Source organism: Myripristis murdjan, chromosome 19, assembly GCF_902150065.1.
Source record: "Myripristis murdjan chromosome 19, fMyrMur1.1, whole genome shotgun sequence".
In the NCBI taxonomy this organism is placed as follows: domain Eukaryota; kingdom Metazoa; phylum Chordata; class Actinopteri; order Holocentriformes; family Holocentridae; genus Myripristis; species Myripristis murdjan.
The window spans coordinates 15116178-15188266 of record NC_043998.1 but is presented as its reverse complement, the minus strand read 5'-3'; the positions used below and the strand labels follow the sequence as shown (position 1 = coordinate 15188266).

Genomic DNA, 72089 nt, shown 5'->3' with positions numbered 1-72089 from the left:
AACTGGGTTTCAGCAACATTGACAGGTAATTTACTTTGGTAGGTAAAAAAAAACATACTTCTGATGTCTCACAGCGCCGGAAAATGTGGTAGTATCTCTCGTTAAGTTCCTCCTGAGAGTGTGCCTGCTCGGGTTACTGAACAATAGACCCCAGCTACTGTAATTGGCGACCAGCGAATATGTTTCAAGTGACACATGACGATAAACTGGGAATTCATTGTGTTTGTGTGCCAGGCTGGAGCCACACGCTGTTTTTCTTTACACTCCATTCAGTGACATCCAAAACATTGATGGTTAATTATTTCTGAAGAGGCTTTTTGCATAGCTCCTGTATTCCTGGGTTAATTCAAAAGCATTCCCTTATCATCCCAAGGGTATATAGTTTGCATTTTAAGTGAGGCACAGCACAGACACTCAGCAGCATCTTAACTTCCTAAGTTGAAGTGTGGCTGAGGTTAAGTGGTCCCTATGCTCACAGCACCTATCTAAGCCCAAACATGACAGCTGGGGACTTGACTGTTGCTATGGAGATCACACCCCTCCTCCCTGCCCATCCGCCCCCCAGTGCATGAAAATGCCCCAGACTGCTCATTTGAGACCATACAAGTCCTCCTCCTCCTCTCTGTGTTAACAAGTCGACTTTTCTGTTGTTCTGGCCTGTTTCAAACAGGGTTTATTGCAAATGGAAAATGGCTTGGGGAACACTCAGGCGCTTAACTGCGCTCAGCTTGGCTTTGCAGCTGGAAGAATTCCTAGAATGGTTTCCTATAAGCATTTTGCCCCGGATAAAAACAGACAGAACATGTTTGCTGCACAATGCACTGAAATTTCAAGTATATAACAAGACAAAATGTAATGTGAGCATATATTGTACATTTGTAAACAACATGGATTCCTTAGATGACTGTATACAGGTGTGCAAAATTTAGTCAATTTTTCTTATGTTCAACCTGAGCCTTATTTTTCCAGTTTTTGCTCTCATATTCTGATAAAAAAAACTATATCATTTACTTTGTGCTAGCAACTCACCTCTCAGTGCAGCGAGCTGCTTTCCAGGACAATGCAATGGACTCAACAGTGCCTTAAACAGCACCCAAAACATGCCCTGTTCAAGGCAATAAAACTAACACTGCACTGAGACATGCCAATATTATTATTGGATTAATCATTGCCTCAAACTTGAGTTAATTGTGATGTTAGATATGTTATTTTAACCAGTGCAGCTAGATGGGAATGATAGTAGCTCAAGTTCATTGATGCTGCATTCAAATCACACTGGATGTACCAAAATTACCAATTGCCAACCAGGAAAAAAACATACATATCAACCTCATAGTAGCAATCACAAGTATGAATGTTTCGTAATTTTTTTTTTTTTTTTTTTTTTTTTTTGTCAGGGCGATATTCTCCCTTTTTGAATGTCCATGCTAATGGTCAACATATGGGATCCACTGATGCCAGTAGTCCAAGTTGTTAAATATTATAATTATCAGTTATATCTACACTGATGCAACCAACCCTGCTTGGAAAAACTGAGAACTATCCACTGTTGTTTGTTTATGGTTAATTTTGTATTGTATTGTATTGTAGCATAGTCTCCTGTAAAACTGAGAAGAACCACACAGAAATCTACTTTGAAGTGATTTATGAAGTTTCGATCAGAATTTATCAGCTTGATGGCAAAAACTAGGACAGTGTGGTCCAAGTTGAAAATATCTGGAATGATCCTTACTATTACACGAATGAATGAGCCAGCCAAGGCCTCTTACCTCTCTGATGCGCACTGTACAATGAACTGAGCATGTCCTGTCACATCCTGTCACACATGAGACCCAGCTGTACAAACTGCACTGAGACTATGGAGAACTGACAGTGTAAAAAAAAATATATCTGTCCTGAGCAATGTTTTCTCACCACAGCCATGTAAAATTCGTAGTATATAATCAGTGTTGTATCGCTTAAAATATAGGAATTTCTGAATCATGATGACCCGTTCATTCATCTTTTTTAGTTCAAGAATAAGTCTGACAAACCTCAAAGAATCTTTACAACAAAATTCAAACTTGAGAGTGTGTTAAATCTGCCTGTGAAAAAGTGCTGGAGGAGCTTCATAGTAAAGTTATACATCATGCTAAATAATTATCTGCTATACATTTCATCACTCCCACTCCTTTCCTGTCTCGATCAATCCTGAACCGAGGAGCCTCTCATGCTGCTGTAAAATGACTGTAAGCTGATGGATACAGTCCCCACCACATCACGTGACCTGTCTCCATCAGCGCCTATGGCACCACATTTAATCTAAATGTGGTGCTTGACAACAGGAGGATCCTTGCTCGCCTGTGTGGGCTGTTTGCAGTTGACAATGTCAAGCGTTATACATATGATCCAAAAGTTTTCTCCAGCGTAAAGTTTTATTCTGAAAATTGAGAGGTCAGCGTATATGTATGGTGATTTAGTATCTTTTTGTTGTGGTTAAAACTGTAAAGAAGAATAGTAATTTATGTTCATTAAGTTCATCCTTAAGAAACCAACACTAACAGATTTCTTAACTGATTTCTTAAAAATTAAATTGTTTTGCGGGGAGGTAGGCAGTTACAGTCTTGAAAGTTTTCTAAAAGCGGATGCAGGTGGGAGGAGGCCGCTCCTGTGCCAGCTCTTCTCCAGTCCACTCCTTTCTCCAGGGCAAGCGCCGGCCTGCTGAGAGCACACATGAGTGGTCCATGGAAGGGCCGGCACAGACAGAGATCCTGACAGCTCTAACCCCCCTGCTGACATCTCATCCGTCTTGCAGTGTGTTGGCACTGTGAAGGGTAAACTGGGCTGATCCCTGGGACAGCCGGGGAGGGCACAGGAGAGCAGCCTTCCCACTGGAGCCCCAGACCAGCGCGCTCAGATTAGAGGAAATTTGTTCCACAATATTGTGGCCTCCTGCTTTCCAAGGCTGGGCCCGCACAGAAGGCAGAGGCAGAGATTTGGGCGGTGGCCAAGCCTTTTCGTCGGGCTCCTCGTTCGCGCCACATGTGCCGAGCTCGACTCCCCACTGATCCTTCTAGCTTTATAGCCTCCCCGCCTGATGGAACAAATGCTAGATCTCAGAAAATAAACTTATCTCATTTGGATGACAACACATTCCCCCAGGTTATAATGTTGCGCCATTTTGAAAAGGCAGACAGGGTCAATTGTACATTTCCAGCTCAGCCGGGGAGTCTTTGGCTGTGAAAATGCCTGTCTCGCCACATGCCTGACAGTGAATTTGGAGCAATTTGCCTTATTGACTCCCTTGGCACTGTAGTCTCAGGTATGCTCCTGATATGACTATAAAAATAATCGTTTTACACTTCATAATTAGAAAAATTATTTCAAAGATAAGTCAGAAAAACAAATATATTTTCATTAAGAAAGGAAAAAAGGAGATGCTCTATAAAAGGTGCATTTCAAGCCGTTACATCAGCCAGTATGTTTTTTTTTTCCAGATTGGAGGTGGCATGGCATGATTGATGACCTCAGTAGATTATTCCCAGTACAAAAGTCATCATTGAACAGCAGGGCTGCCATTGTGTGTGGGATGTCTCCCATTGATTTAAGTAGTATATTTTCATGATCTATAAAGAGGCCAGCTGGAGAGAAAATTGTTTGCACTCAAACATTTAGTGTCTATGAGCCATCACACTCATGGTTAGAAAATGATTATCACTCTTTGAAATCTTTTTTTTTTCCCCAGCAAATTTCTAGTCCTTGTGCACAGTGAATTGGGTATAAAAGGAAATGACACGGCGATTAAATTAACCCAAGTTAAGCAGGTTGGATATTCCACAACTGAAAAAAAGGCGACTGCACCAGTAAAGTGACGACAAAACGCAGCAGTTGCTCATGCTTCTTTCAGCTGATTTGAATGAGTAAGTAGAAATCCAGCTTCAAACAGAGGTGGACATGGAAAAGAGCAGCAGTGTGTTCTCTCTGCGACCAGTGTCTAAGCCTTTCATCCAGCCTCCTCAGCCAGTCCTCCCATTCAGTCTTAAATGGCTCTCTAATAGACCTCGTCTGTCCACAGTGGACCTATTAACTACAGATTTGTTTTCATCTCTCTGACAAGCCAAGAGAGGAGCGTAATATCCACACAAAAGAGCCCAAAAGAGCAATGAAACAAAAATGTGAATAAAAAGACTAGGGGATATCATTATGTACAAATTAATTTTCTCCTGAGCTTTAGCTGTCCCGTGCCTTGGCTAAGAATTGGAATGTCTTAATTGCTTTACGGCCCAGCCTCGCGCTTTCCAGCAATCAAGTTGCTTCCATTTAATTCAAGTTCCACAAGATGGGGAGAAACTAGCCTCTCCCTGGCCCTGGAGCATAATAGACAGTGGAGAGCGAGGATACACCCTCCAAATTGGAAAACGCTGGGCCACGGATTAACAGAAATGAACACCATTAGCCTGGTGATAGGGAAATCATTTCCCCCCTCAGGTGTTTTGGAAGGCACGGCGCACAGTCAGATTGTGGATGGCATCTCTATATTGTCAAAATCTTTTAGCTGACCCCTTGAATATTCAAGAGCCAGGGGATTTGAGACAATGCAAATTTTTGGGATCAATTTACAATTTTAATAAAAGACAGACAACGGCTAAGAGCTGTTGAAACACAATCATGATTAGAGTAGTATTAATTAGGTAATTAATTTGATAATGGCATTTCTTGTCTATAGATATGTTTTGCATATTAATCTATTGGGAATAATTTTGCATGATATCTTATATTTAAGATAATATGATCACTTTCCTCTTTTTGATTATTGTATTAATTCTGTTCCAGGCAGGGAGTTTTATACAGGTTTACTGCAAAGTAGTACTTTTTTGCTGTATTATTTGTTTCTAATTATTACAATATAAAATGGAAGGTCTCCATGTTGCATGTTTCATAGCAACAGGCTGATGTGTAACTGCTTTATGATAATAAACTGGTAGACATCTGCAGATGTGACAATGTTCACTGATCTTGATCAGCCAAGGCTGTTCTCTTACTTCACTGCTCTGGATGGAAGTGAATGACAGGTGCATGAAATAAAATCCCTCACTGCCATGTGACAAGTTCTTTGGTGCTTTTCCTTTTAGATTTGGCAATTGATCTCTATATGTTTATATTTCTTCTTTTCTTGTGCAAAGGGTTAATGTCAGAGGTCAGTCTTATTTTGGGAAACATAGCAAGTTCTGTGAGTGTGACCCACTACACATTTCTTTACGACCTGTCCAAGTCCACCAAACTCTTCCTCCACCTACCTCAGGTTAATCAGGTGTAATTTAAATCCAAAATTCCTGACAGTACATTTTCTGATGCTATTGCCTGTATGTTCTGCATGGCTGTTTGGATCAAAGACTGGTTATCTCTTCTATTGAGCTGTTCTAACCTCTGTCCACTCTCATTAAAGGTCGAGAGCGCTGAATTTCCCCGGCAATCAGGACTAACGTTTGTGGGCAGTTATAGACTGCGACACTTTAACAAGTTAAAATGCAAAGCCAAGTAGAACATTAAATCAGAGCGAAAGAGACGGACACCACGCACTGTCATCAAGTTTCTGGAAGTGACATGAGCCACGGGGATACCTGTGATGACGTGTGACAAGCATAATGTAAGAGAGCAGATATGGTGTTATATATTACATGTATACCAGCTCTACTTCTCAAGATGCATATTTCAGCCATTATAATAATTATTACAACATCATAAGGCCCTATACAGTATAGTCGTAGTTGAATGTGGTCTTGGTCTCATGATTACTTTTTTAATATCTCAGACATTTTTTGGCCTTGGCCATTGCTGGATTTCGATTTTCTCCTGCATAAATAACATTTTTCAAAGATAGTATTTTCTAGTCCTCTTTAATTTAGTTTAGCGAAACAAACAATTTTAGGGATTACGTCTGTTTTTGGCCTCGTGTATGATGGTCCTCAGACCCCTTCTGGATTGATTACTAAATATCCTCTGCATTAATTACTTTGATATTGGTGGGTTCCTGCAGATAGTGCTATCTATCTGCTCTGTTTGAAACTTCATATTATTCTTACATTTGGAAAGAGGTGTACACTGTCATTTTAGGTCTTTTTATTTATTTATTTATTTATTTTTGTTTTTTTAGAGCATTTAGGTATTATATTTGTTTGTAGATAAATGATGCTTTGATTTTTGTTTAATTATTGGTTATCTGTCAGTGTGCTCCACTTCCAGTATAATGGAGGTTCCTTCATGACTGCAGGTAAATTTTAAATATCTGCAAAACCTGCTGTGTAACTGTATTTTCCATGCACATTTTTTTTATTCACCTAACTGTTTATTTATGGTTTTTTAAAGGTAATTCTTCATTTAAAGGCATTAACACTAACTCCCTTAACATTAACAACTCTCCTTGTGTTGAATAGGTGAGGTGGATCACTCTGCTATAAAAAGCTGCTAAAGGTCAAAGCTTATTTTTTACTTATTTAGGTTTTAGTGAAAAGTCTAAGCAACATGATGGTGCAAATGCTGGTAAAAAAAAAAAAAAACCATAACAGCAGCAACAGCTTGACTCTCAATAAACTCTTCGCAATTGTAGCGCCCCCTAATGATGAAGCGCAGCACTCTTGGAAACATGAGTTCTGTGAATGCTCCTGAACAAGTGTCTCAGTTTCTGTTCAGCATCTTAATACAGAGTTTATGGAGTTTAATAGAGTTTTGGCAAGCTTTGTAAAATTAGCCCGCCTTCAAATTTTTAAAAGCAATTTTTGGGGAAACAGTATCAAACATGCGAAAGAGTAACGTATTCCGGTTTGGTCCACATATGCTAAGTATTGAAACTGATGCTGATTGCTCAAAATATCTAAGAAGAGTGGTGAAAAAAACTGTTTTGGAAAAAAATGCAAAATAGCAGAAAATCTTCCCTTTGCACAATGTGATATTTTTTTTTTTTGTACATGGATGTAAAGTTCCTTATTATAGCGCACCCATCTGGCCAATCAGTATATATATTTTTTTGTCTGAGTTGTGGGTGAGATTTCCAACCCATGTGCCCTGTTTGGGATCTATAGCTGTTACAGTTTCTGAGATCCAGATAGTTTTAGGGCAGAAGAAGAAGAAAAAGAAGAAGCAGAAAAAATCCTTTCAGATACAATAGGGTTGAAGCAACTTTGCTGCTTGAGCCCCTAAAAATATATTGAATATGAGCACAGAAACACTGCTAGTGATCTTCAAAGACCCAGAACAGTCAAACCTGAGTGTGACTACAGCCCTGTAACAGGCAGCACCATGAATCTGGGCTATGCACGGTATTCTGGGGAAACTCGTGTTGCTGGTGGGGTGAGGTGTGAGGTGAGGGTAGATCTGCGAGCTTTAACGCTGAGACGCACCAGCTGTGTTTATAAATTCCCAGTGCACCTGCTGGGGTTACAGAGCAAGTGCACTCAGGGATTAAGCACTGGGGCACTGGGGCACTGGGAGAAGGAGAACAAGGAACAACAGATTTATGTTAAGGAAGCATGTCAACACCTCCCTGGTGTCTGTAGTTAAGCTATTCATTGTAGGTTTCAAACTAATCTGCGCTGTTTTTTGTTAGCTGTTAATCAAATATGCTCAGCTGAAGAGGAAAGTGGCTCCCCGACAGAGGAATCTGCGATCACTTGAATGTTACTCCCCCACCCCCCACCAAAAAAAAAGACATGGAGGAGATAAAAGCTGTTTGACAGTGTCATTTGGACATGGCGCGATTGAGTTCATAGACATTTAAGTTTTGCTAGAGTGTGCTAGTTCTTGATTACAATGTTGACATTTTACTTGGAATTAACCTGATTAATGTCATTGAATGTAAAAGCCCGTAGCTCAGCGTTTCACATGATCACAAGAGATGGATTAAGAAAGAAGGCTTTCAAATTGAATATACCTCTCCCTGCTCAGCCTGTTAATTGTGCCATTTACCACTACTTGAGTCACTGACCGATGCTATTTAGTCAAACTAATGATGATGCACAGTGCAAGCCATCCCTTGATAATTAAACGAAAGCTCCATCTCTTTTTCGGTATTAGCTTTTTTGGTGAATTGACAGGTGCACACAAAAACATATCGAGCTGTGGCCGCTTTGGTCCTTTAAATCACTTGTGGCATTGTTAGTTGGGAAATGACTTTTTTCACAATCCATTCGCTGTCACTGGTTATTGATTACACAAAGTAGGAACTGTTAACATTCTTGTTTTGAACATTCGGTTAGGTGAGCGTACTTATTGAGCACACAGCATCTTTTCAAAAAAGCTCTCACTTCCCAACACTGCAAGTCACTTCTGTTGCATTACAGCCAACGAGGATGTATGGGTATTTTCTTGCCCTCCCTCAAAAAATGGTGGGCGATATGCTCTATCCAGAGAGGGAAAAAAAATCTGTTGGTAAGAAATGCACTGTAATGCTTCTCCCTGTGTTAGCCTGATTTACTCTGATATCACTAGTGGCTCTAAAACGCCCTTGCGTCTCTCTAAACACATGGCATTTGTTCTGAGGTAGAGTAGCACTGCAGAGCAGAGCAGAGCTCCTCTCCGGCAGCCGCCAGCCTAACCCAGCCAGGGAATAAGTAAATGAATAAATAGGCTGATGTTGAATTTTCCCCTCACTTGCCTCCACTGACACAAATAGGATCTACAGTAATTTATAATGCTGTTAGGAGAGGCGGCTCTCTCTCTAACTGAGGTGTCTGTCACCTTGCATGCAGGAGGCCTCTAAGTGCCAGAGTGGAGGACCTGGAGCACTCTGACATCCTGCTTTACTATTCCACACACACAGCCCAAAGGCTAAGTGACATCAAGCCTCATTATTGTCATCACATGCCACATTTGTAACTGGTTAGCGAGCAAATTGTGATAAAATAGGCTGATGCCCCTTCTGAGCTTCTCCCGCCGCACAAGCTGGACTTTCCGTAATATTGCGCGCCACACTGGTGTGAGAGAGTCTGAAAATGAGGGCTGCTTTTTTCATTCCTTGTGGCTAAAATATGCATTTTTTACCCCAATGTGCTTTTGTCTTGAATCCAGGACTCTATGAATCGAAATGATACATTGCATCATTGTTTAGGATCAAAGTATCAGTTATGTAATGTAAGAAATTCCTTACAGTCTGGCCGAGGTCAGGTTAGTATTATCACCCAAAAAATGACAAGCTGTAACTATGAGTTGTGTTCAGGATGTTCAATGTCTTCCCTGAGCAGGAACTTTATGTTACACCAGAGAGACACTGGCACCGCCCTGAAATTACCATTTATATGCATAGTATTTCTAAATACATGACATCTCTGTGCTATCTCCAGTGAGGTGCAGGGACATATGCATATACTCCTACCTCAGCGATACAGTTCATTTTTTTGGATTTCATAAGCAGAGATAATGAGGAGGAAAATCTCTTGCTTGCATAAGCCTCAAATTGGCAAAATGAAAATCTGTCTTAAACAAAGGAAAGACCCCCATGGTGTCTGGGTCTACAGTTTCTGTCACATATATTCCTTGGAGGTTTCATGTGACAAAACGCAGAAAGTTGCTTTGTCCCTCCTCTTGTCACGTTACACCCCTTACCCATAGTTGTTTTTTTTCCCTTCCTGTTGTCTGGCTGTCTGTGCTGTCAGCCCATAGCCTGGCACCTGCTCTCATGTTCCTAATTAGTCTCATTTAATTAATTATATACTGCAGCACATCTCCTTATTTCTGGCTTCCTCTAGATTCATCCCCTTTGTTTCAAACTTGCAGCGAAGATCAGCTCTCAACTGCTGTAGGTGCAGCTAGTTTAGGTTTGTGACTACCATGCCAGTGTGTGGATTTAACACCACACTTGCTTTGGATGATCAGCTCACTGCAAGGTGTTTTGTTTAGGCTCGTGACTCCCATGTCAGTGTGAGGATTTAACACTAGATGAGTGCTGGATGATAAATCATTTAACATTCAACCTTTCTTCATGTACTTTCTAACCCATAAGAATGCTTTGTGGTGAATTTTTTTTTTGTGGTGAGTGCTGTGGGTTGTTATACCAGTGACTGTCCTTTGTAAGGAATACCTGATGGCATAAGCAGCTTCCCAGCTGCCACTTCATCCTCCTGTTACACCGGGATGCATAGCAGGCTGAAGAAAAGGGCCCATCAAATATTTACCATCCGATCAACACAACACAATAGGGAAAGATCAAACCTTTGCCTGGATAGGTCAACCACAGGCTCATTGAGTTTCCAGCAGACCAAACAGCACTGCATCAACTTCAGAAAGACGGCAGTGGCACCGCCTCAATCTGGAGAAACCTTCATGGTATTAGTTTGCAGGTTTTGCCTACCTATATTTTGAAAGGAAGGAGTGTTATATAACAATATGCTTTTGAGTCAGTATTTTCATTTTCTGATTGCAATTAATGATTTACATTTTAGGTCATCTAATACTTACCTAGAGTGACTTATGTTGAGTGCAACAGTAGAATAAGCAGCTATTCTTCCATCTTACATAGAAAGCAGTTCACTATTAGACCCCCATGTCCTCACAGTATTCCTGTGCCCATAAACAAGATCTTGTAAAAGGAAAGGGCTACAAGAAGAGAACAACATGAAGGAAGAGGGGGAAGGGAATTTTAGAGATTTAAATAATAGGTATTTGAAGTTAAAGCATGTAGTAAATGTTGTAAATATCACAAATGAAAACAATACAGTGACCTAATGCCCTATTTTAAATGTTTTTCCATGTTATTTTGTGCAAGAATAGTTTTACACAGTACACTATTTGTACAGTAACTGCATGCAAATGAAAGCCACTCTTGGCAAATTGCATTCCCTTGGAAAATATATATTTCCAATCAGTGGGTAGATTTTATGCTACTGACCTTATCATCATGTTAAAGAAAAATACCAGTGTTTTTCACTTTCAGGCTTATTTTCTTCACCAGACCTCTATTTTACAGCCCCACTGGACAGTCCCTGCTCCAGTGTTGTGTTGTTATGATTTGGGGGTAATGCCCCTTTAATGAAAGGTCATTAGTAAGCCACATAACCTTGTGAAAACCCATAGAGGGCTGGTTGCTTGAGCGGTTTTCTGCTGATAAACCACAACTGTGAAGTAAAGGTTATTATAATGAATTCCAATGCGAACTGTAATTGCTGTGCACTTCCCAATCTGGGAATTTAGACAGATGAGTGTGTCTTCTGTTTGATGGAGTTTTTGATGGAGTTGAATAAATAAGTAAAAAAATGAATGAATGAGTTCACAACTGCCATTTTTGCCCTGAAGAGGATGAAATTTTGGTGATTATGTGCCATTAGAACATGAACATGTCTAACCATCAGTGTCTGCTCCTCAGTGAGTGTTTGGCTCAGACTTGTACGCATGCCAAGAAGTCATGAGAGTGACTCGACCTGCACTTTCACTGTTTACAGCTGATTGGCTGACCTAATATGATGCCGCATAATGCATCATTGATGACCTGTAATTGTTTCAATTTTGCATACCTGCCACGCAAGAAATAGGGGTCTCATTTTGTTTTCCATAGACTGCAGTGTGATAACTTACCGGGAACTGATGTATGAAAATTCAAATTTGGCGAGCAATCCTTAGACTAGAATAAAATATTTGTCTGTTCTCTAAAGAATTACTGTTTTTCCTGCTTTGATTTCAGTTCAACTTTAAAGGACCTGTTTATGGAAAGGAAATGACAAGAAGTCAAGTTGACAGGCCTGGAGTGAGACAGTTAAATGCCCCTTGCTGCTCTGGATAATTAATAAATAAAGTACCAGGGGAGTCCTGTCATGGCTTCCTGTATGACAGGGGCTGTCTCCAGTGCGCTAAAGCATTAAATGACCAATTCCTGTCAGGCTAACTTCCACTGCACTCCCTTGGCACCCTCTCCCTTTCTCTCTCATTCTCTCTCTCTCTCTCTCTCTCTCTCTCTCTCTCTCTCTCTTCATCTCTCTCTCTCTCTCTCTCTCTCCTCTCTTTGTATCTTCCCTCTTGCTCTTTCTCTCTCCCTCCCTCTCTCTCCCTCTCTCTCTCTCTCTCTCTCTCTCTCTCTCTCTCTCTCACAGCCTCTCTCTTCCAAAGAGAGCTACTTTGCTCTCTTTGCTCTGAGTTTTTCAGCGACTGATGGCTCTAGTTCATTTCTGCTGAATTAATTGGTCCCTGAATGAATTCTGTTGACAGGGCAATTCATCATGTGTTTGGCCTGACAGTGACTGGGGTGTTGGGAGTGTGGGGGTGAGGGGAGCTGTAGGAGAAGCTGGGGTTAGGGGAAAGGATGGGGGTTGATGATTCTGCCCTCTCCTCTACCCACTTCTATTATTCCTTTTCTGCTGAGGTCTCTAACAGGAATAGTCGACCTAGCCTGAATCAAATTCCATTTTTTTCCCCTCTCTTCTCTCTGAATATTTCAGGGTTCCCTGGGTTGCAAACAAACAAGCCTAGCTGACAGATCCAGCTGATTAGGGAGCTCTTCCCCTTGGTTGGAGGATATCCCCATTACTGGCCAGTCAGGTAGCTAGCCCCTCTGGCCCCTCTAGACTACTGGACCACCAGTCCAGTCCTGTTATGTGGGACCTGACACATCCACTAAATGAGGCGCATTGCATTAGGCTTTAATTGCATCATGTATCACACAATAGCCATTAGGGTAATTATTTACTGGTGAAGGGTAAATGAGGTTTGGCTGTGGGCTGGCCGTGGCAACACGCTGGCAGATATGCCAAGCTAGCCAGTGGCCTCGCTTGGCTGAGGTGTGGCGCTCACCTACGATAATAGATCTAATAGCTGGTCATTTGCTTCATTTGGAAATATGCTGTCATTCTGACATCGTGTTCAGACCCCCCCTGCTCCAAACCCTCCCTACCACCACCACTGCCGCCCACCCACCATCCCCTCTTTTTCTCACAGACTTTCAGTCAAGCAGGGCACTTATTATGTTCAATCAATCAATGTTCACTCATTAGGAACCTCCTCTGAAGTATCTTCTGGATGGCCTCACACAGCAAGAGTCAAAAATTACCTCATAATTGCTGCTCAGGCATCATAACAAGCTAGGCTGCCCCACTGACACCGCCGTACAAACAGGTCTAACACAGGAATTGATGGATACTGGAGAATTGTATTATATATTGCCATATCCAATTAGATACAGCACATAAAGCAGCAGATCTATTTCCTGTTTCAGAACGTCAAACCAGTATTCAGATATAAAGACGTGAAATACATTTTCATATTTTCTCAGCCCCCATCTTGGCGTGTCATTGCAAATGATAACATCCTGAGGATTTATTGTACATTTGACACACCAGTAATTCAGTTGCTATAGCATATTCACTGTACAACCACACACAGTGTGTGTTCAGTCAGCATGTAGGAGCGTGGAGCGGCTCTAAAGGTCAACAGTTAGATCTGCCACTGTAGTTTGAAGTTATGCATGATGAGATACGCTGTATAATACGTGACGTCTTGAAACTGTAAGCCTCCCTATTCTTGTCAAAATCTTTGTGCGCGCCTACCTCCATCTATTAAATGTGAACCTGATCGGTGCATGTAGTGTGTGTGCAGCACCTGACAGAAATATATTTGAACACACAGCCTCTCGTACTTAGAGTGACAACCATGTTCTTTTTTCTAACTCATTAAACATCATGCTGTGGATCTAATTTTCAAGTTTAGTGAGATCATGCAACATTTCTACATAACAGATTTTTGTACTTTGTCTGTATTGCCCTTTTGTCTTGTGCAACATTTTAGGCATAATAATTCAGCATCCTCAGGAACAATGTATTAATTTAAAAGGTTCAATAAAACAAAGGGACTGAATATATTTTGCTGCACATTAAGATAATTGCTGCTGATGCAATGAGAAATAATCTCATTAATGTCAGGGTTAGACAGTGAACACAAAGCTAGAGTAAAAACAGATTTTGTCTTTTTTTTTGCAAGTGAATTAGTCGGAACAGTACATTTTATATATAGACTGTACAGTAAATCAACATTTCAGCACTAGCTACTGAACTACTTTTTCATCTGAATGAAAAAAATACTTTCATTTAAACTTCTGCTTCATTGAACTTTGCTTCATTTTTATAAGTTCAAATGCACAAGCGCTGTACATCTTTGACAGCAAAGCTTGGGTTTTGCCAGTCTGAGGAGATCCTATTGATTTGGATTCGCACGCACTATTTGAGGAGCAAAGACAGTGACAGGTGTTTTTTGTAATGGCTTTCTGATGAGAGCCAATCAGATTAGCCTGCCACCATATATATTTTTTCTTTCTCTCTTTCTTTTTTTTTTTTTTTTCCAGTGGATGTTGTTGTCATCTGGCATGCTGCAGCAAAGATGAGCTTGATTGACAGATGCATCCAGGTTCACAGTTTATTGGTTTCTGCGAGAGAGCCAGATATGCCAATTTAGACAGGAGAGTGACAAAAAAGTTTCCATCTAAATAGAATAATTCTACTACTGGGAATTCTCAGCTGGGGAAAGGAAGGAGTCAGTTTTTTTCCCCCTCCTTTAACAAGGGCTGTGAATGACAAACATATACGACAGTTAGGGGCTGACAGAACATCAGCTTTTGATGCTTCACAGGGGAGCTATGAAATAAACAACAGGCAGAGAAATTGAATTACAAAGCGAAAGGGTCTCCTCGTGGACTGAGAGGGATCAGAGTGCACCAAACAACTAAACAGTTCAGCTCAGAGCCTTTTAACAACAACTTTTTATTTTATTCCTCTGGATGGGATTGGGATTTGAATGAAAATGAGTTACAAGTGAATGCTACCTAACGATTTTCATTCATTACCCATTATTATTTTTTTGCTAATTAGGATATCACTGCTGTAGTTGCACACTGTGCCAGAGGCTTGGCAAGTTAGGAGGCAAGTCAAAGTCAGTGTTATGGCCATTAAAACACTATTGGGAATGATGCTTGGGCTGCAAACAGAGCGAAAAAAGGAAAAAAAACTGAATTACGGATTGAAGATCATAACTGCTGTGTTGCATTCCTATTGTGTCCCACCCAATAAAGTGCAAAAGCCTGACATCGTTCCAAATGTACATACCTCCTACACTGACATGCACGCGAGCAAAAATCCTCTGCAAATCGCACCGTGCCAATCAGGACACTGTCCACTTGTTGTAAATCAATAATGATATAACTAAATCATACAGAGCGACAGTGGTGCGGGGATTATAGGGAAAAGAGTGAAAATAAGCGCTAAGAGGGATTTCATGCATAAATCTCTCCCTGCAACTTAGCACAAATTGAATTCAGGCACACTGCTAGAAAAATTAATTCAGCTTTACAAAGCGTAGAGAGGTTAAACACTTTATGTGCTGCTCAGTGATCCAAATCATGGCGAAAACATTTCAGAGGCATTCTCACTGTAGCCCTCCCATGTACCATGTGATCTTTATACCTGAAAAAGTAAATCCATTTATCTCAAAACATTCTCATTAAACGCCTGAATTCATTATGGCATATTGTTTATTTCAACAGCCTTTGTTTAGACATCAGCAATCAGGAGGGACCAAGTAATTTGTCATCTCAGATACAATTTGTACACCATATATGTATATTTTACTGTTATTATAGTGCTAAATGGATTAAACTTGTTTATGATACACACTTTTCATCAGATAATGGGGACCAAATGTGAGAAAACTGCTTTAGAAAGTGGCAAAAAATATAAGACACTAGATTTGTGGATAGCCTGGACAATCTCATTCTCTTTGTATTTATGTTATTTATTTGTACCATGGTTCGTTTAATGTTAATTCTGCCATGTCTCTCTGATGAAGTTGTTTTAAGTCTTGGTAGTGAATCAGAAAACACCATGCAGCCCCTTTGCGTAAAAGATTTCAGACACTTTTATTATTGTACAAGTAAGACCAGTATAATGAACGTGATAATACCGATGGACAAGAATGACATTTTTTTTCTTACTGTATTTACAGAGAAGTGTCTTCACATCACACACAAAAATCCTTCTACAAATGAACAATTTGTAAATAACATAACATTAAATAAAGTCCACCTACCTTTAGGTTTACAGCTGAATATGCATATGATGACCATCTCTGCACTGCATAGAATTTATACATATACTTTCATCGTGAACAACGTGTGTTTTCCTAATAATACTGCTCTCATGATGCATATAGGCGGGCTGTAAATTAACATTAACAAGAACTAAGTCTTTGGCAAATGCAAATACATTCACTTGACAGTTAATGGTGTGGCCGGTGAGGAAACTATCATTCCAGTTTGATGAGACTGCAAACAAATTACACAATGTCTTCTTGGCCTAAAACATGTGAGGAAGCTGATGCTGGGAGGGGAAACATGTTTAAGGCATTTTGCTGAAATCACTGATCTGCTCTTTTGTTGGACTGTTTGCTCTGGCGGTTTTCAGAAACGTCCTGTTGGAGTGAACATTTACCATCAAACTAGACAAATGATGACATTGATTTGAATCGGGACAGCTGTTACATCATTTTCTGTGGTTGAATGCCAAAGACTTAAGTCAACTTAAAATATAAGGTCAGTGTTGGCTATGAGAATAGTGCAAGTCAAGGCAGTGACATGATGAAACTCCCAGGTTTAGGTGACAGAGCAGGTTGTAAAGCCTTGAATTACAGATGGATGAGACAAACGAAAAGAGCATCCGAAGCTGTTAAATGCCTTTTCAGACCAAAACAACAAAAACAAAAAAGGATTTTCTGACTTATTGTTAGTTTCATGATATGCTGTAAAGCAAATATGCATCATCATCGTCTGCATAATAACGCTCCAGTGTTGCAAACCTCCAAAAATAGTGCAAAATTAATAAAAGAAAAAAACAACAACAAGAATTTGCCTGATGATTTCTTGTATCCTGACAAATAAGAAATAGTAAAACACTAGTCAAGCAGTCTGCAGTTTAGTAAGACGTCATTACGAATTATAAAAATGAAATAAAAAAATTATTTTAAGAATATATTTACTAGTTTCTTGAAACAGAGAGCCGTGATAATATAGTGTCACAGATCCCTCTATTTTCCAACTGATGTTTCTTTATTTCATTTCATTTATTTCATTTTCATTTTTACATCTTGATTGTGTATCACAGAGAACATGTCCTAATCTTCTCATGGCATCAAAGCAATTGATTTTTTTCATGCTGAGTGTTTGGTTGGTTACTAGAAACTGTATGTTCACATGGTGAAAAAAAAAAAATAATAATAACTTTACCACAGCCTGTGCTGCTGCATGGATCTCACTGCTTTGCCGTTTGAGCAGAGTGGGAGTCAAATGGGAAAGAAAAGGCTGCTACACTTTAAGCTCAGGACAGATTCCTTGCTGAGATCCTTCCAAAAAAAAAAAAAAAGAAAAAGAAAAAGAAAAGAAAAGAAAAGAAGAAAAAAGAAAAAGAGGAATGTACAGTTCTGATGAAAATTGTACGCTGCTACAGGGAGAAATGAATTTCTGGATATTTTGATACTTTGTTTTCTTTCATTTTCTTTTTTTTTCTTCTTTTTTAACCACTGCAGTTACCACAGAAATATTGTGTATAGCATCTTTCAGTGTCTCTGATAATACAGCGAGTCTTGTGGATTTGAAGAGCTGGAGTTTGACTCTGAATGTCCAAAACTTGGAGGAGAGAAGTCGTCTGGAATCCCCAAACCATTAGTTTTTCATTGTGTGGGTTGGGAACATTTTATGTGCAGTTGCTCAGTGTCCAGTGGACCATGCCGCTCACACCGGGGCAATATGGAGGCTGAGGCCATGGTCCTGCAGGTTGATTTGGTTTCCATGGTAACTAGTGACGGTCATAGGCAGTGGCAGCAGTGGGAGGGGCGGAGCCTCTCGATGCGGCACTATAATAATAAGGGGAACCTGAAAGTTAACAGAAGAACGAGCCATTTGAAACAAAACAATATTTACTGCCATTTCCCAAATTAACACATGCAATTATGATGTTAAAGCCAAAGCTAATCCAAAGATTTATTTTACTAGTAAAAATAAGTAATAGAAATAACAGTAACACTACTAGTAATGGTAGTACTAGCTTCGTTACTAGTAATAATACAATTATTACCACTACTATTATTATGCTGTTGGCTTACACATTACCCCATAATTAACAGCTATTCTACTTGAAATGACTTTAATTTTAAAATATTCTCATCCAGCCTCCATTCATACTCACTTAGTAATGCTGGGTTGCTGAATCGCCATGCTTCATTGTAGGTTGTGTACTGCGGATGACTGTAGGGGTTCCCCGAAAACTCGCTCCCTGAAAAACAAAACAACAAATCAATTAGCATTTCAATGCGTCAAACCATTACCTTTTCACATGCAGTCATTTCTTGTCATTCAAACAGGATGCAATTTGAGGGGGAAAATGATAGTCATCTATGTGAGACCAGTCAAGCAAGTAATTTATTTCTTTTTCATTTCACTTAAGTTATGCAACACTGAACAATACAGGAAGCGACACTGAAGGCAGCTTTCCCTGTCCCATTTATGGATATCTACCCATTCTTCATCCACCACTATATTCCAAACCAGTCTAATAAATACCCAGTGGTATTAAACAGTTTCATGCATACATTTTTGATATGGTGCAATAAATCTCTCAACCTTTCTTGGAAGAGTTTTAGCATCTTCAATCTGAACCCCTCCACTCCGAGGTCTAATGTTTTGTGCGCCACAATTTCATTGCACGGGAAGTAACTTCGACCATGTCGGTGAGCATTGCTGTTAGTTCAACACGTTTCTTTCTTTTATGAGACAATAAAGGCTAGATTTTATATGAAGCTGGTGAGAAATGGCTTTGCTTTAACAGTGTTTTGCGCCTGTCACTAAATCTTAGTGGTTGTGTGTTGGATGAATGGGTTATAACACAAAACCACTAGCCATGGGATTAAGGCCCTCATCTTTTGCTTTGTGCCACATAAGAACAAATGGAAAATATAAGCATGTTTGACTTAACGTCCTGCCACACACATGATCTCTCCAACAATTTTATTAGTCAAATCCAAAGGCTGAAAAAAAAAAAACCATTGTGGCAAACAGACATTGCATTGCAACTACAGTGCTACTACAGCTCCATTTTTACTGAGAGCATTTGTAGAAGTATGAGAAACAAATGTCAAACGTCTATATAGTCTGGCGGTTCACAACTAAAAAAATAGAAGAAAAACAGGACGAAAAATGATGACGGCACTACATTTCAGAGAAAAGGGGGAATACCCAGGACTATAATGGGTTGTGTGATTGGTTAATGATATGCCAACACAGCTGCACACTTGATTGGTTTCCCTTTCTGCATGGGTTAATCACATCAAAGTAAAACACCGGACGTGATGTATGTTCAAAGTGAAGGCGGCGGGACGCTCGGGACGCGTGAAGGCAGCACCAAAACTGCATCCCTCAATTGTGGCTGGCAGTGAAACACAAGCCTGACCTCCTTGGAGAGATAGTGATTTGAATATTTACTGGGCTCTCATGCCTCTGCCTTTTGACCCTTAACTGTTTGCTGTGAACCTGAACTGCAGGTTAAGTAGAGGGGGAAAGGGATATGCTCTGGAGCGCAGAAGCTGGGGAGGGCCGGGGCAGCAGGGAGTGCTGTTTATCGACGGCCGGTGAGAACGGCCATGCAGGGAGATAATGAGCCAATAAGGCACGGAGGAAGGTAGGAAGGAAAAGGACGGTGGTGAGTGCAACTGTCCTCTCTCCTGTCTCTGATCACTTACTCAGCCTGTCTAATCCAATCATACACAGAGAGGTAATATAAGGATGTGTGTGCCTCTTACTCTACAGGTCAATATTCATTGCCTTCCTGTGCAATTTGGCGCCACAGTCTCTTTGCTGTGCTTCTTGGCTACGACACCTGTTCCTTTTGAGGGCAATGCCATCTGTTAGATAGACCTTAACGCTACTATATAACCAGTGAGGTCTTCTCTCACTTACCAGGAACCATTCCAGCGAGCGTGGAAGTTGGGTAGCTGCCCTGGCCTGTAGGGGGAACGTGAGGGGGATACCCAGGTAAGGTTGTGTTGGCCATATCTCGACCTGGAGACACAAAACAAAAACACATCATCACTGTTTTTGGCGTTCAAAGGCAAGATAGATGCAAAACCACCTGCTTGAAATATACAATATTGCCATCACAACACATTTGATAGACAGACCTATGCCATATACTGTGGACATTAGGGACTGGAATCGGCAGGGACCTCCTGATACATTACAATACACGACAACTGGATGTCAGTTTGATACGTATAGCGATTCTGTATGTACTGCAATTTTATATTAGGATTTCCAGGGATTTTAGGTGGAAAACTTTTTTTCCACCTCAAACAGAACATAAATAAACCTTAAGCACAAACAACATATTGATTCAGGATCAGCATGGAGATATAAAAATCGTCACGGAAAAAAAAAAAAAAAAATCACGCTTTGTAACTGAATCGATTTTGTTTCCCATCCCTAGTCAACATCATGACTCATCACCAAGGCAGTGAGCATGGCTGAATTTCACAGCACAGTTTTACAATCTTCACAGTCGTCGGCACTGTTCAAATGACGTGGCCTCATCGTGCTGTCTTTAGTGTCACAGAATGACCTAACCCTGCTAGCAAAAGCAGAGACCATGAGTCTGCCTCTCCAATAACTAAACCCAAAACAAGAAGACAGGCTACTGAGGGGAAGCAAATGAACTCTAGTTGCATAAATATGTCTCCTCATTACACCGTTCAAACAAGTCTAAATATAGCATCCTTTGCTGAACTCCATAAGCCTCCTCTCTTTTCCATTCGCTAGGGAAGAGTGTGGCTGTAAAGACCAAGCACACTGGCCCCTCTACAGAGCGTCACTCGGCTGGGTGCAGATGCTCCATATTCAGCTCTGTAATTGGGAGTGACGGTTGGGTGTCCTCCCTAGCCTACGGGACGTTTGGACTGCCGCACGTAGCCCCAATCTGGACAGGGCTGGGGTGGAAGAGGCCCCTGCCACATTGTCAGTGCTGAGGGCCACTTGCACTCAAAGGGGAAAATCATCTCCCAATAGAGCTTTAATGAGGAACTAGTGGCTATTATTCAGCATAACACCATAAAACACACTGTTGTGTTATTATAGCATGACAAGTTATCCACTGTTACTGGCATTAAAACCGGAGAATGTCAAGGTGAGGCAAAACCAGTTTTCTAAGCAAAGGAAATCTTTGAAGATCAACAATGAAACCAAAATGATAAAGCCGTCTTTTGGGTTCCTTCATGGAAAACTGCGAGTGACAAGAAGCAGCGGGACAATGTCACAGTTTTAGGTCCCTGCAACAGTCGGAGTCCTCCCCTGCCAAAGTGTTCATGAGCAAGACGCTGAACCATGACTCTGACCCCTCTGGTGAAACACATGCATGAATATTTGTCTCAGTGGGTTATGCGAAGAAAAACGGATTACGAGGTAGTGGGGTGAGCAAAAAAAAAAAAAAAAAAAAAAAAAAAAAACCCCTCAAAGATGAATGAATAAATATATGGTATGCCACTCTTTGGTATTCTTTTGCACATTGCTACAATGATCTCAAAATCCACAGCACTATCACTGTAGGTGCCGTTTACAAATGAAAGTATCCTGTTGAATATTGAAAAATATTGTCAATGCAGAAACTGCAGGCAAATTTAGCTATTGACTTTTTTAAATCCAATTCTTCCTGTACAGTATCACAACTTATTTGTTTAATTGAGAGGGAGGAAGTGAGCCCGCTGGATATTGAAGTACCTGCTAGTATAGGCTGGCAAGCGTACTGGCCGTAGCGGGGGCCGTGGGGCCCGGGGGTTTGAAAGGGCTGGTGCCTCTAATGAACAGGCAGGGTGGCTGGGCTCGAGGTCCACAAGGCCCAGGCCTGCCAGGGCGGAGGAGGAGGAGGAGGAGGAGGAGGAGGAGGAGGAGGGGTGGGGGTGAAAGGAGCCATGGAGGCCTCATATGGCTCTTGCTTAATGCAGGGTGAGGATGGATGGATGTAGGCTTCTGTCCCCATGGAGCGGAGATACATATAGATACAATATGCACATATACATACAGACACACACGCATGCATATCAATACTGTAGGTTATTATACTATGTGGAGAAACTGACGAACATCTCTATTTGTCACGAACGACGGCAAGACAAATGAAACGATTAAGACTTGTATAACTGCTCTCTATTATTTGCAAATGTCAGCGCTGAACACCGTATTGTGTGCGGCCCGGTAAGACGTGTCTTTTGGCTAAAGTGCTGAGACGGAGGGGCTGTGGCGTTAAGAGCTTTAGAGAGAAGAGTGAGGTCATGCTGGACCTTTCATTTATAATAAGAATTAGTTAGCCACAAGCCAGTGCACATAAGTCAAAGGGAGCCGTGGGAGTACTGTAGGTGGGGGGTCCAGCAGGGGTGGAGGCAATTGTGTGTGTGAATGTGTATGTGTGTGTGCACGTGTGTGTGTGTGTGTGTGTGTGTGTGTGTGTGTGTGTGTGTGTGTGTGCGTGTGCATGTGCATGCATACAGTGGTAGCCATCACAGAAGTGTCCCATCATGGATCGATCCAGGTTTTTCTGCATTAGCACAGCAGCAGCTGCAGACTTTCTTAAATACTAGAGGAGTAAAGCTAAATACTTTTATCCTATGGTTAGCTGGTTTCCACATGATTCTTTGTTGCAGACACAATAGCGCAATGGCCGCTGGTTCCCGGTATTTATTGGAGTCTGTCTTCAAAATATGTTGTGTACCACTAAACTGTAAAATCAAGTACTAAAACAGAGCTACATCACAAACATTAACCACAAAAACAAAGTTGCAAGATGGACTGATTTTTACTAAACTGCAAAGTCAGAAGTCCGTTTTTTTTTCACCTAGAAAGATGATAATACATATAACAGTTACAAAAAAAAAAAAAAAACATTTTCATGATAGTTAATTTTTTGCAATTTTTGGCTTTGGGAACTAGTAAAAAGTGAAGAGAGAAGTTAGAACTATAACTAATCATATTAACATACAAATATTCATTACATGAAGGTCTGACATGAAGCAAGCTGATTATGGACTGATTATTTCTTTAATTAAAATATAACAATGTTTTTTCTCAAGGGTTGAATCATATTATCCATTCAGACGTCATTACTACAAAATATTAGTAACCATTTATCTATTTGTGTTAAGTATTCGCTTTTTTTTAATAGTAGTTGTATATTCTTATATATACTCATATATATGCAGTTCTGGTATATTCAAAGATACAGTTGGCAGTCATTGCCAAGTCTGTTGTGACTGTTGCTTTATGTCCCCTTTAAAGCCCTCTTTCCGAGAGGCACTGGTTGGGAGAACTCTCTGTACAGCAATGATAGCCTCATTAGCTGCTTCCTAGCCATTGTTGTTTTACAACAGAGATGTGTGTCCACATTCTCATTAAAAGATGGACTTCTTTATATTGTCTGCTTCCACTGACAGTCCCCTTAGATTGAATGCCAGCAAATCAAGCTATTTATTTTCCCCTGCCCTCGTTTCCCTCCCTGCACAAATCAATTCAAAGATTTTTTGGTTTGCTGTTACAAAAGCCTGTTGATTTCCGTCTTAATTTGAGAAGCGGCTTGTAACAGGCGCTACTGAGTTAGGAATAGGGTAATAGTCCGTTTGTGGTAAGGCTTGAAATATATATTTTTTTGTTAAAGAAAAGCTTAAGCTGAAATGTTTGACACTGGTATTTTTGCAGGCCTTAGACAAAAAAAGTAAAAACCTCCAAATAAAGACAAAAAACAGCATGAAGTACCTCAGCAAAACACTAATTTCCTAGATGTTGACTGCATAGATTGACAAGAGCATCCCAGAGTTGAAACCTTTTCATCCCCCTAAAAAGCCCATCCTGTCAACATTTGATTACACTGTTGAAAGGCAAAGATTCATGAGTTTTTCTCAACCAAGAAAAAACGTGACAGGAAAATGAAAGTGTAGTCCTTGCATTTACATCAACTCAGTTTCTTAAAACACGAACAGAAAATCCGGGTGACCTTCTTTTTATTTGGCACAGGAACAAAGTCATTTGTGAATGACTCTTTTGCTTGCAAGAGTATTAAATTTAGCATGACAGGGACACCTTCATGTTTGCTACAACAACAACCAAAAATCTTTGACCTCCATTTTCTAGGCTATATGCAGAATGGAGCAATTTATCACAAGCCAAAAATCTCTGCACCCTAATTAATTACAACTAAGTAAAGAATGTTTGGAGAGCCAAATTGCTTTAATTCCCCAAACACCGGCTGAAAGTCATTCATTATCAAATGTGTGCTCAAAGGTTAGTTTGCTTTTGTGAAGACGAAATAAGCATTAATTTCAGAGCCTAGGCCTGATTTTCCCCTGTGGGAAGAGAGGCAAGTGGTTTGTCATTAGGCCACACATCACTGACGGCAGGTTCGCTGTCTGATCGTTGCTCGCTGCTCACTGCACAACGGCAGGTCTTGGTGCTCTGTGTGTAGTTCACACTGAGAGCACTCACTCCATTCGCTTAATTGAATCTTAAGTTGAGGAGTTTGGATGGCGGTCTTTGCCGGCCAAACTTTTGTTTCTAATGAATACTGCGGAGGGATAAAGACCAAGTGAGTGCACAGAAGCAGCTGCTTAAGGCCCTTCAAGAGGAGAAGTGTCATTGACACTGGGAGTTTAAGCCCTTGGAGACTCCCATTAACAGGCCCAGCAGGGAAGATGTTTAAAGAGTCTTCAGTATGTAGTCCCTCCGTAGAGATGTGTAAAACTCCCGTTGAATGCTCAAGGGAATTGGCTCGGTGTTCAGGGATGGCTCTAAGTCTGAAGTGCCATGAAGAAAACATGGCAGGGCTGACTAATTTCAGGAAATACCAGAAACTAACTGTAGAAATGGTGGACAATTGGCCGTATCAAAGCCATCTCTCTATTTATTTTTCAAAATACACAAAAAGTTCTGAGCTCCTCCTTCTGCTATTCATAAATTCACCCAAGGCTCACACTATTTGAATTTTAAGCAGTTTCAATGAACAAGAATAAGAAGCACTTGAGATGAAATCCATCTCTCGAAGGGAATTCATCAAAGAAATTACTTCCCATATCAACAATAGAAATTACCTCACAATATGCAATTGTCCTATCCACATATTCATGGAACCCTTTGGTGTTTTTTATGGGGTAAGGGGGACTATTTAGTGGGTAATACTGCATTAATGTGGAGGAGAGGGAGAGAAAAAAACTGTTTTAATGGAAGTGACTTCTTGCCTCTGAATTTCGATGATGTGCACAATGCCTTTAAATCCCTTTCTTATTTGAGCCTGCTTTGCAGGTACTTTTAAGCCTTAATAGGATAAGCAGAGGACACAAAAGATTTCTATCTCTCAAGCCTTTCAGTTCACTGAGAATCCCGATCTCTGGCAATGAGCACTTCATGAATCATTCATTTTTAATAGATTATGCAAATTCCAGGACATAAAATCAACAAGATCAATAACTGCGGGCATTTTAATTGGTGTTAGAAAACATTTTAAGGATGAACATAATCTCCAGTTCTTTCCCCCGTAAAGGCACAATTAATTTGAAATTGGATCTCAGCCTAAATGCTGTAGATAATTTACTACTTTTTGCATGGCTTAAAATTCCTCTAGTAGGCTTATCGCTGGCAAGTAAACTGTAATACTCAGCCATTAGAGAGACCACACACCTGAATATCACCTATTATCCACACAGCCACTGAGGGAAAGCCAAGCAGAGGAGCCACTAACCAAATACTAATTACCAACTGCAAGTCAAAGTGCTGTTTGTTCCATTAGTTTGACCTCTGCTACATTTTATTTCTCTGTCTCCAGTGAGATGTAGCAAGAGAAAGGGCATGGAGTAGGAGGGTGGGAAATTATAATTAAAACTCTTAATTGTTCATACAATAGCAAGCTGTGTAAGCGACGTACTTTTCATGTGTAAATACACACACCGTGCCACACTGATATATAATTCCAACTTTTTTCTTGTACATTTCACTTTGCACCTGTATAGAGTATATTAAAGGCGAGTAAGGCAAGCCCTCAGTGGCCCTGTCTGCAGAGACATGCACCATCTAAAACAGCCCAGGTGCAAACAAAGCCACCTGCCTGCAGTCAACTAGCAGAACCAGGCCTGCTTTCATAGGACCATCAGTGCACAAAGGACAAACACACACCTTTCTTCTCACGAGGCCTGCCTTACAGGGGAAATCTACCTCCCACATATTAATGAGAAAAGGGCCCTTTCTTTTCTCATAAGGCTGCTTGGCTATCATTTGAGAAGGGGGCTGCTGCAATTTTCAATCACCCTGTCCTCCCCCACGCAGAACTCGTTGCCTTTGATGGCTGCTGCATAATTATATGAATTTTAATAAAAGCTCTGTATATTAATCTCAGGCCCCCGACAGTAATCGTAAACTTTCAGTAAACTTAACCTTCTTCTTGGTAATAACATGGCAACAATGAAACAATATTTCAATTAGCCAGGCAGTCATTAACTCTGACAAGGAGAGTAGAAGAGAGGGAGAGAGAAGGAGGGAGAGAGATAGGAGGGAGAAATAAATGATCATAGTATTAGAGTTGGGTGGCAGAAATGCCAAAGCGTATTTACCAAGGCATATTACTGCTGGTTTTAGAAAGCACACACAAACTGCTTAGTCTCACAAGACTCCCAGCAAACAAATCACAAAGCGCAACACAACAGCGGAGAGGAAACGAGCAGTCACTCCTGGCGGCTTTGCAAGGCCTCGCCCTGATACACAGTCATAGCTGTGATGTGCTGACACCAGAGGTCCTTGTCCAGCAGTGACTGAACAGCTCGGTCGCCCCTCTCTCTTATCACCCTGCTTGCTCAGCAAATATACTAGACGGAAGACAGCTGCTAACATTACAGCTTTTACCACATCATCATTGTACCACCTTTTCAGCTCAGAGTCAAGCGGCATTAAAAAAGTCTTCACACTTAACTTTCTTTTGTTTTGCTTTTATTTTGAAATATTTCTCATGAATGCCAGGTAAAATTGCACAGCATGCCTATTGTTGTTTTTTTTTTTTTTTGTTCTTTTACTTTTACATTGTTCCAAACAGTAATCCCCTCAGCTGAAGCTGTGGCTTGGCAGCATAATGGCGTACTGTATGGCACTTGATCTTACCTACAGGGTAGCTTTGCGACACGCTGGGGCCCAGGTCTGGGTTGGCGCTAGAGGATAAACTGGGCTTGACTTCGTCCAGGCCGGAATTCAGGGCAGGGAGCGAGTACTCATTAGTCTGGGAAAAGGACAGTTGAATCATTACACAACCAAACAATACCTAGATGGAAATCCTCCCTTCTCTTCCTCCATTAAGCGCTCCACATAGGACTATGTGCGTATACATTTGTATGAGAGCATTGTGTGCATCTCTGTGAGTGTGTGTGTGTGTGTGTTGAAGCCGCAGGGTGGCAGTTCAAGCATATCATGAATGTATTTTGGTATTGTCTGAGAGGAAGTGGGATTTTGAGATGAGTGAAAAGCCAAGGCGTCAGCTGGCCCTTTGTGCTTGACTGCAGTCCTACCCCTGATCAGCCAAGGGAGAAAGCAGTTCTGCTTTGTTACAGGCACACCATGTGGCCCTGTTTGAGAGACGCCATTCACCTTTTTTTGCCTTTAATTTAGAGTCTAAACCACCTTTAAATTTCATTGCTTCTTATCGCTGAATAGAATCTCTTGTACAACTTGCACTTCTTGTTACCGTTTACAAATAAATGTCATGGATAATGCTTCCACTTCTTATGGTTAATCATGTTCTGTAAAACAAACCCTTTTTTTTTTTATTCAGCATAAAAATAATCTCCTCTAACATTGCTCAATACCCAGCTGTAACTAGATATTTTTTCCTCAATTGCTGCATTTCTTTTGTAAATCTGCTAAAGACAGTCGTGGCAGATGTTAGCAGGTTTTTTTTTAATGAGATGAGACTTCCGGAGTCTCAGTGTTGACAATGTTTGTCCAAAGCCCAGTGTGTGTCTGAGTGGCTCAGTGGGCTGCGCTCCCACAGGGGACGCCTGTGACCCCACTCTTGTCTGCCACTATCACCGATAAACTCTAATTGTCTGCTACAACTGTTCGCTGGCACAATGTCGGATGTTTTCCTCTATTCTTGAGGGCTTCAGACGCCAAACAGACGTTTTATCATGCAGATAAAGGGCAGGAGGGGGAAAGCTGAAAAGATAGATTTGAAAAGGATGACCAAATGGCTAGCAGAAGTGTGGGAGGGGTGAATCCATTGAGTTTTGCATCTCCAGAATGGGTTTTTAATGCCTCGCTACAGAACCCAGACACTAGCTAATAGGGCCACATTTTCCAGAGGAGAAAAAAAAGTGAGGGACCCATGAAAGGGAAAGTGCTCTGATTAATATTGCATTAAATTAAAGCTGATTTTTCTGGACTGTTCCTGGCCTCCTTTTTTTTTTCCTACTGGCCCCCTTTTTTAGTCCTACCCTTTTCCCTCTGCCTTTTAATACTCCCTCTGACGGTCTTTGTGATTGCAAGTCATTTCCAATTCGTTTTGGTATTGATCTTCCAGTAGAAATCAGTTTTGTAATTAGCTGCAAATTAGGCCCTCTTCTGGAGGTGAGGCCTGTCCCACTGATTTATCACCTGCGTAATTCGCCCCGATTGGAGAGAAATTAAAATGAACTCAATTAGGCGATTGCTTTTGCTTTATGGGTCCGACTTGTAGTTTCATGGGAGAAATTAATAGTCTCTTGTTGTTTAATAGTATAATGAAAGTAAATAAAGGTTATCCATTGTAATAAGCCCAGAGCTTTTAATAAGAAGTGGTACATATAAGGTTTCTGGCTGTCGTTTTTTCGTGGGGGTGGCTGCTCTCCAAATGCCTCTTAATTTTTGAAATCATGATGGATAGGTGCTGGTGAGTGTGGTTTAATACTAGAAAGAGCAGCAGTAGTGAGTAGCAAAACTGTTTTTTGCACTAGTATGAGGGCTTTCTGCAGTGTTTGCAATGCATATATCCATTTTGCAGACACATCTTAGGATAAAAGCAGCTTTTGTGCACTGCTTGAGTTACTACACATCAAGATGTGACACAGAATCAGGAAAGAAATGAGAGCAGGGCAGAAAAAAATAGGTGAATAACACAGCAAAAATGAAGAAAAATCTAGGTATTGATTAATTTCATGTTGCCTTACTGTTATTCTCAATTATAGGGGATACAAGGAATGTGTTTTTCATCACAAAATCAATACTGTGTGGGTGTTTTCCTGGTGATCCCTCCAGCATTATACATGCTGCTTTGTAATCCAGTGAAATTACTGGCTGACCGTCTCACACGTTTGTTCATTTAGCTTTCTTTTCTGGGTATGTCTCTGGATTGCTTGAGACAAAAATGAGCATTTTCACTGATATCGGTGGCATACTGCATTCACAATTAGGATGTATGAATGTAAACAAAGGAGGAACTGGCGAGTTGCAGTGCTACTGACCTGTTCTGGTTTGATATGCTCCGATGTTGGGAAGACGTCAGGGTACGATGGGCGCTCAAAGACCCGGTCCAAAGCTTCCAGCTGCTGCTGAGTGAAGGCATCTGCCCTCAGGTGTTTCCGTAAACTCTCCACACTACCCTGAGAATCACTGTTTGGGCCAGAACCATCTGAACCATCTACAAGAAGAAAGAGCAACAATCGAGATACTGACCCTGAAAGCTGGCCTTTACTTCAAGCTATGCACTTTATATTCTCCTCATGGCTTTCCTGTACCCTCACTGTGGGGGTCTGAGGAGGATAGAGAGGAATGGAGTGCAGATTCAGTTCGCTTTTTTAACTTAATGGCTATGGTGAGCCACTGGCTACAGTGCATCACACAAGCTTTTCCTTGCCCGGGAACCTGCGCCCCCCCACAGTATTAACACCATCATGATGTGAAAGCCCCGTGGTAATTGATGGATTACCATCGCTTGCAAATATATACATGTTGTGGCAACCATGTATACTAATGAAAGCGGCAGCTAGCCTATTATACTGCCTTTTTATTCCAGGCAGAGGATTTGCTCTTTTTTTTCTTTTCTTTTTTCCCTACACCCCCTCCTCCAACCTCTACCTCTACCTCCACCCCCCCCAAGCCTTCTCGCGTTCACAGAAATCAAGAGCAGTGTTTTAAAAGCACAATTTCCCTTTCACAATTTAATACTGCTTTCATTCTCTGTGAGTACGGTTCCATTTGGCAACAGCGACGGAGGACAAGAGGCTGAATAAAATTGTACAGTCTAGTTCAATCATCTCTCCCAGGGACAGGCTCTCCAAACACAGGCATTTTCTCCTGACTCCTGACCTGATTACCCCACTGTTGGGAGAAGGATGCCTTAGCTTTTCCCTTTGTCACTTGTGCGCAATGCTTTAAAGCCTTTACAGACCACCCCACCCGAACCACCCTCCCTTCCTACCTCCCTCCCTCCCTTTCACCCAGTCTTACCCCCAGTCCTTTACCTACACCCCCACCTTTCCTGGCTGCAGTGGCTGCATCTGTAGGTCTCCTCCCCGGATCCCAGAAAGCCTCAGCTCCCTTACAAATCTGTCATTCTAAATTTGCGGCAGATTATGTTCTCTCCTCAGTGGGAGAGTGGTGATATATGATATGCAAGGCCCCTATTGATTGCCTGATCTGGTGGCAAGAGGGAGCTGAAATGAACTTGAAATGAACATCATGCCTCAACTCATTGTGCGTATAATACTCTACTTAATCCCACATTTTTCTCTGCCATGGAATTCAATTGATCAATCATGTCTCTGTGATAGTACCATTTGGGAGGGTTATTGCCATTCTATTCTACTGCTTGACCTTTTTTCACAGGCTGAGGCCAGAGGATGAACCTGACTCCCATGAAGAACTAAACGTAAAGGAGCTATAAAAGAGACTTGGGAGTGTGTGGCCACGCACATGCCAGTGTCAGTGTGTACTTGTGCGCGTAAGCCCGTGCGATTGGCTGTGTATTAGATGTTCAGTTTCAGTGTGTATGGATAAATGCAAAGATTCCCTGCAACAAAATAGCTGCAGGTTTGCAAACAGCTGTTTATAACTATGACAGTTTTTGATTGCACAAATTATTGGGCTTGCTTACACATTTTGTATGATCAGTTGCATGGTTTAGTGCGATTGATGCTCTGCCAAAAATAAAAAAAAAAAATAAAATAAAAACAATTGTGCTGTATATTTCTGAACAGTTTCTCATTAATACACTGAGGCAACAATTTCCTTAAGCCTTAAAAATGTGCAAAAAATTTGACCATATACAATACCAATGACATAATCCTAATTGGCCAAGAAGATTGTTATGCAAAGGACCGTGCCAACGATTTTGCATGCATGTACAAATTGTATACTTCATTTTTCTGTAAATCTTTTCCCAAAGCAAGTCATATTGAAAGTCATATTTTAGAACTTTTGCACCTTTTATCCAGCCATTGGTTTCCATTCATTCAACTACGATATGAAAATGAAACTCTCCTCACACCAGTACGCCAGCACCGTAATAAACTCGTCCATATTAGTTTTCTGAAAAGCAGCAGCACTGTTGTGTTTTGATGACTTGAAAATAGGCAGAGTGAAATGCTTCCTGCGCCAGAAAACATTTCCCAGGGAAACATTTCCTATCCACACTGAATTATTTGTTCCATGGTTTATGAGTGGAGATGACTTTGTTATCTCCAGCAGCAGGACATTATAATGTGGGTGTTTCAACCAAAAACTCAAATCTTAAAATTGAGGGATTTTGATTATATGTTGTGAAATCTTTAGTACCCCTGCATGATTTACAAAATTGTTTGTTGCAATGTAAAATGTGGGTCAACTGTGGTAAAACCATGAGCCAAACATTCAAATTCACTGGTGTGGTCCAGTAATGTTGACTTTGAACACTGAAAATGTTTTATTGCCTGCTAATGGTTTTAGCGAATTTGTGCCTTGGCTACATTCCTGACATTTGAACATTATATTATGACCACGTGTTTGAACAGGAAAGTTTTCGGGGACAGCCACAACGAGGGCCCTCACCTATAACTGCTGTTTACCACTTTATCAAACTCAATTGTTGGCCTTGGTACCAAAGCAAACAGAGTCATTAATTACTTTCCATCAGCCGACTTGAACAGCAAGCATGATCAATACCTTCCAATTTGTCATTCACCACTATGGAATACACTTCCCACACACAAGACAAACCATCACAGGTCAACCTACACACTCTTCCTCCTACTCAAATTAAGCAGACAGTCCCAATTGCCCTCCTTGCTACTACGCCCATTACATTTGCCATTTCCCAAATGCTGCACCTATGACATTCTGCAAGAGCTATATTTTGGTGGTGAAGGGTTTTGTGACATTTAGAGCATTTAGAGCATGCAGCCATGTAATTATGCGTTCTTTAGTTACATAAATCAATTTTATGTATCCTTAATATGGTTAAGCACTTTATATCATACAGCCTGGACAAGAAACTAGACACCCACTGACTGACATATGCTATTCTCACCCGATCTCTGGTGATTTTGACATCTCCGAATCTGGCCATTATGCAACAGCGATGATAATCTTTGACCACGGTGGCTTTGTCGGTGTGTTACGCGGTTGTCCTGTGCTGTGGTGGTTTATTGATCATCGCTAGAGTTGAGTGTATTCATCTTGACATCAGTCTGTATTAACACTCCGGTAACGAGGGAGCAGCCTCTATCAGATCAGATAACCAGCTCTATAAAGCAGAGTCCTCTCTGCGGGTTTGGCACCCAAAGGTCACGACCCCTAGCAGGAGGCTTAGCCAACGCAATTCTGTGGCTAAGGAGTGAGACTGACTGACTGCCTGCCAAACAAAACAGAATAATTAACATTGGGCATATGAATGAAGAGCAGGTTGGGTATTGCTAGGTTTGAGTAATAAGTTTCCCAAAGTATTGACTTGAGTGGACAGAATGAATCCTTTCAGAATAAAAGTTACACCTCTTTGCAGACCACAAAATTGCGGCTCCATGCTCTTGTTAGAGGCACAGGGAGGTGTGCTGGCACCTCGAGGTCACGAAAGCCCCTCTCAAATGAATGAGCTTATTCCTTTCGTCTGCTCCTTGTTTAAATAACATGTCAACGTACATACGCTCTTGTTCCCTTAACGCATTGTTATGTATTTTGCTGTAATACACCTCCATAATTTCCCGCCTGGTTCAATTCGTGCCTAAATGAAATCAAATTAACGCTCGTTTGCATCAAATTGGAAGAACTCAGACACATTTTTCTAATTGAATGTTTTGATTATGTAAACAAAACCCAAATTCTGTCATCGGGAATGTAATACGTTCTGCACGCTCAGCCTCAGACACCAAAACAAGGATAAGGATTTGAGATGACTAGCGAGATTCAGACAGTATGGAGAGGCGGTAACATGGCTTACTGTAGCCCATTAATTTGCTGTGATGTTCTGGAGGTTTTTAAAGGCTTTATTAATCTAATTTGGGGGTGCAGTTAGGTGCTGCCTGCCTGACATTTTGCTCTGAACTGAGTTCCTGTGTTGGTTCTCCCTCTCCCCCAAAACAGATGCTGTAACACAGAGCAGGGTGTGATGCTGGCCTGCTCCATCACTCATCTCTACTCACTGCTCAGTCCTCATGACGCTCAGAGAGGAGAAATAATTAATTCGACAGCTACTGAAGCACAGAATCGCATTCATCCTGACTGCCACTGGCTATTGTTGTTGGCTTTTGAAATATATGATGATCGTCTTATCATGAAATTTCTCTCTTGGTATTTCTCTCATAAATCAAGAAGAAAGCCCGACACAAAGCAGAAAGCTTTTCGAATGGCTCAAATTAAGAATCGGCTACAATTCCGATTATGCAATTTGTAGCTGATTCTGAAAGGATGTATGATACGACTTTGAAAGACCGGACACACTCCATGGACTGTCTTTCTCTCCACTGGCCACTGCATGTTCTCAAGCAACCTCCAAGCTGCCTCTTATGTCATTTAGGCTTTTTCTAGCTTTGCGAAATATTCACTAATAACACAATTTTGAATAAGGCAAATAATAGCAAATATATACTAAAATGAATTTGTGCTATGGTATATATTCCTCCCTATCTTTGAAAATCTTCCTATTTCACCCAATTCCTTCACTGGCACAAGAGAAGCACCTTAAGCTATTTCCTTTGTCTGTTCTGAACCCTACAGTGTCAGAAACGGGGGGGTGGTGGGGTTGGGATGGGGGTTGGTGAAGGGGGTGGGGTGGGGGGGGGTGGGGGGGGGTTCTTGGATGTTAATCTGTGAGGTAATAGCTTTTCTCTGCAGAATTGCAAATTCTCATATATGTCACTTCGTAAAGTGTGCGGACAGCCATGGTCACCGAAGATACCATCTCGAGGGGTCTCTCTCTCTCTCTCTCTCTCTCTCTCTCTTTCTCCCCGGCTCCATTGGCAACAATAGCTGCCAAGTGTAACATGCTACTTTTAATTTGCAATAACACGTGACAATAGCAGATTAATGGGTCTTATGACACCTGTGTCCCTGAAGCTCCTCTTGCCGAGACCCAGTGTACATAACGTGTGTCACACTACATTATCTCTACATCCCTCCTGTAATGGGGACCTTTTTTTAAGGGCACTGCTGACTTGGAACTTAGGAGCTGTCTGCCCAGTTGGCAGAGAGCCACGGCACTGCCTAAAACAAATACTCCGGGCTACACAGCCAATCCATTTCACTGTAGCTGTGCTGCACACTGCCCTCCCTCCTCTCCCCTCCTTTCCTTCCCTTTCCCTTTCCCTTCGCTCATTTTTGTTCATGTTTTCAGCCCTTGATAATGACTGCTTGTGCCATAATCATCATGAGGCTTACCAAGTTAAATAGGGCTCAGGCATTCTCAAGCTACTGTGCTGTGGGGAAATTTAATCCAGGCATTAACTGACTATAGACTACTGCCTACTGAGCGATGCAAAATGAGTCTGAATAACAAACAAGACAATCCTGAAACACAGACTTCAGCTCGGAAAAAAAAAAGGTTCCACCATGAGCCGAAAATTACTGTAAAACATCACGACGGTTAGCCCTAATGTACAATTGCAGAATGTTGCTTGCATCAAAGCTGTTCCAGAGAAGCACTCGATGTATCATTTGCAACATCCTGCAAAAAAGAGGGATGCTTGCTGTCGTTTGGTGAGGTGCACTTTAAGAGTAGATAGCAATAGGACAGTGCTATCTAGAGGGTGGCATGGTATGCAATATACTATTCTTACAAACTGTGGCTGGAGGCGAGACATTGTTTTTGAAGCACTGTTTTGATGCTGTGTGTGTGCGGCCAAGGCCTGGGGTTTATGTTTGGGAAAGATAAAGTATCTCCGACCATGTGGTCCCAGGTTCCAACCAGCCAAAGAGGTTGAGAGAGTATATAAGAACCACAGCTACCCCCACCCTCGCCACAAGTCTTACTCTGACGCAAACACACATACACATACATGCGCGCGCGCACACACACACACACATGCACACACACACACACAGCTTTCTTCTCTTTCATCGTAATGCTGGCCGAGCACCTAAATCACAGAAATGGCAGCACATCAGGGGAATCATTTGAGACTGAATAGCCATAGAAACATGGGGCTGTCACCTAGAAGACCTCCACAAAACAGGCAAGCTCTCTCTCTCTGTCTCTCTCTCTCTCACACATACCTTATTCCCTTCCATGCCCTTTAATACCTCTTTGCCCTTCAGTAGCAATCTGCATAGAAATGTGTGCATTCTATCATTCGGTGACTAGACATTACACCCTGGCTAATATGAGAGGTCCTAGAATGACTGAAAATGAACTCTTGGAAAATACCAGACGTTTGCATTATGCCTCGCGATTGCATCTCTTACGGGGGAAAGACTTGATTATGTCATTTGCCATGTCCACGTCATGCTGGTTTTTATATCTTTGCCAGGAAATCTACCTCTGACAGGTCATTAGTCATCCCTCTCTCCCTGCACACACATAAAACATCAATTCCACTCAATATCCCACAAACCCTGCGCTTCTCACAAATGCCAGAACAAAGAAAACGCTATGTAAACTGCTGGCGCGCCCTGATTAGCTCTCATTCCAAAGCACCGCAGAAATAAGGCACTCATTCCCCTACCCTGTTTGAGATAACTGCCCCTTTTTCAGCAACCACGCCGTCCCTCCATGCCACGCACGCCTCGTAACATGGCAGGGCTGCGAGTGCATCTGTTTAGCTATTCTCATCAGCTGCTTATGTATTGACATTAAGGAAGCCTATTGCTTACAGAACCAATAATGTATATCGCCTCAGGCCCCTCGTATCCACTAACCTTCTACTTCAGCAGCACAAGTGGAGGCACTTTTGTGGAAAAGAGCCTTCCGTGGAGGTAGTGCTTTCTTGACTGACCTGGGTGGTTGGCTACATCATCTTGACATGTAATTATCTAAAGCCCCTTAATCACTTCCATAAAGATTAATTGCAGGAGACAACAGCGGAGGTCGTGTCTTCAAATCAAAAGACTCCTTGCCAGATTGACACACCGGTATAACACAGTTCAGATTTAAGTGTTTTGTGAGGTTCATCTTCTGGAGCAAGAACACATTTTAATGCTCTAGTTGCAAGGTCACTGAGGTGGTTTTACAGTACAGTTGCAAACAATGCAGTTTCAAATTAAAGTGGAAATATTCCATCTGTTCGCCTACATTTTTTGCATGATCTTAGATGTATACACCACTAGTGTCTAATCATGCACAATGCAAAAAAAAAAAAAAAAAAAAATCAATAAATAAAATCAATAAAAATCTAAAATAAAAAATAAAAAATGCCTCTTTCTCTTACCGTCATCTCTTTTCCTCTTTTCACCATTTGATCGTGGGATACCCAGAATTCCATTGATGGAGTAGGATCCAACCGGGTCGTTGGAGGCGCTTGTCACAGGCGGAGAGGCTGTGCTTGGTACTGGGAAAAAGAAATAAAAAATATAACATCTAGCTTGACTTAAACATTAATATGTTGCACGTATTTGCTGCTATTCCATTTAATCATTCTGTCAGATGGCTTTATGGTGGTTTTTACCGATAGTGTGGCCCGGCGTTGACAGGGACGTCCCATCTGGAGATGGATGGAAAGGCTGCTGGACTTTTGTTCGGATGATCCTGCATAACAAGGAAGAGCACATGTCACCAGTGCTTTTGTCACACTGATTTTTTTTTTCCACTGAGGATTTGAAGATTTCCGGCGCCAATTTGAATGAACCGTTGGGTCACAGCGATTTGGGCCCCATGACGGAGAGATTACCAATATCACGCTGCGCATTCAGAACAGTATGTATGATTAAGATATCAAAGACAACTCTTTCATAACAAGGGATCCAGCCAGCGGTTGGTGGGCTCTACCTTTTGTAAAGGTGAGATATCGAGAAAAGTCTTCATTGCACTTTTGGTCTGAGTGATCTTGCAAACAAAGCATGAAATCACATCAATTCACCTCAATGATCAGCTTCACTGACTCTACCTGGCCCACACTAATCAGCTCTCCCTCTCTCCCTCCCTTCTCCTCTCGCTCTCTCCCACTATATGGAGGGCTTTCACAGGGCTATCTGAGACCACTGGCCCTTTGCTTCCCAGATCAAACATCTCTGTAGAACCAGCAGCCCCAAGTGCCAATGCGGATGAGGTTGTATTGATCGGGGCTTGGGGAGAAAAAGTTGGGGATTAGTCACACGGGCAAACAGATGCAAATAGAAAGCTATAAATTATATGTGACAGGAAAGCAATAGTTCCTTATTGCCTTGCACAAGCTTACGCCAGCATTAGATTCCTTTAATCTGAATGGCACTTGGGGAGAAAGGGAGCTGTCACAATAATTTGTAAACTTTAAAACTATTCATCATGTATGACACAGGAGCTATTTTAGAGCACAAGCAAAAGAGGTCGGGTAAGGACTGGCGCTTAAAACCCTGACTGTGGTTTTGGTTTATTTCTGAGCAGCTTTGATTCTTTTTTCTATTATTCTTGCCTCATTCCTTAGATTGAAAATAAGTACATGTTCCCCTCTGGTTTTGAACCAGAAATCAACACAAAGATCGCGCCACCCAGATTAGAATTTTAAACCAGAAATACTTTCCTCTTGTTGTTCTCATCCTCAGACGTCTTCCATGCTATGCAGAGATACATCAGATGATCTGGATATTGATATTATTGTGGGTGCCGCAGGGGTTTGGGGGAATATATCCAACACTGTCAAAACTCTCCTGGGAGGCAAAGCTACCTAACAACAAGGCTTTCCAGAGACTACATATTGATGTTTTAATTTTTTTCACTTCTCTCCATAACAGTTATTCGACCCCTTGACTTGTGCGCTACATAAATTCAAAGACTTTATTTGGTATCCATGTTCTTGATATTGAATAAGCAATTTGGGAGAATGAATTAATGACTTGGCTGTTGCAGAAAATCCCCTGAAGAAATATTAAAATTGCTTTACTTCTGAATCAATACTATTGAGCGCCATTGAGGACCTTTTTTTATGTCTACTAGCAGGGTTGCGTTACTTGTTGGTAATACCTTGTGGTGGCCCAGACACACAGTACAACACTATCTCTGTAGCATTTAATAATGCATGCAGGGGAAAGGTGTTTAAATAGAGCATCGTCTTTTGTCAACAGTCCTGAGGTCAGACTGTCTGCCACAGAAACCCACTACTGGCCCCAGTCAGAGCCATCCATCTGGAAAAGGCTTTGGCTCTGGTCTTTACCTTTATCTGAATTGTCTTTTGCTGGGAAAAACCCCTCTGTGTTCACTCGTGTGAGAGACGAGCCCCATTTAAGCATCTGGAGTAAAAACTTCTCTCTGGTCATTACCTAGTCATTTATTTTGCTGTTGTGAACTGCAACAACCTCACTGGCTCTAATGTTTCTTTAAACAAATACAACTTGAGGTGCTTTCAGCTGATGTAAAGCCAAGCCTGTGAGGGAATTAAGCACTAAGGACATTTTCATTGATTTTTTTGGTGGACTACTCCTTTAGAAATTCAAGCATGTATTGAAATATTTAGCTGGAGCTAAATCGAAACAAATATGTTGGCGTCATGTGTGTGTGTGTGTGTGGCTTTTATTGTGGGCCCCATTGTGTGTGCTTATGTGTGTGTGTGTGTGTGTGTGTGTGTGTGTGTGTGTGTGTGGTTAAAAATGTGGTGAGAATGATAAAAGTTACACATTGAGATCTTACATTTCTTTTGCTAAAAAGCCTCCTTCACCACGGGAAAATATTCAGCATTATGCAATAATAGGAAATTCAGAGCAGCTCTCACATTTTGGCTAATAGAATTACAGTTCTTTGTATGCACAATTTAATTTCCTACATAAACAAAGACACATAAGGTTCCCCAGTCCAAAATAGCGAGCTTTAATTAGAATTGAAAAACTTTATAGGGGTCTTTTAATGATATTAATGTACATTTTGAATTTATCACATACATGTGTCTGAACCTCCTTAAATGGGGCTTTTTAAGCAACCACGAAGCATGAAATGAATTTTCTTCAGCCTTTCTCTATTTAAAAGATGTCTTGTGTGAAGCTGTCCATGCTCTCCCATCAGCTCATTAAAATGTAATGCTGATGCTGGCTCTATGGAACAGTGCCTCTTAACCAAAGTTCATCACCGGGGATCTCTGGCAGGGGGGGCTGGCGGGTGGGGGTGCATGGGAGGGGAGGGGGGTCCTGCTCCCTCCATTTTTTTTTTTTTTTTTTTTTTTGTCTTGCTCCTGTATAGCTGCCATTCCCAAACTACTGGTGTTTGCTCATTTCTTTGGGAAATGATGGACGTATTGCACCCAGCATGGGCCCAAGACTTCAAAAACTTTGATAGTTTTAAAGGCAGATATGCTTTTCCTAGTTAATAATTAGCAAGGCTCCATGTTAGAGTATATAGGGATTTGCGTGGCTATTTTCGTGCATTTTGAAAATAGAAATCTTCACTTTTTTGCCATCATCGCCATTTTAAAACGTTAAAATGTTTTAAGTAATATGAAAAGGCAATATATTTCCTCAGGTTTTTATCGGGAATGATACCTATGGGTAAATATGAAGTGATCATTTTGATTTAACTTTACACACACATGCACACATGCAAAAAAAAAATGAATTAAAGGCTTCATGAGCGCCTGAGAGGAAGCGTTTTTCGTCGCACTGCAGCACTTTTATTATTATTGTTATTATTATTATTTGAGGTATTTATTTATTTATTTATTTTTCATCATTTTATTTTTTCCTTTTTATTTATTAATTTAATTTTAGGTCAGACCTTCACTAGCTAACTCTCAAGCTATATTGTTCAACAAACCCAGGCCACTTCTTTTAAAAATCCCGCAGAAAAAAAGCAGCATGTTCCCCTCTCTAGCCTGTTCAACCCCGCACATTAGATGTGCTAAAGAAAATTGGCCTGCTTTATAGCGCCACGGGATCTGGTCACCGAATATTGATCGGTTTTCATCTCGACAGATTCACTCAGTCCTGGATGTACTGCTGATTGTTGAGGGAGTTTGGTCTGAAAGATTGAATTGCACCTCTGAGACAACCCTTAGGTCTGGGCAGCAAAAAGTTGGTCAAACAATATTCTGCTGTGGGTGGTGCAGTTAGCAGAGACAAATGATTTGCAATTTGTTGCCTCCGACCCCTTCATTAAAGCAGCCGCTTGGTGGACCAATCCAATTTTCAGCCGAATAAATAAATTTGAATATCCAAATAGCGGCTGTTAAAACTGCACGACACGGCTTTCAATTAGTGCATTTGTCCATTTAATTTTTTTTTTTTTTTTTTGCCACAATAGTTATTTACGGGTCAGTGCATCTCCGAGGTTTTACGGGTGAATTTCAGTGAAATGTCCCTTACCTGTTAATTGATGAGACGCTGGGAACAGTGTCGTTGTCGCAGACGCCCTCTGCCAGCAGCCTGTCTCTGATCTCCCAGGCGAACATGGTGGGGTTTTGTCTCTTGTAGTCTGCTATTTTATCCACAACCTTTGGAGTGGCCACTTTTGGTTTAGACCCCCCAATCACTCCTGGTTTTATACTGCCAGTCTCGTAGTATCTGCAAACGATCATAACACACATAAAAATAACATATTCAACGAGAGTGCAATAATTGGCGCACTTTTCGGTAAGGCGATTATTGTTATATTTATATCCAAATGGCACGCATTGCATTAGCCTATTATTATTATTTATATTGTTATTCCAAATTATGCGCTGAGTCTTCCTATATTCAAACAGTGAACCATCTCCACGGGAAAGTACCCATTAGGACGGTATCAAACTTTATTTTCCTCACCAGTACATAAACTTTGGTGCTTATGCCGCAGTGACGTTGACCAGTCCCCAGTTGCTTAAAATAATCAGGACTACCTTAAAACACATAATTATATTTTTGGGGGAAATCATAAATACTGTGCATATTGTCATGAATACAGATGCCTGGTCTTTACAGCTCAGTCGTAATTGAATAAATAGTTCCTCAGTGTTTTTATTCCAGAGGCAAACTTGGATATAATGAGGTGGAGTGTGAACCCACCTACAATCGTTTCAGCTTTTTTTTTGGCTGCGGAATAACGCTTACTCGTCTTTTTTGGCTCACACAAATATTTGAGATACATTTATTTATAGTAAACATAGTAACTCCCATCAAGCTGATGTTAAATTACACGAGGAGAAGGTCCTTGAGGATGGAAGGAAAGCATAAATCAACTCTTCTCTGTGAGCGCAAATGTTTTTTTGTTTTTTTTTTTAATGTATTTTTTTATATTGGCTCTCGTTTGCCTTATTATGTTCAGATCACCGCCTGGAGGTCACATGCTTTATTCCCCCCTGCACCAGCACCACTTCCACAGGCACCGTGCGCGTCCTGTGCGCGCTTCAGGCCGGGCACTGCGTGCTCTCGGGGCGGCTGCCGGCCTTACCTGCCCAGGATCTTGCTGACGCAGCCGTGGCTGACCCGCAGCTGTCTGGAGATGTCGCAGGGCCGGACGCCCTGGTGGGCCAGCTCCACTATCCTCTGCCTCACCACGTCGGGGAGGGGTCTGCCGTTCACAAACACCCCGCCGAGCTGGTTCACACCTCCGTGCCCTACGTGGGATACAACAGCAGCAGCGCACACAGAGAACCATAACATTACATACAGTCTGTTAACATGGGCGTCCTGTACGTATATGGAGAGGTGTGGAGCTTGTTTCTGCTTCTCAGATGATTTTTATTCATACATTTTTACTCATTATATAATAAAGAAGAAATTTCACTCAATAAAATCCATAATACAGCAGAACCCGTTTGTTGCTATATAGAAAGGTCTCTACTCAAATGCCTCTATTATTCCATGAAAAATCTTTTAGGAATAAATGAAACGCCACATACAACAGTACCTGCTTTCTTAATTCTGATGAGGTCGTATTTATTTATTTAGATTATTTATTTATTTATTACTTTATTTTACAAAAAGAGTGGGTTGTTTACCACTACACTAACCAAACAGCCCTTCAAGAAACTCACTTCCTCTGTGTGAGGCTGGTGACCTGCGTCTTATAATTTCTCAGCACTGGCCAGATAATTTCCAGCCAGGCACCATTCACTGCAGAAAATGTAGTAGATATCACGGCAAGTTTTGGTGGCAAATGATATTAGACCAAACAGGGATGGGATTTTGTAAGACATATAATAATAACACTGGACATCTCTGGCCTGACTGATGTGCGCATGTTCTCTCTCTATTTTTTTTTTTTTTTTTATCAAAAAGTATATAAGTGGATTTTGAGAGCATATTGAACTATGAATGGGTCTATTTGTATGAGTACCTACTTTATTGTTTTAGACAACATAGGCTAATTTATTTCCAGCTTCAGTGTTTTTTTTTACTGAAACATAACATTAAAATAATTTCAAAATGAAAAGGGCAATATTCTTTGGTAGAAAACTACAAATTATGCAATATGCCTATTATGGTTTTGTATTTATCAGACTATATGCCTTTTTATTACAGCCTATAAATTCAACCTATAGCCTACATAAGCATCGATGGGCCTGCATCATGACAAAAGAATATATATATTTTTAAATGTTGGTGTTAATGAGACTAATAGTTAAAAGTCTCTCAGTCAAAACACAGCGTTTGCATTTTCTCTGCAAGTTCGCGGCTCAAGCTGGCTATTAAGTTGCGACCTCTTTCATTTTCCTTGCACGCGGTAATTGTAAATAATTGAACGAGCTTTGATTACTCATATTACATATTATTTGGTAAATGAAGAGCCCATCAATTATTCACATACATTCCCTAAATTACAAGTAAACAAAAAACGGCCTTGACACGCAGACCACGCAGCTTGCTGGTATTTGAAATAGCCTAATAGTAAATTTGTTCCTAATGTGTCGTGACTACTGCCTATCCGGTGTGCGTGCTCACTTTACGGTAAATGATGAGAGCTACACGGGCTACTGTAAAGTACAGAGCACCTGCCAACGCATGTTCTTTGTTTACTTTCACAAGTTGAAATTCTGCTAATGCCTGCTGTTGGTGGCGGAGGGTTGTGCTCAGTTATGATATGACAGAGAGCGTGGCTACCAGCAGCTTAGCAGGAAACAGGCAGACAAAATGCGTAAAGTGTGAAACGTGAGAGAGATATTCCAGCAGCGGGCCTCCTCCTTCATGTTTTGCTCTGCTAGCCTGCACGTCTGGAAGTAGCGTGTAACTTGTTTTAACGCGCCAACATGCGCGTTTGTGCCGAGAGCCTCGCTGTGTTATCCGCTACAGGCCTTTGTAATATTACTGTGCCACGAAGCCCACTGTATTATCCACTTGCATGCACGCTGCATCATCTCACAAACTCAGGTTATGCTACTTACGGTGCATCGCTGTAAAGGGGTCTGCTTTGCAGTGAATATCCATTGGATAGCAAAGGAAAGACAGATAATCAACTGAAGTCGCCGTTTCGCCTTCCTATCAAGGATAAAAAATGTGAAGAAAAAAGATGATTCTACTGTGTGGAGGGACTTGGTTTGCCCCCCCCCAACTTAAACAACCGATCGGATGGCAACTTCTTCCAAAAGTTGCCTTTCTTTTCTTTAACAGTCCGGTCCGGGAGCGGAGGTTTGGCAGGTGCGCAACATGACCGAGTGTTTGTTTCAGTAATACGACCTGTGTTTATCGGTATTTTTCAAAGCCCGGGGTGATGAGAGGTAATTCTCAGAGCATGTCAACGAACAGAGCACGTTTAAGAAATGAAACGCTCAGGTCCAGCGTGCAGGGCTGTGTATCTCCTCAATCCCGGTGGCCTTGATTTACGCATCAAAACGGCGGAGGAACATAGACACACATCGGGTTTCCCTTTTGCTCTACAATAGGATGCGTTAGGCTGGATCTTTGGGTTGGGAATGAAGCCTCTCTCTGTGTCTGTGTTTCTAAAAGCTGCAACCCTCCCCTCCCCTCCTCTCCTCCCCTCTGCAGACCCCCCTTTTGCTTATATGGATGACTTGTCAGACAAAGGCAATAGATGCCAACACTTTCTGATTCGCCAACGAAAAAAAAAAAAAAAAAAAAAATTGGGGGTCCAAATGAGGAGGTCCTTAGGTCTGACACGCCGAAAAAGGGGGAGGGAAATAAATAAGGGATGGATTCGGAGTTAGAAAGATCAGAGTTTACTAGACATTATAACAAGGGCCAATTACACGGTGTTTATACCGGAAGTTTTTAATAATAGAAATATAGATTTTAAAATCGGATATTTTCTTGAATGAAACTGAATAATAGCCTTTATTTCCGGATATGCAGGATATAGGGCTCCTCATAGCTGGGATTTAGCATGGTCGAAACGTTTGCATTTTTTTTTTTTTTATCTATATTTTTGCCATTTAGGCTATTTAATGTCTGCAGTGGATTGCAAGCATAGGCCTATTCACAATTAATTTATAACTTGATGCAAAGTAGGCTTTGATAGAGAAAATGTTGGACCTGGAGAGTAGTGGCGGATGCACTGACCTGTTTTTTGTATTTTACTGATAGTGTGATTATTACAGCTTTCCTTTGGTCCGAGGAGCGGTGTTTAAGATTGGAGGTGAAGCTGCTCTGCGGTCAGCAGGTGCGTCAACACGGAGCAGTGCCGCAGAGCTTCTGTAGATGGCGCTGCATAGTTTCCTAAATTTAAAGGGGCTGTGGAACTAGGTGAGGCCAAAAAAAAAAAAAAAAAAAAGAGGGAGAGAGAGAAAGAGTTAAACTTAAGGTGCACTTGAGTGGCTGCTGATCAAACCGCTAAGTGTTGCTGTTCATGAGCAGAGCTGTCGGCGGACCCGTGTTGTCTAAGAGCCGGCTCATCTGACAGCATGGGAGATAAATCTGAAACATGAAATAAATTGTAGAGCAAATCACAAAAGTCAAACTAACTGAGGCATCAGTGTTGTAGGCCAAATTTAAAAAGTGAGACCACCCAGAGCTGGTTGCACTTCTGATATCTGCATAAAAGCATGTTTAATTTGCTACAATATTCTACTGGTAATTCAATAAAAACAAGACATAATCTGATTTTGTCATATAGGGAATCAGTCCTTTCAAATTTCGGTGTCAGAGCTATACATTCATTAAAAAAAGCTATACTTTATTAATAATAATAATAATGATAATAATAATAACAATAATAATAATGCTAGTAGTAATAATATATTTTTTCAATATATGTCAATTTCGGAGGAGTTACTGTTTTGTGTAAAAAATACAATTAAAATTATTTTGAAATATGATATATGCATGATGTCTGATTTTTTTTTTTTTTTTTTTTTTTTTTTTTTGTGGTGTAGAGTGTGTGTGGGGGGGCATCTCTTAGGGGCAGACGGCCACATCTCGAGCTCTGCCTCCTGGTCAGGTTAGAGGATGATTTCTCTTTTTGTTACTGTTTTTGGAGTGAGCTTCTGGTACAATATGTAGCACTATAGGCTGTAATTTCACACCCGACTGCACTTTTCCCTTAAAGCTACATTCTTTTTTTTTTTTTTTTTTCCTGTAAGACCCCCCTCAATTCTTTCCCCCCCATGCCCTTGTGCTCTCCACAATTTGGTCTCCCACTGCAAAAATTAAGCATTAAGGCTTTTTTTTTTTCCAAGGCAGGGGGACAAAACGCTGAAATTGTTTTGGAACACATATCCAAATGAATACATGGTTTTCACGTGTTTATTTTGTGTGTCTTGGGTCTGAAGAGCACGTGTGTGTGGCGTGTTTGACTCTGTGTTCAGATGCTGGGCCTTATAACCCCTCTCTTTTAGGACGGGGCCGCTCCATTCAGCAGCTACACAGGGTCAGAGCCTCTTTAAAAAGCCATTCACAAACATTAAACAATGCGGCGACTGAATGAATATTTTTAAAATGCAACTTTTGCCCCTTTGCAATACAAACCACTATGAGAGAATGCTTCTAATTATAATCAATCAACTCAAAAACGGGTCAAAAGATGAATTATGCAGATTTATATGAAGATTAATGCAAGAAAAAAAATATTTGGTGGTATTTGTTTAATTTCGCAGTGTGTCACAATCATTCTGAAATACATGTGAAGTATTTTAAGACGATGCATTGGTGTCAAGAGTTTGCAAAATGTTTTCGGAGCTTGCACGCACCCATTAAGAGAGGTGTAATATACTGACAGAGAGCAATTTATCTTTTGCTCCGCTTCCTAATGGCCTGTGCAGAGTGGAAGTGGCATGGAGAGGCAGGAGGAGCAGAGGAAGGAGCACCGAGGGTCCAGCAGCTCCACAGCCGAACACCTCACACTTCCACGGCTGCTGTGAGGAGGATCCAGCCGCCTGCATGGCTGCTATGAGAACTTTTTATTTCTAAGAAGGGGGTGAAATGTCATTTTATCTCCCTCCCGTGTAGAACTACAGGCTAAAGCGTGTATCCTAGACGCTGCTGGTCCCCGCTGCTTGTCTGCCTGCCTCCGTTATCCCAACGTCACCAATCGATCTGACTTTCCCTGCAGAGGGGAGCTGACACCACTGGTTGTAAGTTGAATATTAATCCTTTTGGATTTCAGGGAGGGGTTTCTTAGGGTTTTTAGTGATTTACCGGTGTTGTGAAATATTTTCCGATTGCCCATGAAAAGAGGTTTAGGGCTATACCGGCTTGAGAATCATTCAAAATTTTAATAAACTCACATTTTTCTCCACTGTATTTGCTTATAATGTGTGCAGTGTGAATAGACCAATCAGCGTGCTTTAATGACACAAAATATGCTGTTTATTGGGTTAATTAAGTTAGAGGTGAATTTGATTACTCAGACAAAAAAAGTAAAAAAAAAATTAAAAGGTATAAAATAAAAATAAAGAAATCGAAATGTCCACTTTCTATTAATAAAATACTCACACAGATATCCGTATCACCTCATGTATTTATCTGTGCATTTATTAGAAGTTGCCGGATAGGTGGATGAATTATGAGCAAGAGGAGCAGTCCCATCTGAATTCACAAAAGTGAGTCGTGACAAGTTCAAGTCCAGCCGTTGTCACAAGCCTCCCCTGCACTTCTGCAGCAACACATGCGCGCTGTAATCCCAACCAAAATATTATTTGACATGAGCGGATTTCCACAGCGAGTCCTGCGCTCCAGCAGCGAGGCTACTCCAGGCTACAAATCTTGCTGGCGTGAACAGATGGAGCATCAATTTGATTCCATCCTCGACACCATGAGAGATTGATTTTGCACTTGCTTTTAATTTTGCCCATAATTAATTGGATCATTACAACTGTTTTCCATTGATCTTCCCATTTAAAGATAAAATTAAAGGTGAATTAAAATGTGGACTGTGTGTTTTTTTCTCCTCTGTGGTAGAACATTCTACACCAAAAAATCCTATAAAAAAATTAAATAATTTGTCGCCACTGGTAAAGGTTTATTTCCTGGACTAATCCTGCGGTGTAATAATTAGTAATGGTATCGCAGCGGAATAGTTGAGGTTGTGTTGTTATGATGAACTCATTATAACCTTAGAATGTGGCCTATTGATTTGCACTGAAAGTGTACAGCACGCGCCCTCGCCTCGCACGCGCAGTCTCTCCCTCCCTCCCCCTACACACACACACACACACGCACGCACGCACGCACGCACGCACGCACGCACACACACACACACACACACACACACACACACACACACACACACACGGTGGGAGCATCCCTTAACGAAAAATCACTATAATTCTCCTATAGGGACTTAATGCGTCTGCAGTGCTCAATAGTGATTTTACAGAGACCTTTAATAGTGAATTATAATTCCTATGGTATCAAAATCATATTCCTATAATATTCATATAGAACCTTATAATTTTCCTGTCATATTTGTGTATAGTATCCCTCTGAAATTGTGTACATTTTCGATGGGATAAGACAACATTAGAAATAATGTTATCTACAGGCTGCATGCCTAGCAATGCTTGTATAATATAGTATAAAAAAAATATTTAATAGAGAGTTATTTTTCTTTTTAAATTTTATACACATATATGTGTGTATGTTTTATTTATTTATTTGTTTTTTTATCGCGATAACAAAGCGAGAATCAAGGCTTTTTTTTTGTCTGCATCCAAGTTTGAATTATATAAATGACCTACAGATTGTGTATAACCCGCCATGGTGTTCAGTAATACTACTAATAAATTATTTGTTGTCCCCTTTTACCCTGAAGTGACGTAGTAGGGGAAACCACTTTTTATTTGCAGAATGGAGTTTTGGGCTGACATAAATTTTTATAATTCATAATACACATGTGGCAGTAAGCAGACTGTCAGACTGCTGTGAGTTATATGAGGCTGGGGTCTTTTAAGGATACAACACGCAGAGCGCTGGCTCTCTGAAAATACTACTGATTTGCTTTATATTGGTGATTATGATGATGATCGCCGAGTGGAGGTCACTGTTTACCCTCCTCCGCCTTTTGATTTAAAGCTGCACCACTGCTTGTACTACTTTGGAAACGACTTCAAACTAAATATGTCAATTCAGTGCCGCATATGCACGACCACACAGCCAATTTAACCTTACTGTCTTTGATGGGGAAGCATGAAAAATTAAGAATAGGCGTAAAAGTCAATGCGAAAGTTTACAACTGTTAGGGCCATATTTCAGATGATAAAATCCACACAGGATGGACTTGCTGCTGTATGGCTGGAGTCTTTGCCTGTGCTGAAACTGTAAAAGCCAGCTCCTTCAACGTGCACGCCACCTTTGGTGTTAATTCCATTTTCCAACTTATTATTACATCTGCAATATTTTCAGGTTGGCTGTTATGCTGATGCCTCTGATCTGTCCTGTCATCACTCCTCGCCCATTCATTCAAGGCAACTCCCCCAACACACACACACACACACACACACACACACACACAGAGAGAGAGAGAGAGAGAGAGAGAGAGAGAGAGAGAGAGAGAGAGAGAGAGAGAGAGAGAGAGAGAGAGAGAGAGAGAGAGAGAGAGAGATTTTCAGTGATTCCGTGCAGGTTTGTGTGTCTGGTATTAAAGATCCGAATGCAAGTGAGATCAGGTTACATTACTTTGATTAGAAAACACTTTGTTAAATTACTTTTCATACCCTGAGCACAAAAGCAGTCAGACAGTTGAGTTTCTGAGCTTTCCATGCCTCAGGTACAGCAAATCATTAAGCAAAATTAACATCTCATTTGCATTTTAAACATGAAAGAATACATTATATAAAACAGGACCCACTGACATAAAACATTATTATTAACAGTAACACATTTATAACAATAATTCATTATTATTATTATTATTATTATTATTGTTATTATTATTATTATTATTATTATTATTATTCATAGTAGTAGTGGTAATATTGACTGTCAAAATCCAAATAAAATTTTATCACTTTTTTTTGTCCTCTATCTCTCTGAAAAATGTCCAACTTCTTTACATGGGGGGGAAAAAAATCCAAGAACCCTTTACCTGCCATAAAGCATTTGAATATTTCAGACACGTCTGTTCATCTCCTATGAATTAACACACTGAGGAAGGAAATAGTGTCACTACAGACTTAAAATATACACTCCTCATACAATATGCAGATTTGCGAGTAATTGTTAAATATGCCCCGCAGTGCTGGATTAAAAATAGGACTGTATCCTGTCGTTTCCAAACTCTTCTCTGTGTTGCATTGTACTGGGAACAAGGGCTAAATCCCCCCCTCTTCCCCATCAAAGTTTCCACATGAATAGTTAAATGTGCGCCCCTCTGGATGGAACTTAACAAAGACTGGAGAGGCTTTACAGTAGAATCACAAGGGCTTTTGAAACTAATGTCAGCAATGTGAAATCTCTCTCTTTTTTATTTGCATATGTATCCATGCACTTGTAAATACAGATTTATTTTCTGACTCTTTTGACATCACTATCGTCACTGTCAAATCCAACAGCAACAATCCATTCATTTCCCTTTTTCCTTTTTCCTGTATAAGACTAAATAACTAAACTGAGCTGATCCTCCTTGTTGCCAGCCACACCTCCACCTCCATCAACAACCACAGCAGCACTAGCATCCCTCCTCCAGTGGATAAAGGCAGTGCCCACCAGCCAGTCCTCCCATAAGGCCCCAGATCAGTGCAGTGGGAGAATCTGATCCCACGTCTGGATCCTTCAGTGGATCAGTGTGTGTGTGTGTGTGTGTGTGTGTGTGTGTGTGTCTTGCAGAGATCAGCCCGAGGCGGCTCGGAGGTGGCCTGCCAGCTGCCTCTGTCCCAACCAGACAGCCAACAGCTTCCAATCACATGTCAGCAATATGGGAAACAGAGCTTCTGTCCAGTGGGCCGGTGACATGTATTAGCCTATGGCATGTGAATGCATAATGTAGCATTCACCTCCTGGTGGCAGGATGGGAGCTCACAAATGTTGATTTTTTTTTCCCTTTTTTAAACGGAGAAGTCGGCTTTTTTTCTTGCTTGTTATCTTCATTGTGGTGATGATGCTATATGTTATCACGGAGTGTCAGTTGCACAGTATGATTTGCTGATTAGCCTCTCTCTGAGTCTCTGTGTCTGTGTCTGTGTGTGTGTGTGTGTGTGTGTGTGTGTGTGGGACTGTGTATACACATATATTGCTCTCCCCAGAAATCTACGGATGAGCAGTTTCCACATAAGCTCCTGATCACTTCTGTAAATGCTTCCTGTCACCTTCAGTGGTGTAATGATCATGAAAATTGTGACCTTGATCTATGGAAAGCCATAATGTGACTGAATGGCCTCCTCCCACATACTTTTCACTGGCTCCGAGCACGGAGGTGCGCTAAAGGACGGCTCACAGGAAGATTGTTTAGTGGTAATAAAAAGCCAGTAGTTCGGCCTGTAATGGTTCGGGCATTCCTCCTCTCAAGCCCATTTGGCTAAATCTGCAGAGATAGAGGCCTGTGTGGATGTAGATGAGAATCTGGGAGTTGTTGACAATTGCCCTCAGGCGCCGGAGAGATTTTATTGTCTGGTCGCCCAACATGATCGAGCACATAACTGTGTTTAGGGGAAGGGACAGTGCAACATTGTTGTCATGTTGTGTGCATATCATTTAAGACTGGAACTTAAAAATCCCTCTGCCATGCTGTTGCTGTTGTGCCCACATTGGGACTGGAGGTTGTCATCTTATTGGTTTGTTTACCTTCGAAATATTGTAAAAAGGGAAACTGTGATCTGTGGCTATGACAATAGATATTATTACAGTGGTATTCATATTAACAGTGGTATTTAAGTATTGTCCATTGCTGTGAACTTAAAATAAAAGAGATTATGTTGTTGTTATGTCTGAAATATCAGTGTTCATGTATTAATATATGACAGGCTCAGATATGTTTGGCACACAGCTGACTTTTTCAGTGTTTGTTTTTCATTCTGAGACTGTTGTTCTGCTCCAAGGAAAAAAAAAGACAGAAAGAAAAAAAAATCTCAGCCATGATATTGCTTGAAATCTCATTTAGTCTGGAAAATCTGGTTTGCGCAACGTTGTTTATGATCACACCCTTGCCAGCTTTTCATATTTAAACGAGCAAAGGTTTAATTACCAAATGATGACAGTGTCATATGGTGCCATGATGGCACAGGGCGTCTAATGAATGCAGAGGAGCGAGGGATGCATACGCGACACTGAGTGACAGTGGGATGCACAGATCAAAACAGAGAGAAAAAAAAGAAGAGAGACAGTAAAACATCTGTAATTTGCAATTCACTAATGTTCAATGGTTGCTCATGGATTAAGAATTTTAAACTATTGTCTGCCAGATGGAAGAGAAGGGGGAGGGAGAGACCGGGGGTGGGCTTCTAAGCAGCATATTTACATCTGTATATCAACCCTGGATTTGGTAATCAGAGAGAGGAAAAACCAACTGCCTCCAAAACACTCTCGGGGCATTGCATCTATTACCTTTTTTCCACCGGCACAAACATTAGAGAACGATTCTCCCATATTTTCCGAGGCTTATTTAAATTTGCCGGGACAGCTTGTAGATTGTGGGGAGTTTTGTGCACGACTTGCTCTATCTATCTCGATATAATCATGAGACAGTTTGGAGCGCTGGACCTGGGTCTGTTCACACATCAGAGTTAATTTCACTGGGGTGTTGATGCGCTCTGAAATATTGCACTGAAGTAATATCAGTTAGTGGGCCGCCAAAAGATGTACATGCTTAACCAGGCATGAAACCTTGCTGAATTACACCATATTTATACTTATCTCAGATCAGTGCTTTTGTCATTAAAATTTGGTGTGGTTGCCTGTCTGTTTTATGGATTGGTTTAATGATGCACTGTGTAATGGTGTTACAATGTATAGCTCAGCTATTGGCACATTTCACTCAGCGGCATCAATAAATAACCACGGCAACCTTCAACTCTCACGTGAACTCGGAGCGCTTTCCCATAATCCTCGTTGTTTCCCGCTCCTTGATGGTGTCTGTTGAGAGTTTGTCTGCCTTCAATATGTGGACAACCTTTCCTGCGTGCTTGGGCCCCAGACTCATCCACCACAAGAAGTGGTCCATGGAGAGCTCACCCTTTCATTAGTAATTAAATGCTGTTGTCATGCTGTGACGTAATGAGTTTACCCCAGCCATCCATCCTGTGACACTGGACTCACTCTGGAGAGAGCTCCTCCCAGTAAATCACTGACTCACACCCACTTGTCACCGGGCAACAGCACTTTACCCATTCAAACATACTTTTAATACACATTTCTGGTTTTCCTAACCCCTATGAAGATTTTTCACTGTTTGAGTTGTTGAATTGTCCTGATTTTGTTACACCGAGGGACTCACTCTTGTCATTTCGATATTGTTTGAAAGAAAAGAGCTGACTCCTTGTTTTCCACGCGCGCTGGATGTACACCGAGGCAGACACATGTTGTAGCAGTTGTTGCCGGCGATATTGCCGGGCCCTCTGACTGTACAGGTCTCCCATGGCTTTCTCCCCAGGACTGTGAAAACATCTGTCACGGTGGCTGCCATTTTCCTCTGTGGTCAGAGCGTCAGGTGAAGGTGCTGCCTGCTAGCCTCATGACATGGTACACATGGGTACCTCCAACAACAGTGCTCATTAACAGGCAAATGGAGCAGGAGCCCCAGCAAATTGAGCAGCATTTCGCCAGGATTGGCCCTGCCAGATTGCTCAGATAGCCAAAGTGACATCACTAAGCGCCAGCCCCCTTTGCCCCCACCTCCTCCCCCACCTATCCCCCCCCCCCCCACCCCCCCCCCCCCCCCCCCCCCCCAAAAAAATTAACATCCCTAATCATCTGCCAGGCTAAACATTATTCTTCATGATTCAGATCAGCCATGCTTGCCCTCCACTTGCCGAGTATCTCTCCTCTCTCTGGGCCAAATGCAGCCAGCCTTGGACTGATTGCTCAGCCTTTTGTGCCCTTCGTTTGTGAGAATGGCAAATCGATTCTAAAATCATCACCCATGAGCAGCTCTCATGCAGAGCTGAGCGCGTGAGTGTTGCAGATATAAAATGGAAATCAGGAAAACAGAAAGTGGGTCCCCATTTCTGGGGCAAGTGCCTTTGAGGAAATACACTCCCAAATAAAGGTTATCTCATGAAAACGATAACGCCGAGTTAATATTTTGAAAATTCTTGCCATTAATGTGAGTCATACTAATTCCCAAATTTCATGTGAAATATGCAGAGTGCTGAAACCTCCACTTATGTGCTGGGGTACCACATTCCTATATAATATTTGTAATATATATTGTTTTTAGTTTGATTGTGCCACAACTGACTTGTGATATCTGAGGAGAACCTGCTGACATTTTTTCAGGTGCAATGTCATTCTCTTTTAGTCGAGCTTAAAATGAAAATAAGGTGACTACACGCATGCCTGGCTGGTCATTTTGTGAGGATTATGTCACTCTGCAACATCTCCTTTATTTTCCCCATCCTAACACCAATAAACCCTTAAAACTGACAAAATTGTGGACTGAGAAGAAAGATCAATGGGAGGAACAGAATGCAAGCTTGGCATATTTAATTAATTACTGCATATTAGAATGTTTGTTTACAGAAATGAAGTGCTACAAGAGGTCTGATGTTAATTAATTTAAAGTGTACTTCCCCCCTCACTCCCCACAATGTGTTGATGACTGCTACTGAGGTACTTTCATGGCAGGTAAGCCTATGTCTCATTGGATTTCCATCAATGGCTCTGAGGTGTGTATGGAACAAAAGCTTGCCACACAGATTAGAGAGAGTGTTAACATGATTGCTTATTAATAACGCCAATTAGAATTCACGGCAAGGCAACAAGAAGAGCAGATCAGTGTGATTATGACAAGAGCGAGGAAAACTGTAAACTGTCTGAAGAATCACAATGTACGCTTGGTCCAGGATCTAAACATATTACGCAGTTTGCCCATATATTTTCCTCTACTGTATTTTCAGTCTCAATAGACAATAAATCTTACAACTGATTAACCACTCCGATAAGTGGACTATCATCACAATTAGCTGTCCTCAGGTTGTATTTTTAGATTCTGCAGTGCACTGAAAAAGAGGAGGAAGTGCTTATACATGTGTCCTGTTGACTTTTTTCGTTGCCACTTTATCAGTTTGTCTGGGAGTGAGGCGCAGGGTTGCACACACAGTATAACTGGAGTCTCAGGAGGTCTCTCTCGGACAATGATGTATTTAAGCCCCTCCAGAGGTCAGATGGACTCTGTCCAGAACATCACCTGCAATCAATAGTGTTGGTAAACCAGGCACAACTGAGCAGACATGGAGGGCCCTCTTCTAAACACACTGTGAGGGAACCGCATGGCCCATTGCACTGCTAAAACTGGGAGAAGAATGGCTTGACGTGCTGCTACTTTAGCACTGGCAAGAGAGAGAGAGAGAGAGAGGGCTTATTTATGTTGGGGTCCGTGGGACACTCACATCATTGTAAAAGCACTTCTGCTGTGGTGTGTAAAAAAAAAGAAACATATACACATATATCAGCAAATACCCTATATTATATACTATAATGCATATAACTATATATTACATTGTTATATGCGAGCTATATGCTATATTGTAATAACTTAATGCCTTTTTCATAGTCAGGTTGCCTTTCACCCTCGGCTCAGTGTGCTCTTTAGTTCCAGTTTTGTCTTCACTGCAAAACTGGGGCTCAGCTGAGTGACAAATATGACTGCTGCGTGCCTAGATCTTCATTGTGAGCAAGACTTTGAAAAGTGGGCCAAATTCAATCATGGGTCCGCGAACTTGAGCCCAAAAAACAATGAATGCAGAGGCACTGGTGTGTCAACTGCAAGTGGGTTTTGAAGAATTGGCATAGTCATTTAGGCAGCACCTCACATCCTTCACAAACAAATGAAGCCCCCAGTGCTTCAAAGTGAGATTGATCTCCTTTTGAGACTCCCGTACAGAACGCTGGGATTCTGAATATTGAGAAAGGTGCCTCTCGCCATGGAAACCCAGGAAGCCCACCCCCTCCCCTCCCCCCGTCCCATCCTCCACCGGAGTCATGTAGAAAAAGGGCCCTGTGGAGTTTTCAACTTCATCAATATTCACTCATTCATCGTGAATCCTGGCAGCACATTCTCGACTGTATTACTGGATGGATGTTCTCCTTTGTCACTGTGAGGAATGTCTGAAATGGAATTTTAAATTAGAATAGAACAATTCCCGATTTTTATGGACTCCGGTCACAGCCATATATATCACTTAATGATGGAAAACTTTTCAATTTTCCGTGTAGGTCTTTGGCACTACCCAGCCATTAAATAGGTCAGGGATGAATGTGCTTAGTTTACTTTCAGCTCTGTGAGGGTGATGGGGAATTCTGTGTCATATTGATAAAAACACCTTATTTTGATTTCTGAAAATCACAATAACAAGCAAAAATGTTACCACACTGAATTTATCGGCTTGCATTTTTTTTTTCTGTTTACCTCATTTCAAAATGTCAGTCTCTGAATCAAACCTGAGCGAATCTGAAATCTGATGAAACAAAGTCATCTGTTAATAAAGATGTTTCTGCTAGGTTTAAAAATCAGTGAACCCAGTTAAGTGAATAATATCATCGCTGGCTGAACTGGTCAGCCTCGGCTCTCAGTGACCCATGCTCACATGGGTCACAACATCTGCAAAAGCCTGTGACAGAGAAGCAGCGAAACTCTTTCATGCTCTCCTGTCAATATCTGTTGAAATTTGATTATTGCATGATTAGCATGACAAACTGCTTGCAGAGTAATTAGATTAGTGCCCATACATATCACTATGATAAAAGAGAGTCTTTCCTCACAGGTTCTGCAGCTGTACCCATGCAGAGATTATTGTGCTTTTTGAAGATAGTCAGTAGGGAGTGAAAATCCTAAATTTACCATTATATTCTCTATACTCAAATAGCTAAAGAGTATATAACATTTTTGGCTTGGCATAAAAACATGGCACACTGAGATATATAACAGTGAGCATTCATAAAGGAAAGATATAACATAGCACCATTGATGCAAAATGCCTGCTCTATCATTAAAGGCCTAAAATGGGGTTTCCCATTAATTTCCCTCAGTGTAATCCAAGCCTTCAAATCCAGATTAAATGTCCTTTTAATCACTCCGCTCAAAATGTGAATTAATTACAAATCTGTTACAAAAAGGGTATTTTGTCATAAAAATGTTAATTACTAGGGGGTACTGACCTCCCTTTTGGCGTTGTGTATCCCCAGCTGAGGACAGGGCGTTTGTCCACTGTCGCCACTTAATGACGGTAATATTAAACACTCGCAGAATGTTGTCGTGCTTTTGTCTTCATTCATATCAAAATGAAGTTCTTGGAGGCCCGCATTTATCAATCACGGCAGGGCTCCAGCTGTTCACAAGTCTTTGGCCTGGCTTCAACAGCCGGGCTTACAAATTGTCTCTGAATAGCATTGAGCAAGGCCCCTTCAACCCCCTTTTGTCACTGTCTCCTGACAAATGCTCCTCCGCTGCCTCTCCCAGACACATGCCTCCTTCCTACCTTCTGCTCTCTGCTATCAGATGGCCTGCTTTGCATTCTAGCATGTTTGGCAGCATGATCTGCTTTATCTCCACGCAGTCCCCAGTCTGCACTGAGCCCATGATTCAGTAGGGTTATATCACACTCACAGTTAAGGTCTGTGCAGCAAATGTTGAATTCATTTCCCTCAGTGACTTTGATTTTTGCTTCTATTATGCAAATCCCGAGTAAGTGCTCATTATTATCCATTTTACAACTGAAGCTATTTTTTTTTTTTTTTACAGTATATGTAATATGTGTGATGTCCAGTGCTATCAACGAAAATGAGAATCAGAAAAAGCATTACTTCCTTGAAATACCATGTTGTCATGCTGTATAACTTCCATCAATTTGATATTAATTTGTCTCCTGCTAATTAGGTAACAATATTTATATCAGGGTGGTTTTAAGTGGTTTCAGCGTCCACTTCATCCCTGACTGAATATGAAGGCCAGAAACTTTTGATGTGGGATATTTTATAAAGTTGTTTCCAGAAATTCTTATCAGGCTAATGTGCACTGCTAAAAACTTTGCTGGACATCTTGTACTTGTTTTCATAATCTTTATAATGTATGATAACTGTTTACCTTGATGTTTAATAACCACCGAAAAACCATTCAAAAAATGTGATTTAAGGAATATTTAAGGAATTTAGTATACTGAGCTCCAACAACCTTAACATCCTTAAACTTCACTTTAAATGAAACTTCAAACTTTTGTGAGAGAGAAATCCCAGACAGTGGATGCAATGTTCTCTCCATTAAGCCAAAATCAGCAGATTGCTAAGGATGGCTTGGCTGCTGTCTGCTGCCATCTTTTCACAGGGAACAACACCAACAAGCCCAAAAAAGGTATTACCTTGCTAGGTTGCAGTTTCCCAAGTATGTGGGCGAAAACAAGCAAGTTAGAAGAAATCAAACAAAAAATGAGGCAGATTCATTATGAAGTATGTGCGTATATGAGGAAAATCATGGACTTTGAGGAAGGTGGGGTAAATAGGGGAATGTAAGGGTACATATAAAAGGAAACCAATCTTACCTGCTTTTTTTTCATGAGAAGGATTTGGTTTTGTTTGATGTGCAACATTTTTTTTGAGATGTCGAAACTCTGGCTGGCTGGCTCTGTCCTCAGCTGACCGACAGCCAACACACTGAATCTACATGTTGAGTCGTCTGTCAGGCTCTCAAAAACTCCCGCTGATGGAGACCAAGTGAGACTGACAAGCTCAGAGTGCCTCCAACTGCTGCTTAACACCACTTTATCTGACTGGCAGGTGAGTGAATTTCAGATCTGAGAGCATTTCTGTGGCCAATGATGGGACAGAGCCACAGTTTTCTTGGTCAGTGAAATCCAGACACGAAACCAAAAATGATCAGTTTGCCAAAACACATATGAGCATTATAGAAAACCAATCATGATAGGGGGTTCCTCCAAAAATAATGCCAATTTTATCTTATCATATTGTGTGATTTGGTTAAAATAAAATGGGGACAACCAAACAAAAGCATCAAGTGATGAACTTTCTTGCTATTGGGACAAGATGATTAACACACGATTATGTCGTATTTTATGTTTTTATATGCACTGCACAACCACCTCCTGTCATTTTGATCTCTTTGCTCCCTCTGATCATTGCTTATAAGTCGAAAACTTTAAGCATTTGAGTTAATTTTCACAAGACAACCTGGTCCAAAAAGTGTTTGACCACCAAACTGTCTTGACTTTTTTTTTTTTTTTTTTTTTTTTTTTGGAGCTCCAAAATTCTGCTGCATCATGTAAAAGAGCAGACACACAACCAGGAGATAAAAAATGGAATTGTCATAGGAGAATGAATGAATTGTTCAGTTTGTCTTTTGCAGCCATTTCAGAGGGAATAATTAAGATAGATGGGCAGATGAATTAGCTGTCCTCCAAGGTCAAACGCTGATTGCCTTATTACTCTATTATTTCACTCTGCTGGAACTATTACCACTGACACTTTTTCATGATATTTTGTACATCCGCACACCAAGAGAGAGTGAGAGAGATACAAATTGATTGTTTGGCGGCCAAATCAGTCATAGTCATCTTCGGCGGATGGATTAATGGGTTTGATGGCTGCTGCAGGTTGAGGCAGAAAGACTGGCTGGAGACAAGAGAGATTGGTTTGAACCCCAGGGAGCTGAATCGATGTGAGTTGCATGTAAGGCTGCTTGGTTTTGTTTAGAGCGAGGGGGAAGGTGGTGAAAAATGCACGTGGTGGAGTTTGGCGAGTCCTCGGGATGCACTTTTGTTCCTTTGCTATTACAAGTGATTGACTACCATGTTCACGCTTCCCCAAGTTGAATCTCCATGAATGTGTGTCAGCCCTTCTCCCTGCCGCCCGTACTTAAGATGTCATCTTTAATATCCCGCTTTTTAAAGCATACTCACAGTTTCCCGCATTTCCACCACGAAAAACGAAATCATGTCATTCTTACGGGAGACAGCTTGCGCCTCAAAGGCCAGTAGTTCATCATCATGAGCTTGAGGACACCGGGGTGATGGTTACAGTTGTACAATAATGAGGCCGGAGTGCGTTCAGGATATCTTTTGCACTTTTTTCTTCTACAAAAGGGGTTTTAAGTGCATGCATCTCCTCAAAGAATCTGGCGAAATTAATCAACTCCACATTGTAATTCCAAATATTTGTCGCGAGAGCTTGATTGGGGTCAATGCCTCAATACTGTATCAAGGGAACACGAACTCCTATAATGATTTATTACCAGCCCAGCTGCACATATTATTATGAAATGAGTTTATTAGTTTTAAACCTAGCAGTAATGTGCTTTTGCTTTAGGGGAGCAGGCATGGGTGACGAGAGCCTGCATTAACCACTTGACGTGAAGGCTCTATTGTACTACACGTATCCCTAATTTGGTTCAATACCGTGACATCATGCACATTGCAAAACAATTCAGCCACTGTACACCAATTGTACGAGTCACAATAGTGAATGATTATGAATCTGACTCTGTTTCCTGTCAAGTGTTTTCCCATGTAATCCTTTGGTTGTGAAACATTTTTCTTTTTCTTTTTTTTCTTTTTTTTTTTTCCAGTATCAATTTTGCAGTGACTTAGTTTACAGGCACCCAAAGGCCCACAAGATTTTCATAAGCCTATTATAAGTGGGGAAAGTTTTTTTTCTTCTTTTTAATGCAGTCATATAGCAGAATGTGCTTCCCAGGCAGTATTAGAAAAGTGCAGCATGTGGTCCTTCACTTCCTGTTTTCTTAGTCACAGGAGAATAATAACTAAACAAGAATGTTGTTACTCTGTAATGGGAGTCAGACAAAATGGTTTCTCTCACCATTATCAACTCCATTTCCTCCTTCCATTCCTTCTGATGATCAATTAGATCTTAATGGATAGCCTGCTGTGCTGTGCAATGATGACCATACCCAACATTTTTTTTTTTTTTTTTTTTTTTTTGTCTTGAACTAAGTAAATGACAAAAGCATACACAGCAGCCAGCAGCACAGAACTGAACACATTATTCAAATCTTTCTCAGTGACTAAACCATTTCTCAATCACTGATTACAAAATTAAAAATGTGCTGTTAACTGTTTTTTTTTTTTTTTTGGGAAACATATATTTATGATACTGTTGTGTAAACTGAAAGTGAAGTTCTCGAGCGTTAATGAGCACTTCAACAACAAATCTGATATAACTTGCAGTGTTGCTGTCTTACACATAGAATGGATTAGCTTTATTTAGTCAGTGCTCATATACAGGATTCATATTGGCTTACTTTGTCTACTGCCATATAAATAATTGAGATAAAAATATGATTTTATTTTCATGGGTTTAGGTTCAGTGTGCTCACTGCAGAGTTTGCCTTTTCAAGCTGAAGTGGACATGTAAAGTAAACAGTGTGTTTCCATTTGTCTTCGTAACAGAGTGCAAGAAGTCAGCAGGATAACATGATGTTTCAGTCCCATTCCCATTTCAACACAAATGGCAAGTCCCCATTTCAAATGACAGCACCATTAGTAGGATAAATATTCTGAGTGGAAGCAGCTAAAACCACCAGTGTTCACCTGGTGGGCCAGCACGCGTTAACACACCCCAGCTCCCCCTCACAATGCTAAGTCCTCACACACTGCCTGTGACACAAAAGCCTGATCAACATCCAAGGCTGCCGCTTGTCAGCTGAGGGATATATAAAGATAAATGATATTATGTTAAATTCCACTTAATGACAAATTTTTAATTTTCTGAACATGGTCATTTTCTGGCTAGTGAATCAAGTGTAAGGAGCTAATTACGTGAGGATCTGAGCAAAAATAACTCCTCATTTTCAGGGATAATGGAAGAGAAATGTTGTAGATTAATGGCACTATTTATCTTTTTTAAATTTCTATCTTTCTCCTGTGATGGCTGCGCTCCCCAAGGAAAATATTCATAAAATGAAATTGAAGTCGTAACTTAATAGGTTATTAAAATTTTTGAGTGCATATCACTTCTCCTTTCGCAGCGCTGTAAATTTAAATTGAAGTTTGTGGCGTTCAGAGTCACCGGTGGAGTTTTTTTTTTTTTTTTTTTTTTATGATGGCACAATAGAGGAGGAACATGCATCTTTGTCAGGAGGTATTTGCTATTCTAATTTTATGGCAGGCCAGATTATCAAAAAGGAATGTCACAGTGTTGGTTGCTGACAACACCTCAGCCTTCAGCCATGTGTTTCCATTAGGGTCCCGGGCCGTCCAGGGGTTTGTTCCCCCTATTATTTTCCATTTCAGTCTTTTATCTTGATTTAAAGTGAGGCTTGCTGAATATTCCCCCCCTGCCATTCGATTCCCCTTTTAGTAAGTGAGAAATGCTATACAGTGTGAGGTTTCACAAGGGGGACCTGTGCTCTCCGGGGAGCTGCTGTAGATCGGTTCAAGGTGGAATAACTATCTTTAGCCTACGTGTTTGGAAATGCAGAGTGAAAAAAAAAAGGGACAGAGTACCTGGAAGGAACAGAAAGGCAAGCAACCTGCAGCAGGAGAGAGCCACTTTCCCTCAAGGTCATAGGCCAAACCTATTCCTCTCAGCCAAGTTTATGATACATTTTTTACTGAATGCTTTGTAGTTATTATGAGGCCGGGCCACATTCTTATAAATTTGTCTCAGTTATTGGTCATCAACAATGAAACCCGGTTTTATTTGGCTAAGTATTGTTTTTTGTGTTGTTGCTGCTTTGCTTTATGTGAAATTCTTTCATCACTGCGGATTAATGAGTGATATGTACAGAATTATGATCTTTTATATAGAATAGGATCGAAGTGAAAAATTCATAACCCCCAAAATAAGAAATTTAAGGGGTAATTACACATTATCGCATACAGCATTGACAAACCATATATTGGGTACTATTTGGCACCAGGAATTGAGGTAAAATGTGTAAAATTACATTAAACTAGAGCTACACCTTTGTTATAGTTCACAGAGAAACAAACACTGTGATATTTTGAATTTATCAGTATGTAAATTTCACATTTTATTGTTATGTTTTCATTTATTAAAGACTAATATGGCCCACAGCTGGATTGAATATATAACCCAATATATGACATTATTGAAGACCTCTGGGTATGTCAGATATACTGGAATACACTTAAACTTGTATTGAACTAACACTATTTAACACAGTGGATGTAGGTTATAGTATGCCCAAGTCTTCTAATGACATCCTCTGTTTCCGCATTTCTACTTACTTTCTGTCCTGGGAGGTGGGACTTGGGGTCTTTGTGGTGTGTCTATGGTCAATTACAAAACACAAATAAGAGTTACTGTGAAAAGGACAAGTACCTGGGCTTATTGTATCGTTTGACTGCTTCAAGACAAACTGGAGCGCAGGGATGCTCCAAAACACTCAGCCGCACAAAAAGCCAAGCTAGAGCGCCTGTCAGTCAATCATCTTCTCCAGGAGAGTAATATTACTTACAGTCTGAGAAACTGTGATACGGAGGTCTCCAGTTGGTTTGAAATTAATAACATTTTGTTCCCCCGTTTCAAAAATGGACACAGTGCAAATTTATCATTTCTTGGGCAAGGGGCTCTATAGAATCCCCTTAAGGATGCTTTTTTTTTCTTCCCTTTTTTCAGTTTCTATTTAGAAATTCTGTGTGCTCAAAACCTTAAAGTATAACATATTGGAACGCTCAGACAATCCTGACCTGTTTATGCGGTATAAAGTTGATAGGCTGTCAGGCCCCCAGCGAAAAGGCCCCAGAATGAAGCGAGCTATCCTTTAAATTGCCGGGGTGATATTTGCAGATAATAAAAGAAATAAATCAGACAATGGGGCTGAATATTTCATTTGTTATCCATATTCCTTATGGGCAAAAATGATACAGAAATGTAAAAACAGCAATTCCACTTTACCCCCTCTGGAATTGTAACACTTGAGATGCTGTTTTCATGTCTGAAGACAAAGTGCATGCTTTCCCCCAGCCTGCACCAGATAAATCTAATAGGCAGCCAGAATTACTGGTTGTAATGTTGTGTAGTCTTAACCCAGTCTGTTCTTTTTCTATTTTTATTTCTGTCAGTCTGTCAAAGTAATGGACACTCAACATAAATGACTGTGGAGTATTTTTTTTTTTTATTAATAAATTTATAAAATGTCGTATATGGCTACAAATGTTATAGAGTAAAAAGGCATTCAGGAAAGTCCAGCAAAGTGCAGTATACATATATTACCTTGTAATTTGTATCTAATTGAGCACCTCAACTCACTGAAATGATAAGTGGATGGTTTTTGCATTGAAGGGTACTCATGCGTATACATTGTATTTAAAGACAATTCCCAGTGTATACTGATCCATTTACTGACAGCACTCACTCACTTCTTTTTCCAGTTTCAGTAATGGGATGGGCTAATCCATACAGACGCTTTAGTTTTTAACAAGGCTTAGTATTCATAGATAATGTGTAAGTTATTATTTTGTCACCTCAGCATATAATTGGCATTAGCTTTCATTTGCTGTTTCTGTGCCACTATTGGTCACCCCATCACATTTTCACCTCATTATTATATTAAAACGCTGTTTTTCACCTGGTTAGTCCTGGACTTAGAAACACTGTGCATTGCTGATATATGGTGGGTCTCAGCGTCCCTCACTGCACAAGGCCCAGAGCATATCGCTCATCACCGGAGTCATTGTACATTATGTTTCTAAGATGACAGACTCAGACCTCCCACAACCCCTGGGTGAGATTTCCTCCCCTCTGCAGTGGCACTTTAATCTTTATTTCGTTATGTCCATCCTCCCCGGACCTCTAATATACTGTCTCATTTCTTCTTTGCCCATTTTCTGCTAATTCGCCACCATCTGCCCTGGCATCTGTTTGAGGGGAGAAGCGAAAGGGAAAAAATCTTCACATTGAGGAAAAAGTCTGCGTTTTCTTTCCATCCCCTCCCCTCCTCTTCTTCTTCCTCTTCTTCTTCTTCTTCCAACTTTCTCTTTTTGGTCATTGTGTCTTCGGCCGTCTTTGTCGGCGCCGTAGCCTCCGCCCCCTCTCTGTCTTCCCTTTTCGCATAAGCCTCCTCAAACCCTTTTTAAGTCTAATGCTACATGTAAACCTTGGGCCTGCTTCCTCTCTTGTTCATGGAGGCCCCCCAAAGAAGAAGAAAAGGGAGGAGGGAAGGTTTGGGGTAGGGGTGGTGTTGGTGGTGGTGGTGGGGGGTGAGATGGGTGAGGGTGGGGGTCATATCCTTTCCATGTCCAACCGCTTAGTCAATAACCACTGTCAACAGGATGGCACAAAAGATCAGAAAAGTGCAATTGTAATTTTCAGACAATGGCAGGGAGCTCTCATAAGGCCCGGCTGAGAAAGGGACACCACCTCCCCAGCCTCCCCCCCTGCCCTCCTCCCCCCTCCTCTGGCTTCCTCCCTCTCTTCTTTGAGCATTAGTGACAATAGGGAAGCCTGCTGCATTGGCGGGGAGAGCCACGGGATCACCTCAGTCGGCCTGCGGATTACAGACATTCTTTGGCAGGGCCAGTGTTGCTGCGGAGAACACGGGTCCTCGTGGCCCTCAGAGGCTGCAGCACTGCCTCGGGCCCCCTCCCTCCTTTTTTGTATTGTGTTCACATGTTTGACAGACACAGAGCCCATAATAATCTCTTTCCCGCAGGGACCTGCACCATTTGTTTGGCAGACCCTACAAACAGTTTCAATCCCTTTTCTCCCCGCCTTGTCTTCGCTGCTGTAGCCTATCGCAGTCATCTAATTAATGCAGCCTCCCTTTTCATCTCCACTTCCTGTTCATTGTCTGATCCTTTCCCCCCTCTCTAAGTCCAGGATTTAAAAGTCACTGCCTCCGCTGGTTATCATACCATATTTGAGTGGCTGGGGGTTAAAAAGGTGCTTTTCTCTGGATTATGACTTTCTTACATATTCATTGTTTTAGCATTACTTCTCTTAATAACCTCAGAAATTCAGTTAAAGAGGTCAGGATTCTTTTAAACAGCATAAAGGGATTAGCCAGCTTATGTGTGAATACTATTTGAGGCAGTTTCATGTGGTTTAATTTGGAGCTAATTGTGTACTTCCACATTGCTCATGAAATTAGCATTTTAATCAGGATGTCCCAAGAGGCATAGTTATACTGTGTGTATGCCTAAACCAGACCAGGTATTTGTTACATAATTATATATTTAGACAGCAAAATACTGAGAACATCCATGTTGAAGACAATTCACAAATATCAACCAGAGAATTGTGTTTTGAACCTAGAGAACCAAGACTAATCTGTGACGTCATCAAGAGACACATCCTGAGTTTGTTTGTCTGAGCTTTCACGTCCAAATGAACTTCTTTTTACAGTTGTCATGACTAATCCTGAGAGCGTCCCCACGCCACCGCGAGTACCGTCAAGTCAGTCTCTTACTCGTAGTCGACACACGAGAAGGTTTTGCTGGATGACACCATAAATTAGCGTCTTTGCTCTCTTGTTTGTAACTTTGGTAGATTTCTCATGTTCACAGCTTTTTCCTCAACTCTAAAAAGTCCCCGGCATAGCATGTGGATTGGGGTTTATAGGATGGATGTTGCCTTTTATGTTGATATAGACAGACAGCATCTCCATATGGGCTGATCCGCTGCGAGTGTACACATCTATAGCAACCTATTTATGACCTCTCCCTCTGTGAAAGAGGGATTTGCGGAGCTATAATTGGTTCTCCTCACATGTATGCTCCTCAGTGTGCGCCCTCCTCTCTCCACAGGGAGCACTTTGATGATAACTTGCTGCATTACACGCTAACTTTTCGACAATGGCTACACGCTCTGTCTTTATTGCCCCGACTCCTAATGGCTATCTTGAAGTGCTGCCTCTGGCAATGCTGTCGCAAATAAATAGAAGCTGACACAGTAATTTACTCAAATCTTCTCTACAGTTTTGCCCCATTCTCCCTCCAGAGATTACCCCTGTAACAACAATTATTTCAAATGTCATTGATTCCTGCCTGCAGGGTACAGACAAATGAACATAAAATCTTTTCATATGGTCAAAATTAAAATGTTTAGGGTGTTGAGAATCGGGAAGGGTCTAATGCTGTGGACAACAAATCCAACCCTTGCTTGGTTGTATTTTTGATTCCAGATCAGACATAAAATGTGCTGTTTTTTTCACCAAATGACTATTAACCTTTATCTAATAGGGGCAATGGCTCTCATTTAGAGGGAAGACCCAGCGGAGGACATATAATTCCCTTTCAGTGGAGCCTTGTCAGCTCAGTGCACTAAACAAGATGAACACATAGCCATAGTGCTGCTGTCTAGTTGAGCAATCCCAGCCATGCAGAGGGGATGGAATCGTATTGCTACCTGAGATCTTGTCAATATATTTAACTCATCTTGTAAGCATGGCTGAGATCAAAATCCATCACAGGATTTTATTGTGTGATAAGAATAAGATCACCAATTCATTTTTACTGTTGTGTGATTATTGTTTCCATTCTTATCTTTGAGTGCGTGTGTGTATGTGTGTGTGTGTGTGTGTGTGTGTGTGTGTGTGTGTGTGTGTATGTGTGTGTGTGTCTGCACGCGTGCGTTTGTGTGCATGTGTGTGTGAACATGTTTGAGTAGCTAGGGGGTCAGGAAAACGTTTGTGGCTCATTTCCTTGTTTCATGTTGTTGTGCAAGGCACAGCTCAGTGGAGGGGATCTTAACATGTCACAGTGTCATGCCAGTGTCTCTCTCTGGTTCTACATGACCTCTCTCACCCCCTGCTCTCCTCTCCATGGACTCTGCTTGGCCAGACACACCAGATAATGTAATAAAGATATTTCTGCTCCAATAGGAAATAAAGTAGGTGTCCTTGTGTGACCAACTGGTACTGAACCATGGGCTCCTATGGATCTGTGTCAACCTGCTGAGCGTAAGCCCGAGGTGGAGGTTTAGGGTACAGTAGGACAAAATGCTAGTTCATAGTGAGATAATGGAAGTGCCTCATGCTCTTCAAAACCAAGACCATTCTCATCCTCAGGTAGGTGACAGGTGATATGACTAACATATCAGAGGAAATAACAACTTAAAATGCAATAAGTCAAGATTTATTCCATAAAATGCCAAGGTGACACAAAATATGACTTTTAAAAAAAAAAAAAAAAAACATAAATAAACATAAATAAACATATGCGCCACATTATGATTGTCTTTAGATTAAACAGCCTAACCTGCTCCCTGTGATTACTGCGTTGTAGTTATTTCCATTCAAAGGCTGCAATCTTGGATTTAACTCTGCTGAGCCCAGGGCTTAGCCCAAAACTGTCCCGATTTGTTGATTAGTTACCCCCTCTCACATAAACACTCACTCACACAGACAGACACACAAATGAGAATTGCACCCCTGGGACGCAATGATTCTATCATACTTTAGCTAAACATAGACTGGGAATTAGTTGACTGGGTAATCTTGACAGAGTACCTCAGCAAAAAAAAACAAAAAAGGAAAAAAAAAAAAGAAACAGTAAGACAATTTATTTTCACACATTTAAATTTACATGTAGAAAGAGCCTTGAACAATTTAAGTGTAGCTTTTAACCAACAAAGACACTGAACAGATGAGGCTCTGGAAAGTGAGATTCAAGAGACGGTATCCCCAACATTAGTGTTATTCATTCAACTGATGCTAACCCTTCTTCTCCTAGAAATGTAAGCATTTTTATAGTAAAGAGAATTGTAATATTTTGCATATTTGTGGTATAAAATCACACTAGCATCACTAAAGCTTAATATGTAGAAGTTAGTGTGACTATGCACTGTATGTCTTCTATTACCTCAAGTAATTTATTGTACAACTGTCATTGTGGTAAACATAATGTATACTTATCCCATTAAAATGGAGCTGAGGAATAAGTGCCTAATTGTCTGGTGGCCGTGCCATACGCATTTTCAGATATGCATTTTCAGCCGAACATTTTGGAAAAGGGTTTGGGCGGCTTGTCACCATTTTAACTGCAAAGCAGATAAGCACTAAACACCTCTAAAAGTAAATGACTTCTGAATAATTACTATCTATAACCTCTGCTCCCAAGGGAGCAATTTAGTGAGCCCAGATGGCCACCAAAATAGGATTTAGGTGCCAAACTGACAACATTACTCACAAAGGCATTATCAATTACCTAAATATCAATTGCAGTGTAATCAAGTTGAATGGGAAGAGGGTGTCTTGAGGAGGTAAGGTATCATGGAGAGGCATTGATTCACACACTGGGGACACTGACATTTTTATGATCATAATTATGTAGATATTTCCTTTGCAATCTGACATTTCTCATTATCGTTCACACCTTTGTCATATTTGTAAAAAAAAAGTAGCTTTATTATTTATTGTAAAAGAAACACAAACAAATGAGGATCAGTTATGGGTAAAGCAGAATTTTCCTTGTTCAAAAGGTGAAGATAACGCAGCATCATATGACTGAAACATTACAATTAATGGTGATCTTGGCTCGTTTATGATGCATAATGTGTATGTATTGTGACATTCCCTTAATGGATATGATATAAATTACAAGTGATGTAAATTACAAGCAGTTTTCGGAGCTGCAGACATCTGCAGGTTTTCTATGAATCGCTGTTGAGAGTGGGAGCTCCACCTCTTCTCCATCTGAAGAGCTAACAGACCTAAAACACTCAAAGGTTGACTGACCAAATTGGCCTTTTAGAGTATTCTAATATCATGGCAACGCTCATAATGAACAAAATGAAAGATGTAGCACTAAATTGTGTTCATTTCCGTGGATGTATTGTAATATGTTTGGCTGTAATTAGAGGCTCAGTTTGAGGTGATTGATGTCTGACATGGGTGCAGTAGTGATTACCTGGAGCATTTGGTCCTAATCTGTTTGGTAGGCCTTTTGCCACAGCTGTCCTCTGTAATCTGCTGCCTTAGACTGTCACTTGTTCAGGAAAATGTTCCAATTTTTATTGTTACTATGCAGCTGGATACATATTTTGTCTTAGGAGACTCCCAGCAACAAGCTGATGACAGTAGGAGTTAGTCAGTATCAAACATTGGAGGTAAAAAATCGGAACTATAGTTGTTTGATTTAAAAAAAAAAAAAAAAAAAAAAGGATGACTGAGGCAAACAGATAGATAGATCCATTACATACCCCCTTCTTTTATTCCAGCATCTTGATCATTTTCAGCTGGCAGCTTTTCCCTGAAACCTTTCACCTTACACGTTATTAATTTTCCATCAAATCTGGAAAGTTTGGATGTATGTAATTAAGAAGTCAGGCGATGTAAATGAAACGTTTCAGCAAGTTTCCATGACAGTGATATATACTACATAGATCATCTTCACTTATTTTGACTTGCTAATTAATCAACATTATTTATTCAGGAAAAAAAGCAAACTTTGTAATTAGCAAATGGCTTTATCTATTGCAGCAGACTCAGCAAGAATTAGGAACTTCCAATTTGATCTGGAAGTCTAAATGACTCATTAGCATTAGGATTCAGTAAATGTTATGTGAACTCAGGCAGGAACAGCGTTGCCGGGGCTTGATGTGTGGATGATTATATTAGTGAGTGAATTAACACACAGATTAATTTCTGGGCAAATAATTTTATAGTCTGGTGTCTATGAGCACGGGCCTCTGTGGTCTGTTTTTCCCAGGAATGTAATGTTTACATTCACAAACTGTTTATATGTCCATAAAAGATCAGGGTCAGTTTAGTGTCGGTTGGGTGCATCGATCAACAGTTTGCTGTCGTTTATGGTGACACTGAATTAAATGCAAAGATAAACATAGATAAGAATAACACACTTTGACCGTCACTTGTTACCTTCTGTTTGAGCTGATGAAGTCAACCATCAATCATCATTTCATAACGAACAATATGTAACATTAAGGATCTTTTCAAGCAAAAACACTAGTTTGTGGACGGGGCTCGCGACAGAGAAACTTGGTCTAGTTTTCAGGCTGGACTGGCGCTTTGTAGCAGGCATTGAGTGAGCACATTAATCTAATGCATCAGCAGGTCCACATTTGTTTTAATGCAAACTGAAGAGAAGAAACGCATCGCATCTCGAGGGAGAAGAAGCTTAAAATTTCAGTCTAATGATAATAGATGATAATGTTAATGAGTTGTCCAAACATAACAAATGGAGTGAATTACTGCCTTAGAACCAACTCTGTTTCATTAAAATACAATAAAAAGGAAAGATTAGTTTTATATGGGAAATAACTTTTCTTCTCTGCGTTATTGATGAGAGCAAGGGGGGCATATCAAGGTTGGCTTGAGCGCCTGGTCAGTATTGATAAAATATTGCTATTGTATAGTGTAACCATTTTTCTCCGCTGCTCGTGTGACATGGAGTTAAATTGAATTATTGTCATTACTGTTAACCCCTCAAAAGGCAATATGATTCAACACTGGTCAGAGTAAAGCTGAATTTCGATGATAATACCCCCTTTGCGGGAGGCGTGTGAAGTGTGAAACTAGTTGAACATAAGGAGTGACTGAAATGCTCTTGTGCTGTAGATCATTTCTTGGCCAAAACCATACACTTCCATCTGTCTTGATGATCTTATTCCCCAAGTATTGTTCTTCCACCATAATCAATTTTGCGGAGGCCCTGTGTTCAAAGTAGTCAGGAACATTGGGATTATGTGCTGAGGCTACTCCCTCTCTGAGACGACCTTGTCTGTGTAACAGTACTGTTAGCCCTCGGCCTCGGGCAGTCAAACACACACTCAATCACCCCTGTAACCCTTGCAGTCAACAGCAGACTGTCGTAGCCCCTCGCTACAATCTCAATTTGTATTTTGTCTCCGACTGTGATGACTTGACAGAGAGAAATAAGAGGATTTGTCTTGATCTTCGCTTCTCCTTTGAGGAAGTGGGTCTTCACCTTGAAGTTTAGCGACCGCACAGCCGTCTGCACTCAGCCAAACAAGTGCCTCACGCCTCTGTTCGCATTTCTCTCTACTTTCTGGTCAAAATGTACATTTAGACTGGAGGAATTCGATTAGATTCAGTTCAAACCTCAAATGAGAAACA

General features: G+C 41.0%; 1 protein-coding gene across 4 annotated transcripts; it reads right to left on the bottom strand.

Moving 5' to 3' along the window:
- Nucleotides 1–17425: 17425 nt before the first annotated feature.
- LOC115377789 (paired box protein Pax-2a-like) lies at nt 17426–44244 on the bottom strand. 4 transcript variants are annotated; one of them, XM_030077802.1, is made up of 13 exons: nt 43906–44244; nt 42432–42434; nt 41973–42138; nt 40910–41107; nt 37096–37175; nt 36859–36978; nt 30717–30738; nt 29491–29719; nt 27161–27275; nt 24865–24870; nt 19946–20047; nt 18180–18266; nt 17426–17847 (listed from the first exon to the last, which is right to left on the bottom strand). In XM_030077802.1, the coding sequence occupies exons 1-13, from the start codon at nt 43946–43948 to the stop codon at nt 17726–17728; spliced, it is 1293 nt and encodes a 430-aa protein (XP_029933662.1). In that variant the 5' UTR covers nt 43949–44244; the 3' UTR covers nt 17426–17725. The 4 variants fall into 4 exon arrangements, with proteins under 4 accessions (XP_029933662.1, XP_029933663.1, XP_029933665.1 ...); XM_030077805.1 differs by having other exon boundaries at nt 17790–17866; XM_030077803.1 differs by lacking the exon at nt 30717–30738 and having other exon boundaries at nt 29491–29666.
- Between the last annotated feature and the right edge of the window lie 27845 nt (nt 44245–72089).

What these genes read in the sequence shown, in the direction of transcription:
- LOC115377789 (XM_030077802.1), bottom strand. Translation starts at nt 43,948, where the DNA reads ATGGATATTCACTGCAAAGCAGACCCCTTTACAGCGATGCACC. An exon ending in AACGCCGGGCCACACTATCG is followed by an intron (nt 36,979 to 37,095) that starts GTAAAAACCACC and finishes TCTTTTTCCCAG; the next exon opens with TACCAAGCACAGCCTCTCCG. An exon ending in AAAGAGGAAAAGAGATGACG is followed by an intron (nt 30,739 to 36,858) that starts GTAAGAGAAAGA and finishes TGTGGGATTAAG; the next exon opens with TAGAGTATTATACGCACAAT.